Below are 72,089 nucleotides of genomic sequence, written 5' to 3'. Positions count from 1 at the left end.
ACGAGGACGCCAGCAACGGAGCAGGTAAGTATAAAACTTTTTATAACTTCTGTATGGCTCATAATTAATGCACAATGTACATTACAAAGTGCATTATTATGGCCATGCAGAAGTGTATAGACCCACTTGCTGCCTCGGGACATCTCCTTTAAGGGAACATTCACACTTTGCAGGTTTTGGTTCGGATCTGCACCAAAATCCGCAATTTATTTTGTGTTGCGGAATTTGGTGTAGATCAGCACCATTTGATTTTTGATGCGGATCCTCAGCAGATTTCACCCTCTCAATTGAAAGGTTGAATTCTGCTGTGGCTCTACACCAAAATCCATGTCAAAATTTGCACCATTGCACCAGATTTTGGTGTGGATTTTCCGCTGAGGAAAATCTGCATCAATTCTACTATGTGTGAATGTACCTTCACACAAAGTCTGAATGTACTTTCAGACAAGCGGCTTTTAACTCCATACTTGGTCTGTGTTTTGCACACTGTAATATGGAGCTAATGTAAATCTATATCTGTTCATGTGGCCATATTTTCCATGGCTATGTTAAAAAATGCAGCATCACACATTTTTTTCTGTTTTGCCTCTGTATTTGCATTTACTTTTTTTATTTTCTACTGGGAAAGTACAGTGATGAATATACTGATGACATATGGTGCATCGTCACTTGTAAGACGTCCTTATAACAGACATTTTACAATATGCTCATCTGAAGCAGGCCAAGCGCCAATTAATGTTATGAATCCCTTGTTTCTGTGCTAGCGTAATTAAAGGGGTTGTCCCGCGCCAAAACTTTTTTTTTTTTTATTCAATAGGCCCCCCGTTCGGCGCGAGACAAACCCAATGCATGTGTTAAAAAAAAAAAAATTTAGTACTTACCCGAATCCCCGCGCTGCGGCGACTTCTTCCTTACCTTACTAAGATGGCCGCCGGGATCTTCACCCACGATGCACTGCGGGTCTTCTCCCATGGTGCACCGTGGGCTCTGTGCGGTCCATTGCCGATTCCAGCCTCCTGATTGGCTGGAATCGGCACACGTGACGGGGCGGAGCTACGAGGACCAGCTCTCTGGCACGAGCGGCCCCATTCACCAGGGAGAAGACCGGACTGCGCAAGCGCGTCTAATCGGGCGATTAAACGCTGAAATTAGACGGCACCATGGAGACGAGGACGCTAGCAACGGAACAGGTAAGTGAATAACTTCTGTATGGCTCATATTTAATGCACGATGTACATTACAAAGTGCATTAATATGGCCATACAGTGGCCACCCCACTGTATAACCCCACTTGCTTTCGCGGGACAACCCCTTTAAGTGGCCAGTGAACATGAAGAAGATTGGCAAATAGGAAATATGGAACAATACCTCCACAGCACCACCTATTGGAAGGCAGCATTCTTGCAAGTCAATGTCAGACTCTTTAGACAAGCCTTGTAACAATGACTTGGAAATAAAAACCAAGCCAGAATACCATACACAGATAGCTGTTTCTGAGTTTTTGCCCCTTATCAGGGTGTAGTAGGTTTCTGACTTGTCTCCTCACACACCTTCTTGGTGCTCTCCTTAAGGAGAAAGGATACTCTTCCTGACGAAACTGGCAATAAACCGCATACGTAGCGTTTACATTTAAAGGGGTTTTCCAGGCAGCACCAGCTGTCACTAACACTACCAGCGCAGCTCCCCTGCAGTTAAGAGTGCCAACCACTACACACGGGCCGCCGCTGCTTCGAAAATCCCTTTAATGATCGTGCTGCCAAGAATAACTTTTTGTGGTGACAGGACTAGTAATGTGAATGTGTTCCATTAGTTATTGCTAGTGTTAAACCACTATGACATACTTCACCTGATGGGAAATGACCGTCAGATCTTCAGTAACAACTTTGTAAACCACTGATAGTTTGTTGGTGGTTTCAAAAGTCGTTCCTTGTAAAGGACCCTTTAAACTGAAGTTATCAGCAGAGGCACAATGATGCACTACAGCTCTGTACAACCTAGTGTGTTACAGCGCCCACACAAGTATCATTCAGTCATAGACTCCATGTACTTTTTATAGGAAATTACAGGCAAAGGCAGACAAGGAACCTTTTCATTTAACAACTTCGCTCATGATAAGAACAATAGTTTTATCACTTCTGGTTTTGTGGTTTCATGCTGGGCAACACTTGTTACAATAGGTTGACTGTGTACAAATTGTAACAATATAATTGATGCGTGTTTAGATGCTCCTTGAAAGATGAATACGTGGGAGGAACATCGATCATTGCTTCATTAAATCCATGTAATTGAGTTGATTTATTTATTTTAATCTTCAGATTGCGGGATACAGTTCAGCCTTTAACCATGATACAGAGCAGGAAATACAATTACTGTTCAGCAACAAAGACGCCTTTTGTTGAGAAGTGAATTGATCATGTTATATAACACCTCTGTATCTCCACTTCCTGTCTCACAATAACATTGTTTTCGGAGATAGATATACAGATCTGTGGGTTTCACTATTGCACAGAGCTCAGCTGCTTTGGAACATAATGATCTGATGTAAATGAACTAAAAAAGACTATTTTTAATAAGGGTAGCCCTATGAATTGGCACTGATGATCAGCTGGGGGTACAGCGTTAATGGCCCATCCGTGGGATATTATGTATGTATCCATCTCGTCAAACCTCTCTGAAGCAAATTTCTAACGATTACTTTACATTTTTCTGTAGATTAGTAAGGCCTTCTTTACACCTTTTTTTTCCATTTAGCATATACAGTATGTTGGGTGAAGCTTCCGACAGATGCCTGACTGTGGCGTCTGTCACCCGTAGGCTACTATGGCTTCCCTTTAGCGTATACCTCTTGAGCTTTTCATGACCTATACTGGATACTAAACACATGCCATAATAGCCTAAGGATGACAGATGCCACTTTATGGCATCCATTATCCGTAAGCTATTATAGCATTCATTAAACATATACATCATAAAAAGCCCATGATATATATATTCAACCGATGCCTATGACAGACGCCATACAGGAGCATCTGTCATCCATAAGCTTCCACAAAAAAAAAAAGTGGATGGATGGAACAGCATAGTCTACTATGCTATTCCATTTTATTACAGATTTTTTTTGCGTCATGCTGGTGTATACTGTTGACATCGGTTTAGCTAATGGATCTGTGTGAAACCGCACTTGATCAGCCAATGAGTGAGCAAACGCCCAATCTCATCTCTTATGCAGCCTAAAAAAAATAATTGCTAGCAACATATCTTCTCTTGAGAATGGGGATGTGCTACCGACTATGATCATACTGTAAGGGACGACTTTTACATGGGACGACTGTCGGGTGCTTAAGTGCCCAACAGCCATCCCAATGATTTCCTCATGGAATGGGGGTAGAGTAAGTCAGAGATCTCTTTCAGTCTGCTTCCTTCATTCCAAGTAAGTTGAGAATGGCTCTACCTTCATTCGGTGACCAATCCTTGAGATGGCTGTTGAGCACTTAAAAACCAGACAAGTAAAAGAACCCTTAGGTTAATTTCACACGGCTGAGCGCGATATCGGGCCATGAAACAACGCTCTTGCACGTGCCATGTCCCTGGGGCCGATAGTCACTTGCCTTTTAGGTGAGCTAAAAACTAGGCAACTTCAACAAGTGAATGATTCTCGCTCACTTCTCCTGTTGTGTCTCATGTTTATACAGAATTACAGTCGCCTATAATCGCTTTTTTGAGCGATCACTCGGCCGACTATCAGTCCAAGAAAAAATATCTGAGGGAGGACCACCAATCATATGTACAATCCTTTGATCCCCATGCCTTCTGAATTGGTCCATGTATAGGAAAGGTAGACAAGTGCCGATGTCACGAACCAGTACTCGTTATCCGGATATTATGCTAATGTGCATTTTTCACACTGATGTGAGGCTTTTTTATTTTAAAGCGCCTTGCATCACTTCTGTGAAATTGCGATTCTCGGCTACGTGTTTCACGCGTGTCAGAGGATTGCAAGACAAGTGTTTCCCATTGAAAATAATGTGAACTACCACATCGCACTCGCATGCACACCGCAATGTCTTTTAAGGTCCCACTGAAAACAATGGGTGATACCCAAAAATAGAACATGCTGCGGTCCTTTTTTTTCCCTCGCAGGATAACTGTGAGGGGAAATAAATCACTCATGTGAATAAGTCCACTCAAAAGAATGGAGTTCAGATTTGGGCGAGTTTTGTGCATCTCACAATGCACAAAACTCGCACAAGAACTGAGCGGGAGGCATGCATTTGTCACTTTGTGACTAGATGATGGCTCCATAGCTGCTAGTAAATGCCTATAGTAATATAGCTATAGCTTATCTACAAGAAGGAAGTGTTTGGCACATACCTAGCTCTAGCTGACATACAAGTAAAAATGCATTGCAAAGCAATCGAACAAAATTTCTCAGCCCAGCTGTTTTGATTTTTCGGGCAGAGATGTGCAACTCGTTAATGTCATATTATGTTATTATTGGCTTCGCTGTCTATTGGAAATACTCCAATAAAAACATGAACGGAAAAGGGGAATACAGAGCCTCGGTAATTGCCCTGGAGATGCGGCTGCGGACTATAACCTGTCGTCTGCCATTGGATTGCAGACTAGAGACTACAGTCCTAAAACATGAAAAAATGTAACAAACTAATGCAAAAAAACAAACACAATTTGTGAGAGTTCATACCTATGAAATAATGGTCACTGGGTTGGGAAGAAACTATCCTCTGTTTTATCAATACTGTCTGATTTTCAGTCAAAATGTAATTGACCTTATATCAGTAAGGCTACCTACTAGAGATGAGCGAGCATACTCGCTAAGGGCAATCACTCGAGCGAGCATTGCCCTTAGCGAGTACCTGCCCGCTCGGAAGAAAAGATTCGGGTGACGGCGGGGGGCGGGGAGCGGCGGGGGAGAGCGGGGAGGAACGGAGGGGAGATCTCTCTCTCCCTCTCTCCCCCCCCGCTCCCCCTTGCTCACTCCCGCAACTCACCCGCGCCGGCACCCGAATCTTTTCGTCTGAGCAGCCAGGTACTCGCTAAGGGCAATGCTCGCTCGAGTAATTGCCCTTAGCGAGTATGCTCGCTCATCTACACTACCTACACTTGGGCGAGCATGATATGGGCCTAGAAAATCGGCCCGATATTGTTCTTGGCAACATGCGTTGTGCCCGCAGATGTGAGGGGATTTTTTTTTTAGGCAAAAACTTCTCGCATCTGTGAAATTTTGATCCTCCTGTACAATAGAGGATCAGAAGAATTTCCTATTGATTTCAATGGGAAACCTTGAATCCACGGCATGTGAGAGCCATGCAGTGAATTAAAGGTCCCATTGAATGGGCGATGTGTTCCGAGGAACGTGAAAAGATAAGACGTGCATCGATTTGTTTGTTTTTTTGGAAAACATCGCTCATGTATATGACTCCATTCAAAAGAATGAGGTTTATATTCATGCGAGATTTGTGCATCTCTCGGCCGTGTGAAGGCTGAGCTCACATGAACATATCTCGTAGCATGTAGGCTGCAAGATATATGCGCGTGGCACGCAGCCAGTACATAATGACATTGCATACTCGTTGCGGACCGACTATTGCCATGTACTAGCTTGGCATGTGTGCACGCATAATACGCGCCAAGATAGAACAGGTTGCGAATTTTCTTGCGCGTGTAATTTATGCAATTTATGTGAGCGGCAACCTGGCCACCTATGGAATATTTGTACAGCATATTGCACACATAATACGCTATTACCATACGCTCCTGTGAGACCCTCTAAATAAGATGTTACAGCAGTTCTCACAATTTGGTAATTACGTCTTATTTTACTTACGTAGATATTGGCATTTATGCAAGAATTAGAAAAAGAAGTGCAGCCCTATTGCTTGAAGCTGAACTGCAATAACTGACATGGTTCATGGACCGGCATGGCACTGTTTCTGCAAAGTATAGACCCTTTTTCTAATCCTGGAGAAACCCCTTTAAGCCAAAGCCAGGAATAGATATGCAAACGAAGAGAAGTATATGGTCCCTTTTAACGGAATGACCTGTCAGGCGTAGATGCCCAACGGGTCATCTCAGAGACAATCGTTCCTGTGCTTTTTTACAGGAATGATCATGGTTAGTGAACGGAGGCGGTACAGGCCAGGGATCGCTCTCGCCCACTCGCCTCCGTTTACTATAAACACGGTCTGATCCGTCATTCAGTTTTATACATGCAGAAACTGAATGACTAGCCAGAAGCAAAGAAATTTGTTCAGGTGGGCCTGCATTTACACTAGACGATAATTGTTTAGATTCCCGCTGGATGCAAGTCTCTGAATGATATATCGGTCCCTGTAAACAGGCCCTTAGGGCTTATTCACTCGGGCGTGTATCGGACGGGTTTTCACACCCTGGCCAATATACTCTGCCCCTCTGATGCAGTGCTTTACAATGCATCCTGGGATGAGAACATCAGGGTACCTCTCCTCAGCTTCCATTCTTCACCACATGAGGGTTGCAGGCATAGGCGTAGCGTCAGGGGGTGCTGGGGTCGCCATGGCGACCCGGCCCCTGCGCTCAGGGGGCCCCGTGGCCGTCCTCCGCCATACCCACATGCACATTCAGTGCATATACCCGGCCCTTGAGCTGAGGGGGCCCGGGGGATCGGCGCTGTCGGCCGCATGATGGCTGAGGAGAGAGACGGGAGGCAGCGCCGCAGGTCGGCAAGAGCAGAGGGGAGGGCTGTTACACGTGGAGCCGGCAGCTAATTACAGGCTGCAGACTCCCACGGCGCGGCCCTCCAACTGATAGACTGCAGCTGTGAGTGGTCACAGCTGCAGTCTATCAGTCTCTGCCGGCCAGCGATTACCAGGGGGAGGGGCTACTGCGGCTCTACTCACCTCCGGAGCGCTGTATGCACAGGACCTGGGAGAGGACCTGTGGCTGCAGATCACATGACCAGCTGTATATATATAATTATATACAGGGAATACACAGGTTACACCAGCATGGGACATGCCACTATATACAGGGGGATACACATCCTGTATATAGTGATATGGACCATGCTGGTGTAACCTGTGTATCTACTGTATATAATTATATATGTGCAGCTGCTATAACATATACCTCTCCTGTATATATATATATGTATATATATATATATATATATATATATATATATATATATATATATATATATATATATATATATACAGGTGGTCCCCGACTTGCGAACAGGTTCCGTTCCGGGAGCCCGTTCGCAAGTCCGTTTTGTTCGCAAGTCGAACAAATGGTATGGAGCGGGTGGATCCCGCTCCATACAACGTCGGTTGCCGGCTGTTCTTACAGCGGGCACCCGGCGGCAGCAGTTCCGACGAGCCGCACCGCTTGTCAGAACTGTTAACACTTTAAATACCGCTCTGACAGCGGTATTTAGAGTGTTAACAGTTCCGCCGAGCGGCGCGGCTCGTCGGAACTGCTGCTGCCGGGTGCCCACTGCACCCGACGTTCAGGGGGCCCGTACAGTGTCCCACGATGAGATCGCGGGACGCTGTGCGGTTGCTAGGCAGCCGGGGACCTCCTGAAAGGCCCCAGGGCTGTCTATGCAGAGTGCCCATCAAGCGCACGGCTTGATAGGCGCTCTGCATAGACAGCCCTAGGGCCTTTCAGAAGGCCCCCGGCTGCCTAGCAACCGCGATCTGACCGGACAAGCTTCTATCAGGCTTGATAGTAGCCTGCCCGGTCCCTGCACAGCATGATGTAATGCCATAGCATTACATCATACTGTGCAGAAGAGATAGTTCGTATCTAGCGAAATTCGTAAGTCGAATGTTCGCAAGTCGGGGACTATCTGTATATATAATTATATACAGGAGATACACAGGTTACACCAGCATGGGACATACCACTATATACAGGGGGATACACAATCTGTATATAGCTATATGTACCATGCTGGTGTAACCTGTGTATCTCCTGTATATAATTATATATGTGCAGCTGGTATAGGTTATACCTCTCCTGTATATAATTATATATGTATAGCTGGTATAACCTGGGTATATACTGTATATAATTATATATGTACAGCTGGTATAGGTTATACCTTTCCTGTATATAATTATATATGTATAGCTGGTATAACCTGGGTATATACATGCATTAAAATACAGCACGCCATGCTTTTTCTTCCGTGAGTGGAAAACCGCAATTTCTTTCCGCTCGTGTACAGAAAAAAAGGCTTTTCCATAACATGCTATGGGCAGTACATGCTGCGGAATCCGTAGGCGGACGCCCGCTCCATATTCCGCAATGCAAATCCTGCCGTGTGCAGCCGGCCTTAGGCTAATTTCACACGAGTGAGTCTGATATCAGGCCGTGAAACTCTGCCCCCTATCACACTCACCTACGTGTGTCGTCCCCGTGGATGTGAGCGGTTGTTGTGTTAAATCCAGCTCGCATCACATCATCATATTCTTGTGCGATGCAGAGAAAAACAAAAAAAACATCGCTCCTGTGTATGATTGTATTCAAAACAATGGGGTTCATATTCATGTGCGATTTGTACATCTTGCAACGCACAAATCTCATGCAATTTGTGCGGCCGTGTGAAAGCGGCCTAAGACATTACCAACAGGTTTTTTGTAGTCAAGGAAAGGAGTCATAATGAGAAGGCTTACACCAAGGGGCTAGATCATGTTTGTAAATTAGCACGGTTTAGGTATAGGTACGCGTACAGATGGAGGGGGGCCCAGCTGAACTTTTGCACCCGGGCCCCTTAGGCTTTAGGTACGCCCCTGGTTGCAGGTACCCCCATGTGGCCAGCACTCTCCCTCTACACTCTACCGTTGAAGCAATGGAACTCCCTCTCTGACTTCTTGCAGACATATATATCATACAACATCACGTGACAAGACAGTTTGATACAATTTCCAGACATATCCCAGACATTCACAGACATTAACCTCTTACATGCTGCAACTGTCCAATACACATAACTAAAGACAAGACAATTTGCACAGTGCATCCACACTGAAGACATGACATGTATGACAGCTATGGAGGGGCCAGATATATAGACTTGGGGCCACTACACTTTTATTGACTTTTTCTTCTTCAACTGTACTTTCGCTATATCTACAGTACTTATATGAACCCTGGTCACCAACCAGCATAATCATTATAATACAGTTTCCACAAAGGTTGCCATCCAACAGAGTCCTCAACAGCAACCGTGGCTAGTTATGTGGTGATAGAGAAGTGGGGATCACTATAGCCCTCCAGAAATGTGGAAAACACTGCGCCATGTATCAGACAGATCATTAGTCAAAAACATTTCTGGGAGATTCCAAGAAGAAAAACGCATCTTAACCCTTTCCAATCCACTGTCTGACCTCTGAAGACATTATGATTTAAGGCTGTACAGCTCCGATGTTGGAAGACGTCCGTCGGGGTTCTCTTATTGTATATTGCCAGCCTCTCTGCTGTTGGAGCCTATCCAGAGTGTCACCTCATGCAGTACTGGCTTTAGCCAGCATATAGTGCCATTGTATAATGGCAGAAAAAGAGTAAGCCCCCTAGGAAAACCAGGATACAAATTGAATTGGAAAGGGTTAAAAGCTGACCTACTACATGCCTAAAGTAGTCATACAGGCAAAGGGTGGATATTTCAAAGAGTCCAAAATGTGAAGATTAAATCAGGTGAAAGATTGCACACGTACATCCAAAAGTATTTTTGACTGCTTCTTCCCAATTTTACATTTTTAAGGGAGTTTCCAAACTTCTGCAGGGTAGTATATGTCATCTGATTTACCATTCAAGAGTCTGGAAAAGATGGGTAGCACCCAGGAATCTGACTGTAGAGTTAAGAGCCATTCACACGGAGCGACGATCACTCAAAGATCGCTCAAACGACAGTTTGAATGACAGCTTTGAGCAATCATTTTGCAAAAACTATTAAGTAGCTACTCAGCTACTTAAAGGGGTTGTCCCTTTTTTTTCAATAGCCCCCCCGATCGGCGCGAGACAAACCCGATGCAGGGGTTAAAAAAAAAAACGGATAGTACTTACCCGAATCCCCGCGCTCCGGTGACTTCTTACTTACCTTGCAAAGATGGCCGCCGGGATCTTCACCCTCGGTGGACTGCAGGTCTTCTGTGCGGTCCATTGCCGATTCCAGCCTCCTGATTGGCTGGAATCGGCACACGTGACGGGGCGGAGCTACGAGGAGCAGCTCTCTGGCACGAGTGGCCCCATTCAGAAGGGAGAAGACCGGACTGCACAAGCGCGTCTAATCGGGCGATTAGACGCTGAAAATTAGACGGCACCATGGAGACGAGGACGCTAGCAACGGAACAGGTAAGTGAATAACTTCTGTATGGCTCATAATTAATGCACGATGTACATTACAAAGTGCATTAATATGGCCATACAGAAGTGTATACCCCAACTTTGTTTCGCGGGACAACCCCTTTAAGAGCAATTAAGTGTGCAACTGAAGCCTTAGCTAAAAGCAGTTAATAGCCCAGGACTCTTATCTGTGGTCAGATCCTTTGTTCTCCAGCGGGAAACAATGTTATCAGCACTCCCCATGGAGAACTGCTGATAAGGCTGAACAATGATTTTTAGGTTAGACTGAATAACGATCAGCTAGCAGTGCCCGATAAGCGCACAATGGCCGCGCGTTTGGATGCAACGATTATCGCTCAAATGATTGCTTTTTAGCAACTTTTGAGTGATCATCGCTCCGTGTAAATGGGCCTTTACAGATATTACAATCGCACCTAGGCCCTGGAACATGAGGGGCCCAAAAGTTCACTTGGACAGAATATTTCCACCAGAACACAGCGGAATTGGGCGTTGCGGAACTGTACATCAAAATCTGCAGGGCTAACTGTGGATTGTGATGCAGGATTGCCGGCTGAGTTAAGCCATTTTCATTCCACATCAAAATTTGTGTGCAGATTTTGGTGTGGAATGCAGAAAATGCCGCGATGTGAAAGGACCCTAATGGTACAGACTCGTGCAGCGGTTGCCGCATGGCAGGCTTGTGGCAATGATGCAGCCAACAACCCCACTAGTGATGCAGGTCTATGCAACTTACTAATGAACCACTGGCGTAACCATAGGGGATGCAGGGGATGCGGTTGCACCCGGGCCCAGGAGCGTTAGGGGGCCCATAAGGCCTTTCTTCTCCATATAGGGAGCCCAGTACTATAAATAAAGCATTATAGTTGCGGGCCCTGTTACAGGTTTTGCATTGGGGCCCAGAAGCTTCAAGTTACGCCTCTGACCAGAACATTTGTTTAAAATCCACCACCATAGTGTAATAGAGCATTACACGACAGGCCACACAGGCTATTGCACACAAAAAGCCATTTGGTGTTAACAGAAATAATTATTTTGTTGTTTATGTGCCTAGTCTGTAAATGTGCCACCTTGTATCAAACAGGCGGCGCCATCATGAGCACACTGTGCGACCATCCATCTGCATCTTCCAGTGATTGCACAGTGTGGTGATGAAGGCAAGGTGTGCACATTAGCGAGATTTCAGCCCTAGCAGCGCTGATGGCGATATACGTAGGGATGGCGAATGGGAGAAGAGGTCGGGTTTCCGAAGTGATGCGCTGACTCGGATGGATGATGGCGCCTCGTCTTTCACTGGAGGCGTTAATTTCGCCTGCTGGGCTACAAAATAAGAATTTCTGTTAATGCTTAAGACTTTGTATGTGCAGAACCATGTGTGGCCTGCTTGTATCACGCTCCATTACACTACCGTAGTGGATGTGAAATAGTTGTCTCGCGAAGATTCCTTTTAACAACTGTCAGCTAATTAATACTTAGGTCATTAGCAAGCGTCACGGACTTGCAACACCAGCGGGGTTGTTGGTCACAACCTAGTCGTGCAGCGACTGCTGCTTAGGAGCGGACCTTAAAACATTTTTTTTTACATTTCTTTTTTTTTTTAAATTTGTTAAATTTGGCCCCAAATATGTAATCCCAAAGATCCAAACACATCCTACAAGAGCCGGCATGTCTGGTAGTGATGTATACCGGCTCACCTCTTGCCGCCTTTCATTCTCATGATAGTTTTGCAATGTCCTTGCTCCATTTCCTGGCACAATGTTTTATCCGTATTGTTATGGTAATTGTAATTCACTTCTATTCTGAGACATAATATACCTGATGAATAAAGATATCTAACTACTCATCAGACATTCACCGGGGCCAGCGATAAGGACTATTGTCGCCTTTACAAAGCATGGGACATGGTCTTCTGAACTGAATATCTTACTATTCACCACCTCTGCAATGTGGGTTTATGAGGCCACTCTTCTTCTGGAGATGTACTTCAGAGCAGACTTGTACCTTTCACGGGGCTCTCTGTCTGGGATTGACAAGTGTCTGTGTGTGTGTAGAGCTTGTATGTATTTCTAGGAAACAATAGCTGTTTTCATCCAGCAGATTCTGTAATGCCGGCTGGTATGGCAATGTCTGCGACCTCTGCTTTATATCTACATGTCAACTCACTTGGAGCTAAAATGGAATCGGGGGAAAATAAACATGGTGTTCTACACAATCCTTCCCTGATAATAGTAATCATATATTTTTTTTTGATAGTGCTTAATAGCGTACTTATCATCAGGTGTCCCATTGATTTCCACTGTATAGAGTGCAGAATACCTTGTGTTGAGCACATCTATCATTCCCTGGTCAACAGACATTTCCAATACAGAGATGTTGCTGAGTAGGTGCTGAACCTAAAACAGCAGGTAATATGGCAGGCAAAGCCTATCACAGTAAGGCTGGGCTCAGACGGACGTAATTCGCTGTGTGCCGCCCATGGTAGACGTGCAATGAGTGCCGCCAATCACCAAGCACTATCTTGCCATGCAGGAGAGAGTAATATGCGCCAAGATAAAGTGTGCTGTGAGTTTTCTTGCAAGCTTTTATTTTTCACTCAATTCGTGTGAACAGCAACATATCTGCCTATGGAAGATTGGTACAGCGTATTCCATGTGGAATACACTATACCAACATGGTCATGTGAACCATCCAAGCAGCCACCTCCCTGCAGGTTTCGTCAGTGCAAGCTAACAGGAATATCCTCAACATATATTACTGTTGTATGAAAGTATAAGAATAGGAAGAGGATTTTGTAACAACGCAAGCTAGACACAAGACCGCAGAACTGGACTTCATTGTTTCCGTCTTTCCGGAAACTAGCAGTATCTCCCCGTGCTCAGATCTTACCCGCAGGACTAACAGTAGGGTTGAATTTTGGTGGAATGAGCAAATAATATGAAGTGTGTATCAAAATTAATAGGTAATAAAATGCAAGATGAAAAATAAACTTATAGATGACAGAAACAGAATGGTGATGGTAATGAGAAGATGATGGCACAAACGTTCAAAGGTGATGATAGATAATGGAGCAGATGGATGCTGGTAAATAGATGATAAGAAACTGATAATAACCAACCTTTAGGCCTCATGTCCGTGGGTACATTTGATTTGTGGAATCCGCATGGGCCACCTGTGTGGAAGATCCACAATTCAAAGTGCCCATAGTGAAGCATTGGCAACCGCAACTGAATTTAAGCAAGCGAATTTGATTTGCCGACCGCTTGGTGCGGAAAACAAATCGCAGCATGCTCCGTTACAGTGCAGATTCCGTGCGGACGGGCTCAATAGAAGTCAATGGGTGCGGATGATCCGCAGTGCAGTCGCGAATACCTTTGTGGATGCACTGCGGATTTGAAGGTTAAAATCAATTAGGAAGGTGGGGAAAAGGCTGGGAGGTCGGGTTGGAGATTTTTTTTCTCCGTGTGGATGATCTGCAGTGTATCCACGCAGAAAAACCATTACATCTGCGATCTCCCACAAATGGTTTCTGCAGGTCTCCCGCTGCGGAAATCTGCATGTGGAATTCGATCTGCCCATGGACATTAGGCCTAAGTATAGTTCTCCCTAAGTTGTCCCCTAATGTATCCCTGATGCTGACCCAAACACCAGACACCACTGTCCCCAAGTATCTTTAATAAATACGCCAGCCAATACATTGAGCCTGACAAACAATGAGAGGGCACCAGGACGCAGAGACAAGAAAACTAAACTGAGTATAGCTGAAATAAGAAGGATGTCAAAGATAGATACAAACAGGAAAAGAGCAGAACAACAAACACTAAGCTAAGAAGCAAAGTCTGAACTCGAAATAACCATAGGAACAGACGTACACTGAGTAGAACAAAGCTAGTCTAGGAACAAGACTGGAGAAGCACTCAAGGAATACTGGATTCAAAGGCCCACAGCTTACACCCTGCAGAAATCAGGAATATTTAAAGAAAGGCTAACCAATGAGCAACTTCTCCAAACAAGCCTGAGCTGCAGCAGTGTGGTCAGCTGACCCACTCTAATGGGTCAGCTGTGAGATAATTACATAGCTACTACCTCAGCTACAAACTATTAGATGAGAGACCACAAACCCGCAGGAGAATTCCTACTCACTGTAACAGATTTCTATATTATGGTGTTGCACACGGGAGTATTACAGCACCAGATAAGCTTATTACCTAGTTGTACCAAGCTAGTATTCATTATAGAAGGGATCCTTAACCCCAGTTGGTTTGACACTAGCTAAAATGAGGTGTGGAGTTGAAAGAATTTTTTTTCATTCTGTACCATAGAACCTCTTCGATTAGGTATCGTCTTTTCCGTTCAGTTTCCTAGGTCACAGCCCTCAGAGGAATTACCAATTTATAGCCTCAACAGTAATTAGGAGGCCATTTTCTTGGAAACAGGTTACAGTATATGCCTTGTGGGTATGTCAAACGTAGCAGCCATATCTAGGAAGTCAAGATATAATAAACCAGAGGAGACAAATACTAGATTGGAAGACAGTACTTTAAGGCCTTGTTGGCATGGTTATTTAACTGCTAGATCCACGTTGGAGTTCTCCAATGTACTTCTGAGAAGTTCAATCTATGGCAGAACTCCGAGCCTGAGCATTGGAGTTCTGCCGTAAAGTCGCAGATGAATTTAGTCCCCATCAATTGGGCAAGTCTGTGTGAAGTTGCCCGATGCGGTTCCTGCAAACTGCACCACGAATTGCCATGTTAATATTTTCTTCCATAATGCGGATTTCAAAGTCTGCGCCATATGAATCATGCCCACGGCCTTGTCGGACTCCGCCAGCAGAATATCACAGTGAAGTCCAACACGTTGCCCAACAAAAGACCCCATACTCACCTCTCTGGATGCACCACTAGAGTCCTGTCCGGTGAGCCAACGCAGTTGAGCGCATTACATGCCGTCAGTGACGCGTATTCTCGCTGATACTTCCACTGTGCTCACAGTGAAAGTATTGCACGACGGACGGCTTCCATTGACTACAATGGAAGCCAGCCTCGCATTTTTCTGCAGCAAATAGAACATTTTGAGAATTTCGCAGCGTGAACATTGCAAGGCAGAAAGCTATTAGGTTTAATAGAACCTAATAGCTGCGGAATAACGCCGCAGATTTCTGCAGCGTGAAATGCGGCGGAAATCCATACGTGGGCATTAGCCCTAAGCCCTTATGATCCGGATTTTCATAGCTTTCAATAAAATGCTAGATCCCGCGTCTGATTTTAGGGTGGAAGACGTGGCAGATCTGTTGTGCAGTTCCACTATGTGAAAAAGGCATAAGGATTAGAGATGAGCGAACGTACTCGTCCGAGCTTGATGCTCGGGCGAATATTAGGGTGTTCGGGATGCTCGTTACTCTTAACGAGCACCATGCGGTGTTCGGGTTACTTTCACTTTCATCTCTGAGACGTTAGCGCGCTTTTCTGGCCAATTGAAAGACAGGGAAGGCATTACAACTTCCCCCTGTGATGTTCAAGCCCTATACCACCCCCCTGCTGTGAGTGGCTGGCGAGATCAGATGTCACCCGAGTATAAAAATCGGCCCCTCCCGCGGCTTGCCTCAGATGCGTTGTGAGTTAGCTGAGGGAAAGTGCTGTTGTGTTGGAGCTGCTGTAGGGAGAGTGTTAGGAGTGAGTGTAGGCTTCAAGAACCCCAACGGTCCTTCTTAGGGCCACATCTATCCGTGTGCAGTAATGTGGAGGCTGCTGTTAGGAGTGTTGCACAATTTTATTTTTTTTTCAAAATCGGCTGTGCAGAGCATTGCGCCCTGCAGTAATACTACAGGGACAGAAGTGGTGGTTAGGCAGGGAGAGTGTTAGGAGTGAGTGTAGGCTTCAAGAACCCCAACGGTCCTTCTTAGGGCCACATTTAACCGTGTGCAGTACTGTGCAGGCTGCTGTTAGCAGTGTTGCATTTTTTTTTTTTCAAAATCGGCTGTGCAGAGCATTGCGCCCTGCAGTTATACTACAGGGACAGAATTGTGCAGGCAGGGCCAGAAGACATATATTATTGATTGAATATAGTCAGTGGGCCTTTTCTTTAAAAAAAAAGGGAAACATTCTATTTGGCCTGCCTCTGACAGTCCTCAGCGTTCTGGGTACGTGTGTGGTGGGTGGAGAACGTAAAGAAATCATACGCAGCCAGCTACGTTTAACAGCAGGCTTGCGCCAATTTATTTCCTGCCTGGGAAAAATCACCGCTCTGCTGCACTTCATATAACACTGCAGTTCTGTGGAACACATTTCTTATCTGATTGAATATAGTCAGTGGGCCTTCCCTTTAAAAAAAAAAAGGGAAACATTCTATTTGGCCTGCAGGCTTGCGCCAATTTATTTCCTGCCTGGGAAAAATCACCGCTCTGCTGCACTTCATATAACACTGCAGTTCTGTGGAACACATTTCTTATCTGATTGAATATAGTCAGTGGGCCTTCCCTTTAAAAAAAAAAGGGAAACATTCTATTTGGCCTGCCTCTGACAGTCCTCAGCGTTCTGGGTACGTGTGTGGTGGGTGGAGAACGTAAAGAAATCATACGCAGCCAGCTACGTTTAACAGCAGGCTTGCGCCAATTTATTTCCTGCCTGGGAAAAATCACCGCTCTGCTGCACTTCATATAACACTGCAGTTCTGTGGAACACATTTCTAATCTTATCTGATTGAATATAGTCAGTGGGCCTTCCCTTTAAAAAAAAAAAAAGGGAAACATTCTATTTGGCCTGCCTCTGACAGTCCTCAGCGTTCTGGGTACGTGTGTGGTGGGTGGAGAACGTAAAGAAATCATACGCAGCCAGCTAAGTTTAACAGCAGGCTTGCGCCAATTTATTTCCTGCCTGGGAAAAATCACCGCTCTGCTGCACTTCATATAACACTGCAGTTCTGTGGAACACATTTCTTATCTGATTGAATATAGTCAGTGGGCCTTCCCTTTAAAAAAAAAAGGGAAACATTCTATTTGGCCTGCAGGCTTGCGCCAATTTATTTCCTGGCTGGCAAATCACTGGTAATACAGCATGCTGAGGGGTAGGGGTAGGCCTAGAGGATGTGGACGTGGTCGAGGACGCGTAGGCCCAAGTGAGGGTGTGGGCACAGGCCGAGCTCCTGATCAAGGTGTATCGCAGCCGACTGCTGCGCGATTAGGAGAGAGGCACGTTTCTGGCGTCCCCACATTCATCGCCCAATTAATGGGTCCACGCGGGAGACCTTTATTAGAAAATGAGCAGTGTGAGCAGGTCCTGTCGTGGATGGCAGAAAGTGCTTCGAGCAAGCTATCATCCACCCACAGTTCTGCGCCGTCCAGTGCTGCAAATCCGAATCCTCTGGCTGCTGCTCCTCCTTCCTCCCAGCCTCCTCACTCCACTACAATGACACATGCTCAGGAGCGGGAAGACTCCCAGGAACTGTTCTCAGGCCCCTGCTCAGATTGGGCAGCAGTGGTTCCTCTCCCACCAGAGGAGTTTTTCGTCACTGATGCCCAACCATTGGAAAGTTCCCGGGGTCCGGGGGATGAGGCTGGGGACTTCCGGCAACTGTCTCAAGACCTTTCAGTGGGTGAGGAGGACGATGACGATGAGACACAGTTGTCTTGCAGTGAGGTAGCAGTAAGGGCAGTAGGTGCGAGGGAGGAGCGCACAGAGGATTCGGAGGAAGAGCAGCAGGACGATGAGGTGACTGACCCCCACCTGGTGTGCAACGCCTACTCAGGACAGGTCTTCAGAGGGGGAGGCAAGGGCAGCAGCAGGGCAGGTTGCAAGAGGCAGTGCGGTGTCCAGGGGTAGAGGCAGGGCCAGACCGAATAATCCACCAACTGTTTCCCAAAGCGCACCCTCGCGCCATGCCACCCTGCAGAGGCCGAGGTGCTCTAAGGTCTGGCAGTTTTTCACAGAGACGCCTGACGACCGACGAACAATGGTGTGCAACCTTTGTCGCGCCAAGATCAGCCGGGGAGCCACCACCAACAGCCTCACCACCACCAGCATGCGCAGACATATGATGGCCAAGCACCCCACAAGGTGGGACGAAGGCCGTTCACCGCCTCCGGTTTGCACCGCTGCCTCTCCCCCTGTGCCCCAACCTGCCACTGAGATCCAACCCCCTCTCAGGACACAGGCACTACCGTCTCCTGGCCTGCACCCACACCCTCACCTCCGCTGTCCTCGGCCCCATCCAGCAATGTCTCGCACCGCACCGTACCGTCCAGCCGTCGTTAGCGCAAGTGTTTGAGCGCAAGCGCAAGTACGCCGCCACGCACCCGCACGCTCAAGCGTTAACCGTCCACATAGCCAAATTTATCAGCCTGGAGATGCTGCCGTATAGGGTTGTGGAAACGGAGTCCTTCAAAAGTATGATGGCGGCGGCGGCCCCGCGCTACTCAGTTCCCAGTCGCCACTATTTTTCCCGATGTGCCGTCCCAGCCCTGCACGACCACGTCTCCCGCAACATTGTACGCGCCCTCACCAATGCGGTTAGTGCCAAGGTCCACTTAACAACGGACACGTGGACAAGCACAGGCGGGCAGGGCCACTATATCTCCCTGACGGCACATTGGGTGAATTTATTGGAGGCTGGGACAGAGTCAGAGCCTGGGACCGCTCACGTCCTACCCACCCCCCGAATTGCGGGCCCCAGCTCGATGGTGGAATGTTCGACGGTGTATGCTTCCTCCACTAAAGCACCCCCCTCCTCCTCCTCCTCAACCTCTGCCTCGCAATCTAGATGTGTCAGCAGCAGCAGGACGTCGCCAGCAGTCGGTGTCACGCGGCGTGGCAGCACAGCGGTGGGCAAGCGGCAGCAGGCCGTGCTGAAACTACTCAGCTTAGGAGATAAGAGGCACACGGCCCACGAACTGCTGCGGGGTCTAACAGAGCAAACCGACCGTTGGCTTGCGCCACTGAGCCTCCAACCGGGCATGGTCGTGTGTGACAACGGCCGTAACCTGGTGGCGGCTCTGCAGCTCGGCAGCCTCACGCACGTGCCATGCCTGGCCCACGTCTTTAATTTGGTGGTTCAGCGCTTTCTGAAAAGCTACCCACGCTTGTCAGACCTGCTCGTAAAGGTGCGCCGGCTCTGCGCACATTTTCGCAAGTCCCACACGGACGCTGCCACCCTGCGCACCCTGCAACATCGGTTTAATCTGCCAGTGCACCGACTGCTGTGCGACGTGCCCACACGGTGGAACTCTACGCTCCACATGTTGGCCAGGCTCTATGAGCAGCGTAGAGCTATAGTGGAATACCAACTCCAACATGGGCGGCGCAGTGGGAGTCAGCCTCCTCAATTATTTTCAGAAGAGTGGGCCTGGTTGGCAGACATCTGCCAGGTCCTTGGAAAGTTTGAGGAGTCTACCCAGGTGGTGAGCGGCGATGCTGCAATCATTAGCGTCACCATTCCTCTGCTATGCCTCTTGAGAAGTTCCTTGCAAAGCATAAAGGCAAATGCTTTGCGCTCGGAAACGGAGGTGGGGGAAGACAGTATGTCGCTGGATAGTCAGAGCACCCTCCTGTCTATATCTCAGCGCGTTGAGGAGGAGGAGGAGGAGCATGAGGAGGATGAGGAGGAGGGGGAAGAGACAGCTTGGCCCACTGCTGACGGTACCCATGCTGCTTGCCTGTCATCCTTTCAGCGTGTATGGCCTGAGGAGGAGAAGGCGGAGGAGGAGGAGGAGGAGGATCCTGAAAGTGATCTTCCTAGTGAAGACAGCCATGTGTTGCGTACAGGTACCCTGGCACACATGGCTGACTTCATGTTAGGATGCCTTTCTCGTGACCCTCGCGTTGCACGCATTCTGGCCACTACGGATTACTGGGTGTACACACTGCTCGACCCACGGTATAAGGAGAACCTTTCCACTCTCATTCCCGAAGAGGAAAGGGGTTCGAGAGTGTTGCTATACCACAGGACCCTGGCGGACAAGCTGATGGTCAAATTCCCATCCGACAGCGCTAGTGGCAGAAGGCGCAGTTCCGAGGGCCAGGTAGCAGGGGAGGTGCGGAGATCGAGCAGCATGTTCAGCACAGGCAGTGCAACACTCTTTAAGGCCCTGGACAGCTTTATGGCTCCCCACCAAGACTGTGTCACCGCTCCCCAGTCAAGGCTGAGTCGGCGGGAGCACTGTAAAAGGATGGTGAGGGAGTACGTAGCCGATCGCACGACCGTCCTCCGTGACGCCTCTGCCCCCTACAACTACTGGGTGTTGAAGCTGGACACGTGGCCTGAACTCGCGCTGTATGCCCTGGAGGTGCTTGCTTGTCCTGCGGCTAGCGTCTTGTCAGAGAGGGTGTTTAGTGCGGCTGGGGGAATCATCACAGATAAGCGTACACGCCTGTCAACCGACAGTGCCGACAGGCTTACACTCATCAAAATGAACAAAGCCTGGATTTCCCCACACTTCTCTTCTCCACCAGCGGACAGCAGCGATACTTAAGCAATACGTAGGCTGCACCCGCGGATGGAAGCATCGTTCTGTATCACCATCCAAAACGGTGACATTTCTGCTTCATCAATCTGTGTCTAATATTCCTCCTCCTCCTCCTGCTCCTCCTCCTGAAACCTCACGTAATCACGCCGAACGGGCAATTTTTCTTTGGGCCACAAGGCTCACTCATATAATTTTTCCAAACAATTTTTATACGTTTCAATGCTCTTACAAGCGATGAAACTTTAACTTGAACCAATTTTTCGTTAAACTGGGCTGCCTCCAGGCCTAGTTACCACTTAAGCCACATTAACCAAAGCGATTAATGGGTTTCACCTGCCATCTTGGTTGGGCATGGCCAATTTTTTCTGAGGTACATTAGTACTGTTGCTACACCAATTTTTTTGGGCCCTCACCTACAGTGTAATCATTGTAATTTCTATGTTCTTCGCCTGCACTCATGGTACAGAAAGGTGTGTGGGGTTGGCCTACACTTTTGCTACATAAATGTAACTGGGGCCTTGTCTATACTGCAGCTACTGAAATGTGAAAGAGACTGTTATCTCCCTAAACTGCTGCAATGGGAATTGTTACTGGGGCTTGTCTTGAGTGCTACTATTACTGAAATGGAACTAAGACTGCGCTCCTCCTATACTGCTGCTTCGGAATTGTTACTGGGGCCTGTCTTGAGTGCTACTATTACTGAAATGGAACGAAGACTGCGCTCCCCCTATACTGCTGCTAGTGATATGTTAGTGGGGCCTGTCCCTAATACTACTGCTGCAAAGGTTAATAATTCTGGGCTCTGCCTATACCGCAGCTAATGGTATGTCACTGGGGTGTGGAAACAGAGGCTTCACAAAGACATGATGGCGGTGAGGCCATTTCCCACCAACGCTGTTACTGTTAAGGTGCATATAACCACGGACACGTGGAGAGGACACATAGTGCCTCCAAAACATCCCCCTCCTCCTCCAACAATGAAAACATTCTTGGCAAATACCTTTGCATTGGTCCGTCTGGTGGCAGTCCAAGAATTTCACCTTTAACGACACAACAAGAGAGCACCACCACCATCCCCCCGCCACGGACCACTTAATCATGGCCACATTCCGAAAACCAACTACATAAAACCGCGCTACTAGGTCCGCAGTCACCACCACATTACCACCAACGAGGTTACTGTTAAAGTACATATTACCAGTATTGACTGGGGCATGCAGTGTGGGCCAAAGCCCACCTGTATTGTATCTGACGTTAGCTCTGCTGAGTAGGGCACTGCAATGGGATATATTTATGTACCGCCGGTGGCTTCCTGGCACCCACCCATGCTGTAGGTGCACACGGAGTTTAACCTACATCTGTCCACTTCTAAAGAACCCCAGTCTGACTGGGGCATGCAGTGTGGGTCGAAGCCCACCTGTATTGTATCTGACGTTAGCTCTGCTGAGTAGGGCACTGCAATGGGATTTATTTATGTACCGCCGGTGGCTTCCTGGCACCCACCCATGCTGTAGATGCACACGGAGTTTAACCTACATCTGTCCACTTCTAAAGAACCCCAGTCTGACTGGGGCATGCAGTGTGGGCCGAAGCCCACCTGTATTGTATCTGACGTTAGCTCTGCTGAGTAGGGCACTGCAATGGGATATATTTATGTACCGCCGGTGGGTTCCAGGGAGCCACCCATGCTGTAGGTGCACACGGAGTTTAACCTACATCTGTCCACTTGTAAAGAACCCCAGTCAGACTGGGGCATGCAGTGTGGGCCGAAGCCCACCTGCATTAAACACGACATTACTACCTCAGCTGTGTTGGGCAATGCAATGGGATATATTTATGTACCGCCGGTGGCTTCCTGGCACCCACCCATGCTGTAGGTGCACACGGAGTTTAACCTACATCTGTCCACTTCTAAAGAACCCCAGTCTGACTGGGGCATGCAGTGTGAGCCGAAGCCCACCTGCATTAAGCACGACATTACTACCTCAGCTGTGTTGGGCAATGCAATGGGATATATTTATGTACCGCCGGTGGCTTCCTGGCACCCACCCATGCTGTAAGTGCACACGGAGTGTAACCTACATCTGTCCACTTCTAAAGAACCCCAGTCTGACTGAGGCATGCAGTGTGGGCCGAAGCCCACCTGCATTAAGCACGACATTACTACCTCAGCTGTGATGGGCAATGCAATGGGATACATTTATGTACAGCGGGTGGATTCCAGGGAGCCACCCATGCTGTGGGTGCACACGGAATTCCCATTGCGGAGTTGTACCTGCCTGTGACTATTTATAAAAACCGCGGTCTGACTGGGGCGTGCAGACACCTTGACAGAATGAATAGTGTGTGGCACATAGGTTCCCCATTGCTATGCCCACGTCTGCAGCTCCAGATGGAGGTGGCACAGGATTGGATTTCTCATTGCTTCTGTACAGCATTGTGGGCTATCGCCCCGCCCCTTTTAAAGAGGGTCGCTGCCTAGCCGTGCCAACCCTCTGCAGTGTGTGCCTGCTTTTCCTGTGGCAGACGCACTTATAAATAGACATGAGGGTGGCGTGGCATGAGGGCAGCTGAAGGCTGGGCAGGGACAGTTTGGTGTGCGCTGTGGACACTGGGTCTTGGGGGGTGGGGGGGTGGGCAGCATGTAACCCAGGAGAAGTGGCAGCGGAGTGTCATGCAGGCAGTTATTGTGCTTTGTTGGAGGTAGTGTGGTGCTTAGCTAAGGTATGCCATGCTAATGAGGGCTTTTCAGAAGTAAAAGTTGTTGGGAGGGGGGGGGGCCCACTCTTGCCAGTATTGTGGCTTAATAGTGGGACCTGTGAACTTGAGATGCAGCCCAACATGTAGCCCCTCGCCTGCCCTATCCGTTGCTGTGTCGTTCCCATCACTTTCTTGAATTGCCCCGATTTTCACACATGAAAACCTTAGTGAGCATCGGCGAAATACAAAAATGCTCGGGTCGCCCATTGACTTCAATGGGGTTCGTTACTCGAAACGAACCCTCGAGCATCGCGATAAATTCGTCCCGAGTAACGAGCACCCGAGCATTTTGGTGCTCGCTCATCTCTAATAAGGATACCAGCTGAACACAAAGCAGCAGAACTTGACTTCACCTTTTAGTAATAAGCAAAATATCATAATATAGAATAGCATAACAGAATATGTTGATAAACGTGATACATTGTTGGGAAATCATATTAGTCTTTTTGTATCATTTTTGCATCATATCATAGCTTTTTAGTAGTTTCTGTCTTTATATTAGTTTAAAAATTGATCATTCGTGTACAACTGCATTGCCATATTGACTCCCAAAATTGACGACTGATTGGAGAGTGGAATAAGTCATGTTCTGTACAGAACTTCTCTGCAGGTCTCGAGTTAATTAATCAAATACATTCTGCTGCCCTTGTCCTACTGCTGTCGGCTTTTAATGAGAAAATGCTAAGAATTACCATTTGGAAATCTGGAAATAGAAAAGACCACATGCAGAACAGCAACCTGTGTCTTTTATGTAGCTATGACATTTAATGAGAATATATTGTGTGTATAAAAAAATGAAGCATTATACCTCCCAAGCCAGGGGCCAAAGATCTGACGAAATGGGATTCATAGAAGTTTTTGCTACTTTGCTTTACTGAGCATGAGGCTATGTACAATTGCAGTAAGTTGATTTAGGCTCTGAAGCTTGCAGTACTGTATGCTAAAATCCAACATTGCCTAATGCTCATTTTCCCAGATGTCTACCATAGAAGGATAGTTGGTTTGTCCCATTGTCTCAGAGTCAGCCGATTACTGCCGATACAGCGCCAGGCACTCTAGTGAACAGCCAATTTAGCTTTATCGAACTCGATGTTTCCCAACTCCAGTCCTCGAGGCACTCCCACAGGTCATGTTTTGAGGATATCTTATGGTAAGAACACCTGTGGAAATGTCTCAGGCACCGACAATAATTACACCTCCTGTGCTGGGAAACACTGATCTAACTAAATATTCCTTTGCAGGAGCTGCTATGAGAGTGATATAGTAGTATTGTATTATCGATATTAGAGATAGTCATGTAGATTTCCTGCACCACTTGTGATCATCTGTGTTTGACTTGAAGCAACCTTCCACTTTGTTGTAAATATATAGGATAGGCATCGCAAGTACCAATAAAATCTTTCGGCCTCATAGGTCTTCTTTTGGCAATGTAATAAATAATGGTTGCATCTTAGAACCAGCAGCACACGCTTTGCTGCACAATCTATCCAAAAATAATAGGTCAGCACGCAAAGCTTCCATAAAAAAACTTTTCTATATTTTATTCATTACAATTAAAAAGATGTTACAGTACAACAGAGATGAGTCTCCAATGTGCAGCAGGCAGGGGGAAGGAAGGCATACAACATATCAAGTTCATAGAATTAAATATATGCTCAAAAAGGGCATGAATTCAAAATTCTATATCAATAAACACTTAATCATATAAAATGACACATCAAGCATACAAAGCATTGAATCTATGCATATAAGCAGCAGTACATAATGTGTAAAGCCCACCTTACCACCTGCACCTCGACACGTGCTTCGCCCCAAGCTTCCTCAAGGTGTAACCCTTTATTTTTGGAGGGCTTCTTTTGGCCTGAAAAACGCCCTGCAAGGCCAAATCGTTGTCACTTAGAATTTCTATGATGAGATAAACACTAATGCGCACATTTATAAACATGTTTACTCCAGTTTCTGATGTAAAAAAGTCACAAATTTTTGCACAGATGGGTATTCATACAAATATTTATGACTTTTCTTCTTTCTGTGCCATCACCCACACTTTTTGAAAAATGGGTGGGGTTTTTGGGGAGGGGGCGTGGACATCCTGGATTGATACATTTATGTATAATTTACACCAGAAGCTGGCGTAAACTATACCAGACATTGTACATCAGGTTGGACCTGGTGTGCATTTTTGAGAAGGCGGATGGAGGTGGCGGGATGCACTTAATATATAAAGAGGCATCTGCTTATTCATATATTAAGCACACGGGGTGCCAAGGGAAATTGTACTAAGCCAGACATCAAAAATGCCGGGCTTAGTAAATTTCCCCCTAAGGGCTCCTGTCCACAGGCGAATTTTCACTCATTTCCCCGCAGCGATAATCCGGCCATAGGGAACGCAGTGAACGCTTTTGAAAGTGTCGCTATGGAAAGCGCCGTCTCCTGTCCAAGAAAGGGAGAATCATAGCGATTCTCCTCTCGTGGCCGGCAAATCGCAGCTAGTCAGATAGTATGTCAGATCGCGGAGAGTCGTCTGCTGGCTCCTGCTCCCTGGCGGCTGCTCCGCCGCGGTATTTCGCAATGCCCATGGACAGGCAGCCTTAGTTTTATTGAAAGCTCTGATGGCTCTGATTTTTTCTACCCATGTAATACATGGATGACTGACCAGCCGGAACTGGGTCCATATGGGCACAATTGGGCACAATTGGGCATGGGGTTATCTTCATGTGACAATCCCTTTAATGGACAATCGGACTGAAGACTGATCACAACTAAAAAATGCTGCTTTATTGAAATCCAGCCCTATGATTTCTTGTGTTGTTCTACAGTGGAGTAACGGGGACTCGTATTAAGTAAATCTCCAAAAACTGCAATTATAGCAAGCATGATGTTCAGGCAGATACTATTGATACACGAAGGTATCACTCCCTGTTCCCAAATAAATTCCCTCCTAAGCACACGACGTGGGGGAGAAAGCCGTAAACAGCTGTTTCTCATGAGGGATGCTGAGCAATCCACATACACAATGTGACATTTCACTGCAAGCTGGAGGTTCACAGCCCCAAGCTATTACCATAATGTTTTTGTAGATTTTTACTTTTCTTTATTGCTTTGAAATGAAAAAGCTTTAGACGTTTCAAGTGTTTTCTACAAAGAGGACCGAGAGATGCAGAAGCTAAATATGTGGGCTGTGATGAAAAGTTGTCACCATTTGGGATTTTGTTGCTCTACAGCTGTGTTATCTATTATAAAGCAACCGCCACTGCAGAATCTCTCTGAAGATCAGCGACATCGTCTGCACCCAGAACAATAGCTTGGATGTAAATGAAAAAATCTGCAGCAGAGAAGAAGGTTGTGAGACATTGTGCACTGATCCGTTGTCACCCTATAAGCCTTATGGGCTTATGTCAATGACATATTCAATATTTCACATCACCTGTTCTTGTGATGGCACGGCGGTGACAAACTAGGGCAGAAGTGGCAAAAACAGAAGCAATATGTGGGTTAAACAAGATACGTAAATCTTGCGTTAACATCACATGGCATAACCAATAATATTTGGGTATATAGCGTATGACATCTGGCAGCAGCAATTTTAAAAAAGAACATGTGACAGCATGAGGGCTCATTTAGACGACCGTATATCGGCTCGGTTTTCACGCTGAGCCGATATACAGTGTCCTTGTCTGCAGGAGGGGGAGGATGGAAGAGCTAGGAGCAGGAACTGAGCTAAGCGCAGGTACTTAGCTCCACCCCCGTCTCGCCCCCTCCTATTGCAAATAGTGGAGAGGGGTGGAGAGGGGGCGGGAGCTCAGTTCCTGCTCCTGGCTCTTCCATCGTCCTTCCAGCGTGAAAACCGAGCCGATATACGGTCGTCTGAAATAGCCCTCAAGGTGCAAAAAATTGCAAAACTTGGATTTATTCCTCCATCATCACCAGCAGCAACGTTTTGACCTGTGTCTGTCTTTGTCATGCATTGCATTTGCTTGACAAAGACCAACAGATCGCAACATTGCTGTTAGTGGTAGAGGAATAAATCCAACTTTTGCTATATTTTGCTGCCACGTGTTTTTGTTTTTTTTTATTTAGGATGTGTTCACACAACGCAGATTTGATGCAGATTTTGGAGCAGATCTGCAGCAGATTTCCCCCCTTCGATTTGAATTAAATGGGTTAGCGTAACACATGCAATTATCCAAGTGCTCACAGCACTGTCCTCTTCCTGTCTCTCCCCCCTGCCGGACTGCATCACATGCTGGGGCCAGGGCTTAGTACTACATGGTTAATGTAACTCCTATTGACATCCTGTGGATATGCCATGAAAGTCTCAAATGGGAATACCCCTTTAACTATCTACATGGCAATAATCTTGCCCTTTAATCACCCCAGTGTATTGGTAAGGAATGGACTTCCTATTTAGACATTAGGGCAGTGTCCTAGGGCTCATAGCCTGGAAGGGTTCACAGTGCTAATTATGAGATCATTATTGCTCAAAGTCTGGGTATGACTGCCACTTCCATGTTCCTTATGCTTCAGCCTAAAGGCCCATTTACACGGAGCGATGATCGTTCAAAACTCACTAAAAAGCGATCGTTTGAGCGATAATCGTTGCGTCTAAACGTGCAGCCATCGTGCACTTTTCATGCACTGCTAGCTGATCGTTAAATTCAGGCTAACCTAAAAATCGTCGTTCGGCATTATAAGTTCTCCACGGGTAGTGCTGATAGCTGAGTAGCTACTTAATAGTTTTTGCAAAATGATTGCTTAAAGCTGTCACCCAAACTGTCGTTTGAGCGATCTTTGAGCGATCATCGCTCCGTTTAAATGGGCCTTAACTCAGGTGTTATAAAAATGGTAAGGGGCCCAGATCTCTCAGCTTCCAAGAAATGAAAAATGGAAAGTACAAAAAGAATGTGGTAAGAACTACTCAAATAAGAGGATAAGGAAGTTTTCTCATTTTTTTCCTGCTGATAGGAGTGGTCACTGGTTGGCGTATGGGTATGTTCAAGACCCTCGGTAATGGCTTTATTTCAGGAGTGTAGCTAGACTGCTGGCTCCCAGTTGATTAAAGAACAAGCGGTTGCAGGGACGTCGCTCCATACTCTCTGAACTCAGTAATTCACGATAGACGCCAGCGGCTGTTAACTTTACTTGCAATGTTAAGAACTGAAGGTAGTCTGTTTCACCAAAAGCCTTTAGGACCGGTAGTACAGTGGCTCCTCCGAGGCTTTATACTGTCTTCCAGGCACTCACAGAATAAAGTTTGGCATGTATTTGTATCAAAGAGCTCCCAAAACCTCTCTCCATATGCAGGCACACCACTTAATAGTTTTCACATAGCAAGTGAAGATCAACAGCTCTTCTCTCAGGCTTCTACTCAATTTAACTGCATCACACTCCACCAGACGCCTCCCTGATCGTCATATCACCACTTCCTCATGTGACCTCCCATACCCAATCTGCTGCCTCTATCCAGGCACCCTTTTCTATTCTAGCCTGTTTAGTGAGCCGCTGTCTGTTACCACTTCCACGCCACTGGTCTGTATCCGTTGTACTATGCACTGCTGTACATAATCATCAATAACATAGGTAGAAAACAGAAAAATTGTTATAATCTGCAGCTGGGGCATGTATACTGCTCTGCTTAGTAGATGCCTGGCTCTCTTGTCTGCTTGCTCATTAACAATGGCTCTGGGGACTTGGCTGCACGCTTAAAGGGTCAGCGTGCACCTCACAAATCCCACCCCTGCCAATCATCTGCTATCCCTGGCTATGTCAGGCATCCTTGCCCTATGATGGGTATCTGGCTATTGTGGTCTTTTGGTACTGCTTAAGGTGCTACTTAGTTTGTCCTGATTCTCTGGTTCCTGACTTTAGCTATTCCTGACTATGCTCCCATCTCTGCTCCTGGCTCGTTGTACTGACTACACTCCTGTCTGCTACCTGTCCTGACCTGTGGCCTGCTATACCATGCTGAACCTGTCCGCCATGACCTGATCTCTGACTTGTTCCTTGTTCTAAAGTTCTGCTGCCTGCCTCGACTTGGATTGTCTGACTTCACTCTTGTTCACATCCTGAGGTATCCTGGAGACCACACAGCGAAGCCCACATCCCGTCTGGTGGAATTAAAGGGTGATGGTATAGCTTCTAGATTTGGCCAAACCAGTGTGTGGCACAGCGGGTCCACATCCATTAGTCGTGAGAAAAAGTATTAATGCAGCACAATGTTAGCCCCCTGTTATGTCAACCTGTTCCTTACTTTTGTGGTGAGAACGATCTTCATCTACACCAATGTGACTCACAATAAATAAATGTTGCATATATTACCCTGGCTTTAGTGCCAGTACTTTTTGTCCAGAGAACATTGAATAATGTCCGTTTCAGCCAACAGAAGATGATTTTATTCTCTTATTAAATGGGTTGTCCAGGATTGAAAAGCATAGCTGCTTTTTTTCCCCCAGGAACAGCGCCACCCCTGTACATGGGTTGTATCTGCTATTGCAACTTCAGTTCCATTGATTTAAATAGGGCAGAGCTGTAATACCACACACAAACTGTGGACAGGGGTGGTGCTGTATCTTGAAGAAAGCATCTATGTTTTTCTAATCCTTTAAGGGTTGTTAAAGGGGATAGATTCTCTTGTCTCATCCATCACCGAATGCACATGGACCTCTATGGAGTTATCACGTTTTTAGTGCAGCTGGGGGCTTCAAGATCAGTTAGCAACTAGGCACAGAAATGTAACATGGCTTCCAATAGAAAGCTACTACATGTCTATTGCTGTGATATTTGAGACTTATTTACTAAACCATATGGAGTGCATTTAAAACATGGGAAGCAGCCACTTTGTGGGTTGAACTAATATTCATGAGAATGTACAAAACTAATTTACTTTTGACATCCCTGACATAAGCTAAAATTAATATTTAATTGGAATTGCGGCATACTTGCACTGCCAAGGAGGCATGAGCCACAGTTCCTAGCTGGTAGACTTCATGGTCCTAGTTATTACATGTAGCTTCTACTACTCTGTATTCTGGAAGGATACATTTCGATACATTTAATCATGATTTCCCTTGGATGGACACGCTTCCACACCAAAATCCGCATGTAGACATGTGGGTTATTGGAACGGGATTCCGCAGCTGAAGAAGAAGCCGCGTCTTTCAATGCGTCTTGTGGAAATATTTCACTCGCCCAAAAGCACCCAAAACCTTTTTTGTTGAGGCGGACAGATTTCAGAACAGTCTAATGTTTTCATAATACCTCTCTATAAAAAAAATTACTGGAAATGTTTCACTAGTTGACATGAGCTATCCTCGTTTCTCCGATCCCAATGAAGTTGAATATCATTTTTCTGTATGTATGTTGAATGACTAATCTGCAGCTGAGATGTTAGATCACAGAAAAATGTGGACCTTGTGAGACGGCATAACACAGGTGTTTCCTGTCTGTCTGTTCTTCATTCATTCATAGCTGCAGACAAGATCTCTTAGGCGAAGCATCTTCGTCAGAGTTCTTGCGCTCCACCACAGCTTGGTGGTCCAGTTATACATATATGTGCAGTATACAGAATCTTACCACTGGCTCTGCAGCTTCGGGCTTGGTATTGCTAAGTTGACACCAAGGAATTGTGAAGGGTATTTAGTCTTTAGTGCTCCTTTTGGTGAGTCCTATATCTCTAATGCCTTAAGGCCCATTAAGATCCAACGATTCTCACTCAAAAATCGCTCAAAGCCGTCTTTTAAGCGAGAATCGTTGGATCTAACTGCACTGACATCGTGCAGTTTTAGGCAATGAATCGCTGATCGTTCTCTTTCAGCATGCTGAAAGAGAACAATCAGCCTTGTCAGGAGTTCACAGCCGGATACCACTGATATCCTTGAACACAGCTAGGGTATGAAGACAGCACTCCAGCTGTGTTCTTCATACTCAGCACGGAGCACACAGCTGTATAGTAGCTGAGCGCTCCGTGACCAGCCGGAGTATGAAGGACACAGCACTCCAGCTGTGTTCTGCATACCCTGCTCGAAGCGCTCAGCTGTATACCAGCTGAGCGCTCTGAGCGGAGAACAGCTGGATGCAGAAGACAAGCAGCCCCGCTTGTCTTCTGCATACCCTGCTTGGAGCGCTCAGCTGTATATCAGCTGAGCGCTCCGAGAAGAGAACAGCTAGATGCAGAAGACAAGCAGCCCCAATTGTCTTCTGCATACCCCGCTTGGAGCGCAAAGAGCGATTACCTTGCTAAATGCACGCAACAATTATCGCTGAAAAGTCGCTCAAAAGACATCTTTTGAGCGATAATCGTTGTGTCTAAACCAGGCATTAATTTGACTTTCCTTGGCTAACCCTTGTCGTTTGCTCAACTTTTGTTTGTTTATCTTGACTTCCCATTGCTATACCATTAAGTCCTCTTGCATTTTATACCTAGCAGTTTTGACATTGTCAGTTCATTGCTGATTTGACCTGCTCCATTATCTTTACCACCTGATAATTAAGTTCCATTGTTGTCTACTTGTAGCTGTTTTTTTCATGATGACCTGTCATGGTACTTTACACTCCTACCTAATATATTTGTTTCTGCTCTGCTTCAAGTTCTTTACTAAATCCTTAGCTATATGAGATACATATCCTGCCACATATAAGTTTGTTTAGAGCCCATAACCTGCAGGTCTCATGCCACAAAGTTCAGGTGCTCCCATGTATCCCTTTTTTCCCTCTATGAAATGCACAGTACACAGCTCCATGTTTGTTCTCTGTGTCACAGAAAGAATGTGGTTTTGATGTCTCCTGTGGTGGCCATACATGCACATTCAAATAGAGTAATGAGAATGAATACGTCAATGGGTTCTATTCTCTGCATTTGCGCGTGCAAATTTTGTGTGTGCAAATACGGTCGTCTGAAGCCACCCTCAGAGCAAGAATTTTATGCTCTCTCTCCCTGGTCCTTCCAACAGACACATGTCACTCACATACCTTACTGGAACAGTGAAGTGGTTAGTGGGCTCATGTATCTTGGCCAACATTCAACCAATGCCTTGCATTTATTATCTATCATTCACATGCAGTGTGGCATTAAGACTCCAGGGGGAGCCCAGGGTGGCAGTACCAATGTGGTTCACTGATGGAAATGCAGGGCAATCCGCCGAATTATCATGGCGTCATTAATAGGTTGCTGGTCTGCATGGTGAACTACATATATCAGAATGGTCTGGCACCCTGTATCCACTATGTGTGGGAGTGTACACCAAGCATCCACCCCCCTCATTATCAGGAGGCAGTGTGAGTGGCTGTCTCATCGGTGTCCTGCACAGGTGTTATTGGCTCCTCCATTTGGTAGTCAGCTACCTGCATGGTGAGAGGAGGATGCATCTATATGCACTGCTCAGTCAGTAAGTAACGGCCATTTTCTGTGATTGTTTTTAATTTTTTATTTCCCCTTCTGTGACACACATACCTTACTGCATGCAAAAACATGAGGGGTCACATTAAATATGTTTTTTTTTTTCAAGAAACAGAACATTTATATATAAAACTTGCATTAAGGTAGATGTCCAATAACAAAACAAGTTATTAAAAATAGGTCCAATGCTATTAAAATAAAAGCAGCCGTACTTATCTGTCATCAGCCCCACATTCCTTCCAGTCTTTCTTGTAGAACAGACACCATGTGACTACTGCAGCCTATCAGAAGCCGCAGCATCACCACCTGATCTTTTGGCATCAACGCACATATCCTGGGCACCAGGATGGTAGGCGTTTGGAACAGTGATGTTGCGGCTTCTGATTGACTGAAACAGTCAAGTGGTGTCCGTTTCACAACATACTGCCATTATTTGCTCAAATACCCTTGCCATACAGTACTTTCTCTGGATTAAGAAAGGTTTTTACTTGATGGGCATATATCTTGTTTAACCCAATTAACTGTATACTATTATATATGCAGTCATACATTGCCCAAATAAAAATACCATACTGTACCCAATTATTGCTGCCCTACAGTTCCTAATTAACAATCACATACAATAATCTAAGCCTCGTTGGCCATACAGCAGAAGAAACCATATCAGTATCCACATAATAGAAGCTACTTTGTTGATATTCGTATAATAGTGCTTGCAACAATGACAATAAAGTGTCCATCTCAGTGCTTACTCATTACCCTGTAATGGTGTCTGACATACTCAGGCTTTAAACAGAGCGGTCAGAACATCTAAACTCACCAGAGAGTTTCTGGCATTTAGCAGGTATAGCTGGTAATGCTCTCAGAGAGTCAACACATCTGCATGCAAGACGTCCTCATGGCCAAACAGCATAAGCTCCAACATTTAAGCGTTTCCTCTGGTCTTTTCACTATACACTGTTGGCTAAAATCAAAGGTGCTGCACTATATGAGTTCTGTGCTGCTGAACAAAATCAAAACTAAACCATTGAGATCAGCAGACTGACAGAATCAAGTTCTGAATCTTAATGGGGTTTCACGGGACTTTAAAAATTTTTTTTCTATTGAGGACATATTCTCAGAATAGTTAATCATTGAGGGTCCATTGCTTGGGATTCTTGGTGCCGCTGTCACTATGGAAAGCAATATGAGAATGCGCCTAGCCCATATAATTAATAATTCTGTATTTATTTATGTTTTCAGTGTGGAAAGTGCAGGAACAGATCACACTAAGCATAGCGCTGCAGCCAGGTTGGTATTACAGGAGAAGTTCTCATTGGGATCGTGCTGACCATAGCGCTGCAGCCAGGTTGGTATTACAGGAGAAATTGTCAATGGGATCGCACTGACCATAGCGCTGTAGCCCAGGTTCGTATTACAGTAGAAGCTCTCATTGGGATCGCGCTGACCATAGTGCAACAGCCCAGGTTGGCACTACAGGAGTAGCTCACATAGGGATTGCACTGACCATAGTGTAGCAGCCAAGGTTGGTATTACAGGAGCAGCTCCCATTGGGATCGCGCTGATCATAGTGCAACAGCCCAGGTTGGTATTACACTTGCAGCTCCCATTGGGATCACGCTGACCATAGCGCAGCAGCCCAGGTTGGTATTACAGGCACAGCTACCATTGGGATCACGCTGACCATAGCGCAGCAGCTCAGATTTGTATTTCAGGTGCAGCTCTTATTGGGATCCCGAGAATAGGCCATCAATAGTTTACAACAGGACAACCCCTTTAAGATTGTTGAATACTGCTGTTATTGCTAGCTTTGACCATGCCTATTAAATTTGATCTAGTGGCTCAGAGATATCTCCAGAAGATGTTTGTGTGATTACTCAATGTGATGGAGACGTATATCTCACGTGCTATACTCTATTGTTACCTTCTTCCAAAAGACAAAAACAGAGTGAATGACTTTTCCATTTCTACAGTGACAGGTAGCTTGCAATGAATTGCTGATTTCTTGGCTGACTATGAACTGGAAGCAATAAATATTGCCAGAGAAACTGAATATATTGATTCACTTCTTGCGTCAGGCTTGGTCTGTAGGGATGTTCCCTGCAAAACTGAATCCATAATAAATGGTGAATCACTCATTATATCTTTTTCTCTTCTACAGGTAGCATTGCAGTATTCCCCAAAGTGCAATAATCATCAGACTGTTGAGTTTCCATATAGTTAACCTCCTTCCATAGTTGGCTATAAAGAGAGAATATGACCAATAGGATTACTATTTATTAGGAGTGATAACGGGACTAGTTATAAGAACAAGGCAACGTTTTAAGCAAAACTGGAAATAAATATATTACTGAAATGATATGTGACCTGAAACTGGCCAAGAACAACTAGACCACTGTGACTTTGACTTTGGAATGATTGTTGGTGCCAGAACAAGAAGTTTCCAAAACAAAAATATCCAGTGAATGCCTTTTTTGTGGGTTAGAAAGGGAGGTCGGAGAAGAATGGTCAGATCAGACAAGGTCAAGGAGTTTAGAGAAGTCTGGTGCAAGCTGAAAGGGAGGTGACAGTAACTCAAATAGGCATATGATATAATGGTGGAATCCAAGAAGTATACATCAAACCAGTAGACAAAGACCACACTGTGTTTCATTCCTGTCAGCTAAAATCATGAAACTGAAACTACAAAAAGGCACAGGCTCACCAAAATTGCACAAATAAAAATTACAAAAGCATCACCTGGTATAATTAATTTTAATTTCCGCTGTGCCATGCTGTTGATAAGGTTAGAATTTGGTGTAAACTATACCTTACTTGTATGAGTGATTCAGGAGGGTGGTGATTAGAGATGAGCGAGCACCAAAATGCTCGGGTGCTCGTTACTCGGGACGAAATTTTCGCGATGCTCGAGGGTTCGTTTCGAGTAACGAACCCCATTGAAGTCAATGGGCGACCCGAGCATTTTTGTATATCGCCGATGCTCGCTAAGGTTTCCATTTGTGAAAATCTGGGCAATTCAAGAAAGTGATGGGAACGACACAGCAACGGATAGGGCAGGCGAGGGGCTACATGTTGGGCTGCATCTCAAGTTCCCAGGTCCCACTATTAAAGGGGTTGTCCCGCGGCAGCAAGTGGGTCTATACACTTCTGTATGGCCATATTAATGCACTTTGTAATGTACATTGTGCATTAATTATGAGCCATACAGAAGTTATAAAAAGTTTTTTACTTACCTGCTCCGTTGCTAGCATCCTCGTTCCCATGGAGCCGACTAATTTTCGCCCTCCGATGGCCAAATTAGCCGCGCTTGCGCAGTCCGGGTCTTCTGCTCTCTTCAATGGAGCCGCTCGTGCAGAATGCCGTCTCCGTGTAGCTCCGCCCCGTCACGTGCCGATTCCAGCCAATCAGGAGGCTGGAATCGGCAATGGACCGCACAGAAGAGCTGCGGTCCACGGAGGAAGAGGATCCCGGCGGCCATCTTCACCGGTAAGTATAGAAGTCACCGGAGCGAGGGGATTCAGGTAAGCGCTCCGGTAAGCTTTCTTTAGGTCCCTACATCGGGGTTGTCTTGCGCCGACCGGGGGGGGGGGTTGAAAAAAAAAAAAACAGTTTCGGCGCGGGACAACCCCTTTAAGCCACAATAGTGGCAAGAGTGCCCCCCCCCCTCCCAACAATTTTTACTTCTGAAAAGCCCTTATTAGCAATGCATACCTTAGCTAAGCACCACACTACCTCCAACAAAGCACAATCACTGCCTGCATGACGCTCCGCTGCCACTTCTCCTGGGTTACATGCTGCCCAACCCCCACCCCCCCGCACGACCCAGTGTCCACAGCACACACCAAAGTATCCCTGCGCAGCCTTCAGCTGCCCTCATGCCACACCACCCTTATGTCTATTTATAAGTGCGTCTGCCATGAGGAGGAACCGCAGGCACACACTGCAGAGGGTTGGCATGGCTAGGCAGCGACCCGCTTTAAAAGGGGCGGAGCAATAGCCCACAATGCTGTACAGAAGCAATGAGAAATATAATCCTGTGCCACCGCCATCAGGAGCTGCACACGTGGGCATGGCAATGGGGAACCTATGTGCCACACACTATTCATTCTGTCAAGGTGTCTGCATGCCCCAGTCAGACCGCGGTTTTTTATAAATAGTCACAGGGAGGTACAACTCTGCAATGGGAATTCCATGTGCACCCACAGCATGGGTGGCTCCCTGGAACCCACCGGCTGTACATAAATGTATCCCATTGCAGTGCCCTGGACAGCAGAGCTAACGTCAGATTAAATGCAGGTGGGCTTCGGCCCACACTGCATGCCCCAACCTGACCTGGGTTTTTAATTCATAGACACAGGCAGGTACAACTCCCTATTGTGAAGTCCCTGTGGACCCACAGCATGGGTGGCTCCCTGGAACCCACCGGCGGTACATAAATATATCCCATTGCAGTGCCCATCACAGCTGAGGTAATGTCATGTTTAATGCTGGTGGGCTTCGGCCCACACTGCATGCCCCAGTCAGACTGGGGTTCTTTAGAAGTGGACACATGCAGTTACAACTCCGTGTGGACCGACAGCATGGGTGGCTCCCTGGAACCCACCGACGGTACATAAATATATCCCATTGCAGTGCCTAGCACAGCTGAGGTAATGTCATGTTTAATACAGGTGGGCTTCGGCCCACACTGCATGCCCCAGTCAGACTGGGGTTCTTTAGAAGTGGACACATGCAGTTACAACTCCGTGTGGACTGACAGCATGGGTGGGTGCCAGGAAGCCACCGGCGGTACATAAATGTATCCCATTGCATTGCCATCACAGCTGAGGTAATGTCATGTTTAATACAGGTGGGCTTCGGCCCACACTGCATGCCCCAGTCAGACTGGGGTTCTTTAGAAGTGGACACATGCAGTTACAACTCCATGTGGACCGACAGCATGGGTGGCTCCCTGGAACTCACCGGCGGTACATAAATATATCCCATTGCAGTGCCCAGCACAGCTGATGTAACGTCAGCTTTAATGCAGGTGGGCAAAAAATTAATTGGATTACACTGTAGGCGAGGGCCCCAAAAAATTGGTGTACCAACAGTACTAATGTACATCAGAAAAATTGCCCATGCCCAACCAAGAGGGCAGGTGAAACCCATTAATCGCTTTGGTTAATGTGGCTTAATTTGTAAATAGGCCTGGAGGCAGCCCAGTTAAAATAAAAATTGGTTCAGGTGCAAGTTTCAACGCTTTAATGAGCATTGAAACGTATAAAAATTGTTTACAAAAATTATATGACTGAGCCTTGTGGGCCTAAGAAAAATTGCCCGTTCGGTGTGATTACGTCAGGTTTCAGGAAGAGGGGGATGAATATTATACACAGATTGATGAAGCTAAAAGGTCCACGTTTTTGATTGTGATAGAGAACAATGCTTCCATCCGCGGGTGCAGCCTACATATAGTTTAGGTATCACTGCTGTCCACTGGTGGAGAAGAGAAGTCTGGGGAAATCCAGGCTTTGTTCATCTTGATGAGTGTAAGCCTGTCGGCACTGTCGGTTGACAGGCGAGTACGCTTATCCGTGATGATTCCCCCAGCCGCACTAAACACCCTCTCTGACAAGACGCTAGCCACAGGACAAGCAAGCACCTCCAGGGCATACAGCGTGAGTTCAGGCCACGTGTCCAGCTTCGACACCCAGTAGTTGTAGGGGGCAGAGGCGTCACGGAGGACGGTCGTGCGATCGGCTACGTACTCCCTCACCATCCGTTTACAGTGCTCCCGCCGAATCAGCCTTGACTGGGGAGCGGTGAAACAGTCTTGCTGGGGAGCCAGAAAGCTGTCAAAGGCCTTAGAGAGTGTTCCCCTGCCTGTGCTGTACATGCTGCCTGATCTCCGCACCTCCCCTTCTACCTGGCCCTCGGAACTGCCCCTGGCCACTAGCGCTGTCGGATGGGAATTTTACCATCAGTTTGTCCGCCAGGGTCCTGTGGTATAGCATCACTCTCGAACCCCTTTCCTCTTCGGGTATGAGAGTGGAAAGGTTCTCCTTATACCGTGGGTCGAGCAGTGTGTACACCCAGTAATCCGTAGTGGCCAGAATGCGTGTAACGCGAGGGTCATGGGAAAGGCATCCTAACATGAAATCAGCCATGTGTGCCAGGGTACCTGTACGCAACACATGGCTGTCCTCACTAGGAAGATCACTTTCAAGATCCTCCTCCTCCTCCTCCGGCCATACACGCTGAAAGGATGACAGGCAAGCAGCATGGGTACCCTCAGCAGTGGGCCAAGCTGCCTCTTCCCCCTCCTCCTCATCCTCCTCCCCCTCCTCCTCCTCAACGCGCTGAGATATAGACAGGAGAGTGCTCTGACTATCCAGCGACATACTGTCTTCCCCCGCCTCTGTTTCCGAGCGCAAAGCGTCTGCCTTTATGCTTTGCAGGGAACTTCTCAAGAGGCATAGCAGAGGAATGGTGACGCTAATGATTGCAGCATTGCCGCTCACCATCTGGGTAGACTCCTCAAAGTTTCCAAGGACCTGGCAGATGTCTGCCAACCAGGCCCACTCTTCTGTAAAGAATTGAGGAGGCTGACTCCCACTGCGCCGCCCATGTTGGAGTTGGTATTCCACTATAGCTCTACGCTGCTCATAGAGCCTGGCCAACATGTGGAGCGTAGAGTTCCACCGTGTGGGCACGTCGCACAGCAGTCGGTGCACTGGCAGATGAAACCGATGTTGCAGGGTGCGCAGGGTGGCAGCGTCTGTGTGGGACTTGCGGAAATGTGCACAGAGGCGGCGCACCTTTCCGAGCATGTCTGACAAGCGTGGGTAGCTTTTCAGAAAGCGCTGAACCATCAAATTAAAGACGTGGGCCAGGCATGGCACGTGCGTGAGGCTGCCGAGCTGCAGAGCCGCCACCAGGTTGCGGCCGTTGTCACACACGACCATGCCCGGTTGGAGGCTCAGCGGCGCAAGCCAGCGGTCGGTCTGCTCTGTCAGACCCTGCAGCAGTTCGTGGGCCGTGTGCCTCTTCTCTCCTAAGCTGAGTAGTTTCAGCACAGCCTGCTGACGCTTGCTCACCGCTGTGCTGCCGTGCCGCGCGACACCGACTGCTGGCGACGTGCTGCTGCTGACACATCTTGATTGCGAGACAGAGGTTGCGTAGGAGGAGGAGGAGGAGGGTGGTTTAGTGGAGGAAGCATACACCGCCGCAGATACCACCACCGAGCTGGGGCCCGCAATTCTGGGGGTGGGTAGGACGTGAGCGGTCCCAGGCTCTGACTCTGTCCCAGCCTCCACTAAATTCACCCAATGTGTCGTCAGGGAGATATAGTGGCCCTGCCCGCCTGTGCTTGTCCACGTGTCCGTTGTTAAGTGGACCTTGGCAGTAACCGCGTTGGTGAGGGCGCGTACAATGTAGCGGGAGACGTGGTCATGCAGGGCTGGGACGGCACATCGGGAAAAGTAGTGGCGACTGGGAACTGAGTAGTGCGGGGCCGCCGCCGCCATCATACCTTTGAAAGCCTCCATTTCCACAACCCTATACAGCAGCATCTCCAGGCTGATAAATTTGGCTATGTGCACGTTTAAGGCTTGAGCGTGCGGGTGCGTGGCGGCGTACTTGCGCTTGCGCTCCAACACTTGCGCTAGCGACGGCTGGACGGTGCGCTGAGAGACATTGGTGGATGGGGCCGAGGTCAGCAGAGTTGAGGGTGTGGGTGCAGGCCGGGAGACGGTAGTGCCTGTGTCCTGAGAGGGGGGTTGGATCTCAGTGGCAGGTTGGGGCACAGGGGGAGAGGCAGCAGTGCAAACCGGAGGCGGTGAACGGTCTTCGTCCCACCTTGTGGGGTGCTTGGCCATCATATGTCTGCGCATGCTGCTGGTGGTGAGGCTGGTGGTGGTGGCTCCCCGGCTGATCTTGGCGCGACAAAGGTTGCACACCACTGTTCGTCGGTCGTCTGCACTCTCAGTGAAAAACTGCCAGACCTTTGAGCACCTCGGCCTCTGCAGGGTGGCATGGCGTGAGGAAGCGCTTTGGGAAACAGTTGGTGGATTATTCGGTCTGGCCCTGCCTCTACCCCTGGCCACCGCACTGCCTCTTCCAACCTGCCCTGCTGCTGCACTTGCCTCCCCCTCTGAAGACCTGTCCTCAGTAGGCGTAGCAAACCAGGTGGGGTCAGTCACCTCATCGTCCTGCTGCTCTTCCTCCGAATCCTCTGTGCGCTCCTCCCTCGGACTTACTCCAATTACTACTACCTGAGTGATAGACAACTGTGTCTCATCGTCATCGTCCTCCTCACCCATTGAAAGCTCTTGAGACAGTTGCCGGAAATCCCCAGCCTCATCCCCCAGACCCCGGGAACTTTCCAAAGGTTGGGCATCGGTCACGACAAACTCCTCCAGTGGGAGAGGATTCGGAACCATTGCTGCCCATTCTGGGCAGGGGCCCGAGAACAGTTCCTGGGAGTCTGCCTGCTCCTCAGAATGTGTCATTGTAATGGAGTGAGGAGGCTGGGAGGAAGGAGGAGCAGCAGCCAGAGGATTCAGAGTTGCAGCAGTGGACGGCGCAGAATTCTGGGTGGTCGATAGATTGCTGGATGCACTTTCTGCCATCCACGACAGGACCTGCTCACACTGCTCATTTTCTAATAAAGGTCTACCGCGTGGACCCATTAATTGTGAGATGAATGTGGGGACGCCAGAAACGTGCCTCTCTCCTAATCCCGCAGCAGTCGGCTGCGATACACCTGGATCAGGAGCTCGGCCTGTGCCCACACCCTGACTTGGGCCTCCGCGTCCTCACCCGCGTCCACGTCCTCTAGGCCTACCCCTACCCCTCAGCATGCTGTATTACCAGTAATGCAGAAACAGAACGCTGTAATTAAATGTGCCGCTTATTGGCCTGTGGTTGGAGGCTGACTTCGCTTACGGAACGCACAGCAGAGGCAGGAAAGAATTTTGCGCAAGCCTGCTGTAACACTTGGAAAAGCCCACTGCGTATATAGACTGGATTTGTCTTTCACTGTCCCTGCCTCACCACCACTACTGGCCGTGGACTATGTAAAATTACTGCAGACTGTTTCACTCTGGACAGGATGACAGCGGTGATGTAAGAGGCAACGCAGAGGCAGGAAAGAATTTTGCACAAGCCTGCTGTAACACTTAGCTGGCTGCGTATGAATTAGGACAACTACCCCCAGCAGAGACGCAGTACAGTCAGCGCGGTCACAGGCAGCCCAAATAGATTTTTTTTCCCAAATTTTTTTGGAAAAGCCCACTGCGTATATAGACTGGATATGTCTTTCACTGTCCCTGCCTCACCACCACTACTAGCCGTTGACTATGTAAAATTACTGCAGACTGTTTCACTCTGGACAGGATGACAGCGGTGATGTAAGAGGCAACGCAGAGTCAGGAAAGAATTTTGCGCAAGCCTGCTGTAACACTTAGCTGGCTGCGTATGAATTAGGACAACTACCCCCAGCAGAGACGCAGTACAGTCAGGACGGTCACAGGCAGCCCAAATAGATTTTTTTTCCCAAATTTTTTTGCAAAAGCCCACTGCGTATATAGACTGGATATGTCTTTCACTGTCCCTGCCTCACCACCACTACTGGCCGTGGACTATGTAAAATTACTGCAGGACGCAATGCTCTGGATGCAATGCTCTGCACGGCCGATATACAAAAAAAAAAAAACACTGCAAAAAGCAGCCTCAACAGTACTGCACACGGTCAGATGTGGCCTTAAGAAGCAGCGTTGGGGTTCTTCAAGCCTAAAATCACTCCTAACGCTCTCCCTATAGCAGCTCCGGCATCAGCAGCACTTTCCCTGATCTCTGTCAGAATGCATCTGTGGCGAGCCGCGGGAGGGGCCGATTTATATACTCGGGTGACACCTGATCTCGCCAGCCACTCACTGCAGGGGGGTGGTATAGGGCTTGAACGTCGCAGGGGGAAGTTGTAATGCCTTCCCTGTCTTTCTATTGGCCAGAAAAGCGCGCTAACGTCTCAGAGATGAAAGTGAAAGTAACTCGAACATCGCGTGGTGCTCGCCTCTAGTAACGAGCATCTCAAACACGCTAATACTCGAACGAGTATCAAGCTCGGACGAGTACGTTCACTCATCTCTAGTGGTGATACAATAGTGTATGGAATGTTTTCTTGGCATACATTAGGCACCCTAGTAATTAACATGTTTGCTTAAAGAAGCACACGCTGGTCATTGTGTGCATGGCTTAATAAATCCTAACATTAGCAACAATTAGAGCTGTTGACTGAGGGTGGTTTTCCGCTTTCGCTCATAGAGGTGTGTTCCAGTTGCAGGTGCCACTCAATGATGCACTAACGGGCATATGGTAAAGTGTGGTCTTCGTGACACAACCTTAAAACCCCTTAAGGACCAGGCTATTTTGTACCTTCCGAACCAGATGCATTTTAGGGATTTTACCGATGTGGTGGTTGTCCTGCCCTATTTTTTTTCCTTCAGCTAGCAAAATTCTTTTTGCTGCAGTTTTTTTCCCATGACTTGTAGGGCTAGTTTTTTAATATCTTTTTCACTGTCTTTTGTTTTCCAATTTTTTTGTTTTATTGGAGGTAAAAAGCTAAAAAAAAGATCTTTTTTTAAACATTTATAGTTGTTGTTTTTTTAAATTAGTATATTTATGTTAAAATAAAGTATGATAATGGGTTCCTTATTTTGTTTCGGATGTTTTGATATATGATATGTATGGTTTCAGATTACAGGGTACATGCAACAACGGTTTTGGTTGGCATCTTTTTTATGTATGTTTTATTTTATTCTGTAATTTTTCTTCAGAGCTGATAAGGGTCTACTAGAACCCTGCAGATCTGCTGTGCCAGGGGATCCTGGCAGTAACGTGACTGCCAGCTTGCATAGTGGAAGAAAGACTTCCACTTTCACTTCTTAGTACATAGCGCTCATTGAGCACCATGTACTAGGGAAAGGAGAAGGCAGAAGTGGTTAAAAATCACTTCTTCCTTCTCCTCCGGATTCGCAGCTGTGACTACCAGCTGAGACTTCGACCTGCTTCTGCTTGATTGTAGGAGCAGAGGCTTTAATCCTATGCTGTATTTCTGTGATCAGACAGGATTAAGGCCCAAGACCGAGTGCTGTAAATTTACAGCACTTGGTCCTTAAGGGGATAAATGGTCATGAACTAATTTAACAGTGATAGCCAATAACTAGCAAAAGTGAAAATCACTTTATTTACCTAAAATGATGCTTTTTGCGCTGAAAAATCTATGTAAAGTGCTAGTCACCAGAACTCTAACTTCCAAGTTTGTGCACTCTGCCTACTGTCATGTGAAGTCAGTCCCTAGTAACACAGATAACAAGATGGAAAACAGGAAGTAGAGGTGGATGTTGTCTTAACCTCTTGGTGACGGCCCCATTGTCTTTTTACGTTTTTGCTTAGTGGGCTTTAATCCTCAGGAACGTAAAAACATGCTTTCCCTGAGGATTAAAGCCACGTGGGCTGAGGACATGACAGCTCCATGCTGACAGCTCCCGGAGGTAGCCGACAACCTGTAGCTGTCATGGAGGGCTGTGGGAAGCTCCTCCCCCCGTCATGCAATCAGCGCTATCCAATGGATAGCCCCCATCACATTAAAGTAAATAACAAGTGAAAAAGGGGCACTGAAACTACTCACTACTGTCTTCCGCGATGATCTGGGACCTTCAGCCATCCTCTGTGCATGCACACCAAAGGAAAAATAGCGATGCATGCGCAGAAGACTGCATCGTCGCGGAACATTTGAAATCTCCTGGTTCCCGGCTACTAAAGGTAGAAGATGTCACTGGGGACTGTAATAACTGGTCCCCGGGCCCGTGAAGGCCATTATGGATTGGATACCAGCAATCACAGGAAAGTTCAAAAAACTAAAATAAACTTAAAATTTCACCTGGATCAGATCCATGAGGAGAGGTGAAAATACTCACCCTTGTCCTCCGCAATGTCCCGCAGCGATCTGGTCCTTCCAGGACCTTACGTCGTCTTCTGCACATGTGTGGCCGACAAAAACGTTGGGCGCGTGTACAGAAAGGCTCGCACCCCAGGAGATTTAAGGTACATATTTGGCTTCTTTTTCTGTGAGTTATGTCTTTGTACATTTTTTCTCTAACCTTCTTCAGCCAATAGAAGAAGTACGGCCTGGGATTAAAGCTTCTGCTCCTGCAGTCAAGCAGAAGCAGGTTGGGTCCTTAGCTATCAGGCACAGCCAAGGACCTGAAGGAGAAGGAAGAAGTGGGTTTAAACTGCTTCTGCCTCCTCCTTTATAAGCTACATAGGCTCAATGAGTACTATGTACTAAAAAGGGAAAGTGGAAGTATTACTTCCACTATGCAGAAATTTTATACAAGGAATAAATTGCACCACACACTTATTTTACATGGCCTTAAAAACAGGTTCCTTATTTCAAATAAATAGTTCATTTATGGAGTGCAATTCAATAATAGTCCAGAGCAGACGATGATTTTTTCATTATAGCAATGTTTCGCACTCATATGTCCTTTTTAAAGCTAGTCAAGTCAATATGCTCATAAATTTCTCATTCGGAAAGAAGGTGGGAACCAACAAGCAACCACTTTACTCAGTTTAAGTAAGCTGTAGTGTGCTTCCAGAAACTATGTGACCCGGCGATCACATTGAACACTAGGTGCCCTCTGTCACAGAAGAACTGCAGGGATGTAGCAGACCCTGATCAGCTCTGTTAGCAACTATTTTCACTACAAGGAGATGTTTTTCCTGTAACCTGAGCTCCTATGGAAGCCCCACCTACAATAGAAATGTATGGAAATGAAAACAAAAACAATGTGAATATCCCCCAGAGGTTTTATGATGTCATGGGGAACATAGACATAGATGGTAATTTTATTTTTTTTTTACAAAAATGAGTAAAAAGAGTTTATATACATTAAAAAGAAAATGACCCACTGCTGATGCCAACCACTATATGGGCCCTGTATTTCAAAACCATACAAATTATATATCAAAACATCGAAAACAAAATGAGGAGCCCATTCCCATACTTTATTTTAACTTAAATATAATAATTTTTTTAAAAACTACATGTTAAAAATTTCTTTTTAGCTTTTTACCCCCAATAAAACTAAAAAATGGAAATAAAAGGCAGTGAAAAAATATATTTTAAAAAAAGCTCTACGTGTCATGGAAAAGAAAATGCAGCAAAAATAATTTTGGTAGCTGAAGAAAAAATAAAATAGTGTAGTAAAACCACCACATGGGGAAAAACTCTTAACAAAAAGTGTCTGCTCCGAAAAAACACCCTGGTCCTTAGGGGGTTAATTCAGGTGCACAGTATGTTGTGGCCTCATGGACCACATACCCTTTGTGCCCCTCCCAGCTCAATAGCTGCCATCCCTTTACTGAATGGAAGAACGTTTAGTTGTGGTCATTCGAATCAAGGTAACCCCATCCGGCTTGTAAAGTATAAGGTAGATCTTGCAGCAGGCGGTGGCGTTATATTGCTTAGGATATGCTGCTAGCTCTCAATGTACAACAAAGCAGAGTTTCTTCCATCCAAAAATTCCCTCAGCTACTGATGAAATTGTTTACTTTCAGCCCAACGCTTTAGAGTGAACGTCAAAATCACTTTCTACATATTTAACAAGTCTTTTTCTCCTTTCTGATGTCTGTTCTCCCACACAATACTGGCAATGACGCAGCAACACAAGGTTTCAAAGCAGATTTTCTCACTATGGCAACAACAAAACAATGTTTTGTAGCTGATATACGTAGAGCAGAATCGTTCGCTACATTCCGGCCAAACCTGATGGCAACACACAAGTCTTTTCAGGACTTACCAGGAACCCTGATAGTAACAAGGCCACTGACTCACGGCAGTTGTACTCAACAAAATCGAAAAACAAAAATTGTCGTCTCCTGCTGTGCAGTAAGTCTAAAAATCTTACATAAGTAGCGTACCAGAGAATGGAAAATACCAGTGTATTGTGTGTGTATGCCAACCACCTTGTGTAGACATCCCCAAGCACCATCATATACATTTTTCCACTTTTGTTATACATGATGGGGATACCCTATACAACAGCAACTAAACTGGTTTCTGTATGCTATATATGGAAACTGTCAGCTGGGTGTCGTTGTGAAAGTATATAAGTACATCAAGCCCTCCGATGGTCATTCATATTTTATAGGATATCATCTATATAGTTTTCGTATCATGTCCTCTTTGCTTCCTGAAATGAATAACTCTTCAGCCTCCTAATAACTTGGCAACAGTTCTTTACTTTCCACCTACATTTCAGCAGTTCCATTTATTATGTCTATTGCTGCTGCGCTAGACATATTATGGTTCATTTGAGCATTCAGTGTTAGAGGTCATCTTGAAAAAAAAAAACATTTTCCCAGAAAAACACTCTGAAGATTGCTACTACATTAGCTTAAATCGATGCTGTCTGCTGGGTCTATTTTACGTCTATTAATTTTTCACGGACTATAATCCCTCTTTACGTATTTGTGTTTTTATAATGATATCCGGACGGAGACAAAGATGACATTACTCTTCTCAATGAAGCTACATCTTTTCTTCCACCAGTGATTATTTTTGCATACGCTTACATAACCATATACATGCTGAATGACAGACAGTGCTCGTCGGGCAATTGTTCTAGCACTCTACAATGGATCAATGTATTTACAAGTCACTGGTCAGACCACACATGGAATATTGTGGACAGTTTTGGGCACCGGTACTTAAGAAGGACATATCAGAGGTTGAGTGGGTACAAAGGCGGGCAATAAGCAAAATGGGTGGACTACAATACCCGGTTTTCAAAACTGGGATTATTTAGTTTAGAAAATAAATGGCTGAGAGGCGACCTGATAACTATGTATAAATATATCAGGGACAATACAGAGATCTCTTCCATGATCTGTTTATACCCAGGACTGTGACTGTAATAAGGGGGCACCCTCCACATCTAGAGGAAAGAAGGTTTCTATACTGACATAGAAGGGGGTTCTTTACTGTAACAGCAGTGAGACTGTGGAACTCTCTGCCTGAGGGCGTGGTCATGACAAATTCGATAAAAGAGTCTAAGAGGGGCCTGGATGCCTTTTTTGGGTGATACAATATTATATGTTATAATCACTGATTACTTCAGAAGAGTCGGTGATCTAAGAATTATTCTGATTGACAGATTGGAATCAGGAAGGAACTTTTTTTCCTTAAATGGGGAAAATCAGCTTCTACCTTATTGGGGTTTTTTTTTTGCCTTACATACTATGTAGCTATTTTTTCCCATTAAAGACAATTATAATCTATCAACAGGATAGGTGATAAATGTCTGATGACCTCCGCAGTATGCATGCAAGACCATTCACTTCTAAAGGACAGTGCTCAGCTGTCTTCTTCTGTTCCATAGAAGTGAATGCAGCAGTGGTTGTGCATGCACCCTGCTGGTCGATTCACATGGGCATTTGGGGTGCGCCACTCTTGTGATCACCTGTGGTCCCAGTATTCAAACATCCAGCGATCAGACATTTATTATATACCTGCAGATAGATGATAAACATCTTTAGTGGGAAAACCCCTTCAATATGTTATATAGATATAAGTTTTCTGATCATAAACATGTATTTGCTGCTGTAAATGTAATATGGTGAGGGAAAACTTGTGCATAGATACTCCATCCTGCTGTTTTCAGCAGCAGTCACATGATGACATCAATGCCTATAGTTTATTGGTAGTCCGTGGTAAAATCCACCTAAATATGCCCATAGTGGTCAGCATAACATGGTATTATGCAACTGGGAGCTCAACACATCCTCTTCATTGAGTGTCCTGCTTCTTGTCTTCTACACATCTGACAAGAACATCATGGGTGTGTAGACAAAAAAATTTGGTATGCCTATATGGGAATGACAATCCCTTTAATCTGAGAGATGTCACAGAGAACAGCTGATTGTTGTGGGTCAGCTTCCTCAGACTCCCAGCAAACAGCTGATTTTGCCATAGGATAACAGTCGGCTGCTCATTTGTTTTTTCTTCTTCTAGTGGCCTAGTACTATTCTCATGTACAATAGGACTTTACACCAAACCCCTTATCCTTTCCGAGTCGACAGCCCAGCTGAAATATTTATTTGACATAAGCAACATAGAAACTGAGAGGCACAACGTCAAGCCAAAAACTTTCAAAAACTTTTCAGGTAGTAAAATGTGGGATTGATATGACCCTTTTGGTATACACAATAGTACGATACAGAGCATCTACAAGGAGGGTAAGTTTGTACTGTTGTTCTGCTGCTGCTTTATTGTTGGGAATGTGTCTACAAGTAATCAAGTAATGCTAACTGTGTTCTTTAAGAGGGGTAGGGCCTGAGGCATGGTCGACTCAGACAGGAAATCATGAACTGGAAGGTAGGCAAAGAACGTGAAGACTCCTGTGATGACTGAGCTTGTGTTTTTAAGAAGCTTCTGAGAAGAAAATGCTCAGAGATATTGTGCCCCTATGGGCAGGAATTTGGAACCTTCGAACCATCTCTGCACTGTTGCCTGGCTGCTTCCTTGCTGCCTCATGCCTTACCTTTGTTATTGCTGGAGTGGACCATAATAAACCTGGTAAGTACAAAATGACTATTAAGGATGATATTCAAAGGCCCAGCACCTGGGCAAGAGACTACCTGAGTGGCATCCGGACTTTGCTACCCATTACACAGGAAGTAACTGTAGGATGGTACCCGGAAAACAGGAAAAGACTGCATGGTTTAACCGGGTTCATTTATAGGCAACTGTCACTGTGTTGTTTTATTAATTAAACATTCCTTAACATCTTAATGCAGTTTGAGAGTTTCCAAAGTTTTTCCGATGTCTACAAGCTTCTGGAACTCCCCAGGCCGACTTTAAAACAAGTCCATCTATTGAACCAGTGTAATAGGAGCTTGGCCACGAGGCCCTACTGACAACAGCTCCCACCTATGTGGATACAAAGACTATGGTGTTAGGTCTCATTCAATCAGACATATCTCCCCGAGGGTAAGGGTAAGCCTTAGCCTGAACCAAGTGACCATTCACACAAGAATTTCCGGGTATCCTCAAGCTGTCAGGGCTATTGGGCCCTGCCTGATTGTAATATACCCTGAGCTACCAGATTTATTAAAGGCTTTATGCCAGTTGTATGGTTTAAAAAGTCACAAAATACAATATACTTCACATCTGAACAATACGTTTTTACTTTTTGCCATTTCTGCTTCTCTCCCTACTTTTGAAAAGTGGCAAGAAAAAGTAGGTGGGGTTTAATGGGAGAGAGTAGAGCCTCCTACATATCAACAGATTTACTATAATTTATGCCAAGGACTGATGTAAATTATAGCACAGAACTACACACTCAGTTGAAGATTCTGGCACATGGATAGCCGAAAATGCCCCAAAACGCATTTTGGTCTCAGACTGGCCATGAAATGCCAGTCTAAATAAGTCTCCCTCTATGCCTGTATATATAATGATAATAGATTGCTCATTCCCCTCCCTAAACTCTCCCCCCAATCTATCCTGAATATGGAAGCCAAGTTCTGCATTGAGCATTTGGTAATTCGTCAGCCGATTGTTGGCACACTTATACAGACAGCTTGATGATTCGGCAAACCAAACATTCATGCCCAATTATCGGGCTGTGTTTAAAACAGGTAATAGCACAACAGAAAATACCACTGCAACTTCAGACAGAGAGGATAAAATAGAATATTTCCTGGAACAGACTCTCAGACTTTAAAGAAAGGATGTATTACTAGGATACTACAAATGAGAAATCACAGGATGCATCAGCTCTATTACAGTCAGGTCATTAAAACTGAGCCAGCGATGAGTGGGCTGATAAGAGCAGGGTAAATAATTGTAATTTTATTTCTAAAGATGCTATTTTGAGACTAGGGCTTTTCTTTGATCAAGCAAAATACTTAACATTCAGAGCTATCCTTCCACACTTATGTAGCAGTCTTTCATTTCTTTGTCCTTGCAATAAACACTTACAAAACTAACAATGGTATACGTTAAATTAAAGATTCCATTTTCAACACAATTTTCATTCTGTGAGCCACATAAATATTAGTAGAAGTGATGATGCTTTGCCTAACAGTCCTTCAAAAAGAATATTAATTCTAAAACCGGGCTCTCCAAACCGTATGCTCACTGCTTACTGCCCGCATATTAGCAACATCCCATAGACTTTAATTATGCCACAAGCCACGCAAAATACACACACAAAAAAACGTGGCATGTTCTATATTGGTGCGTATTACGTTCACATACTCACCAAGTTAGTGTATCGGGATTGGTGGCACGCAGCAAGTAGACATGTCATTATGTATATGCTGCATACTCGCATGCGAGAGATAAACGTGCAGCCCGCAGGCAAACACAGCCTTGTGAGCCTGGCTTTAGAAATGCAAAAATGAATATATTAAATAGGTGCTCCAATTTAAGTAAATAAAGGTTCTTATTTCTATGATGATAGTTTTTACAGTTTTCCAATACGCTTTGTATACTAAAGGGTTATTATACCCATCACATTCGGCCAGGGTCGGTAAAAGTTACAGAAACAGCCAAGTGGGCTGTCTTACATAGAAGTGAAAAGGAGTTACTGAAACCGTGTAGCACAGCTCGCTACACTGTTTCCATAACTTTGGAGCCCTGGAAATTGTGTAGCTCACGTTTTTTGCAATTCTCATTCACTTAATGAAAGTTATGGAAATGGCGTAGTAAAGCCTGCTTAGCTGTTTCTGTAACTTTTTCATGCTTCCAAAACCATGTTTTTCCCTCTGCATCATGCCTTTTTGTTCTCAGGACAGATCCTCAGTAGATGATCGATGGCAGCCTGTGCTGCTGTCTCTATGGAAAGCACAGGAAGATGGTCCTTCAATGGCAGCTGTGCCTGCAATACCAACTAGGGTAGCTGCGATATGGTCGGCTTGATCCCAATTGGAACGGCAGCTGCAATACCAACCTGGACAGCTGTGCTATGGTCGGCTCGATCCCAATGGGAGCTGCAACTGCAATACTAACCTGGGCTGTTGCGTTATGGTCAGCGTGATCCCAATGGGAGCTGCGCCTGTAATACCAAACTTGGCTACTGTGCTATGGCACTGCACTTGTCCACTGAGCTGATTTTTGTAGGAAGCAGACAACTCCGTTCCTACTGCACTGGCCAGGCTTGGTATTACAGGCATTAAAGTCAATGGTAACTTGTCCTGCAACACCAAGCCTGGTCACTGCAATGAGAATGGAGCTATCTGCTGCCTGCAGAAATCAGCTCAGTTCATGAGCACAGAGACCTAGTTACAGCTGATCAGTGGGGGTCCCTCACTTCAATAGTTTACAACTGCACAACCCCTTTAAAGGAGACATCCCTTGAGCATCACCTCTGTCCACATGACTTATAAGGGACTATAGGCATCACAAAGCAGAGTCCCACGGTTTGGGATACCCTCTATGAAACAGAACAGTAAGCTGCTTACAAAGAATAGTTCTCGTTGATGTAACCCACACCATTACACAACCCCCATTGTGAACAACCTACAGAATTAAGGTCTGATGCTCACAGAAGTACCAACCAAAAAGAAGAGCAACGGTGACTGTTTCATGGTAGAGTATTTTCCCCTTTACAGTATGGACCACAGCTATACTTATATCTGTGCTCCTAAATGCATGAACCCTTCTCTCTGTTGATTCATACTGTATTAATGTTCTTGGTTATAAAAACGACACACCATACGGAGAAAAGCTTTCACCATGAAATTTCTATTAAATAACCTCTGCCTGCTTTCTTAAGTAAGCAAGATAATAATCTGGAGAAATATATGGTTTGTACAATTCCAGTCTGAAACAAAAGAACAGCCTTACGTAATGGAACATATTTTTTTTCTTCAGTTGGGCTGCATTTTCCCAGTAAAGTACATACAAAGCCAAAGGAAATAGCCTACACTTTTTTTTTTACAAGCCGGGCTAAGAAATTTCACATGGGAGAATTCCGGGCTGATGTTCAAAGTTGAGCGATGGAAATTTTTAGAAGAAATTCATATTTAACTATCGCCTCTTGCTTATAGTTATGCATAACTTGTACCATTTGCTTTCATCTCTACTAATTCGCAGAGATGTATCATAACAGAAGGGAGCAGCAGGCAGAAGTGCATGGTAAAAGAATGAAGAATGAAAAGAGAACAAATACTGTAGGTCAACTTAGGGGAAGAGTGACAGAGACCTAGAGAGCTGCTAGCATGGCAGAGATTTAAAGGGGTTGTCCCGCGCCGAAACGGGTTTTTTTTTTTTCAATAGCCCCCCCCCGTTCGGCGCGAGACAAACCCGATGCAGGGGTTTAAAAAAAAAAAACGGATAGTACTTACCCGAATCCCTGCGCTCCGGTGACTTCTTACTTACCTTGCGAAGATGGCCGCCGGGATCTTCACCCTCGGTGGACCGCAGGTCTTCTGTGCGGTCCATTGCCGATTCCAGCCTCCTGATTGGCTGGAATCGGCACACGTGACGGGGCGGAGCTACGAGGAGCAGCTCTCTGGCACGAGCGGCCCCATTCAGAAGGGAGAAGATCGGACTGCGCAAGCGCGTCTAATCGGGCGATTAGACACTGAAAATTAGACGGCACCATGGAGACGAGGACGCCAGCAACGCAACAGGTAAGTGAATAACTTCTGTATGGCTCATAATTAATGCACAATGTACATTACAAAGTGCATTAATATGGCCATACAGAAGTGTATACCCCAACTTTGTTTCGCGGGACAACCCCTTTAAGATCACACAATATGCAATGCAACTTCTATCTTGGAAGTGGTTTGGACTCAAGTGGTATAGTAATCTACAATAAATCAGAAGTCAGTAATTTTCAATGAATGGTTCAGTTGATTACCACAATATATATTAGGCTGGGAGGATGGTGGCAGAGTATGTGTAAGGGTGCCAGTGAGGAATCAACAGATATAGGAGATGGACTGTATTAGAAGTCAAAATTGAATATTTCTTAGTCTAGTTCTATAATAGGGTCCCTCTCACGATTTAGCCTACAAACTAGTCTTGAGGATTGGGAAGGAGCATCAACTTTGTAGAGTTGTACAAATGATGTTACATACATGTACCAGGTTGGACTTACAGCAACTTGGAGATATATATACTTACACATTAAAGGGGTATTCTGGGACTTTGACTTTTTCCATTGATCACCAACAGGACATCAGTAGATGATCAATGGGGACCCGGCACTCGGCTGTTCATTGATCTGCTGATTGCCGGTTACACTATCATTATGGTCAATAGAGTAAACAGAAAGTGCTGACTATAACTCAGTTGTCTGGGCTGATAATGCAGGCACCATTTCGATGGAATTCAATGGGAGCTGCACTGCTATACTAAACTGGCTCGCTGCGCTATGATCAATACTTTCTTCTTCCTCCACTGACCATAGCGACAGTGGCACTAAAAATCGGCTGATTGGTGGGTTTTGGAGCAGCGGGACCCAGTCAAATATCTATTGATGGACTGTTGGTAATCAATAGAAAAAGTTAACAAAGTCCCGAATACCCCTTTAAGGCTGATTTCATAATAAGTTTTTTTTAACTTATAATAGTTTGTGTTAGTAAGAGGGAGTGTCTAGGGGAACCCATAAGAATGTAATTGAAATGGCATGAATGATATTGCCCTGTTGAAACCCATGGTCCTTTTTATAGCTGCTGGTAAAACCTGTAGTCCTGGTGAGCTACTGAACTATTAAACTTATTATGTCATAATTTGATCAAAGAAGAGTGAAGTTGTGTACACACGGTGTGGTTTTCTGAAATCGAGTCAAAAGGTTTCAGAAAACTGCATCATAAACCTCACCAAGGCTGGAACACGTGAACCTAGTCTAAAAACCCAGTCAGCTGGTGACTAAAGGCCCATTTACACTGGACGATTATCGGTAAAACTTCGCTCATCGGCGATTGCTTTAGCGATAATCGGTGCATGTAAATGGGCGTGGGGCACCTGCATTTCGCGCTTTTTTCGCTGATCATTAAAATCAAGTGAGCTTGATTTTAGCAATCAGTTTTATCAGTCGTTCTCCACGGGGGTGGGGAGGGGGGAGTGCTGATAGCATTGTTTCCCCTGTGGAGAACAAAGGATCTGAGCACAGCTAATAGCCTCAGGCTATTAGCCTGAGCTCAGTGAAGGCTTCATTAACATACATAATTGGCATTTAAGTGGCTGAGAAGCTACTTGAATACCAATTATTTTTTAAGCAAAATTGAGTGATCTTTAAGCGATTATCTGCTCATGTAAATGGGCCTTAACACATTGGTATGGCATTCTTAGCCGAATAAAAATATATATTTTTTAAGCTCTAGCACTTCGGTATACCAGTATATCAGACATGTGGAGCTATTCGCCATAATGTCTTAGGTCATATATTGTTATTGCTTTGATAGAAATCACTTTAGGAAGTCATGGCATCCCAAAGAAAGTTCAGCCCTCCAAGGATATCTTGGATGTGGATAAAAAACTGATGACGCGTGTGCCTGCGACTTTTCCGCAATGTCAGGGCAGCGGGTCGCACGGCTTACATTGAGTTCAACGGAGGCTGTCCATGCAGAATCTGCACCTAAATAGAGCATGCCGTGATTTTTCCTCCGTGAGCGGAAAACTGCAATTGCTTTCCGCTCGTGTAGAGGAAAAAACGCTTTTCCATAGCATGTTATGGGCGGTACATGCTACGGAATCCGTAGGCGAATACCCGCTCCATATTCCGCAATGCAAATCCAGCCGTGTGCAGCCGGTCTTAGGCTAATTTCACACGAGTAAGTCTGATATTGGGCCATGAAACTATGCCCCATATCACACTCGCCAACATGTGCTGTGCACATGGATGTGAGGGTTTGTTGTGTTAAAACCAGCTCGCATCACATCATCATATTCACGTGCGATGCAGAGAAAAAACAAACCAAAAAAAAAAAATCGCTCCTGTGTATGATCGTCTTCAAAAGAATGGGGTCATTTTCATGTGCGATTTGTACGTCTTGCAACACACAAATCTCGCGTAATTTTTGCGGCCGTGGGTAAGCAGCCCAAGACATTACCAACAGGTTTTTACGTAGTCAAGGAAAGGAGTCATAATGAGAAGGCTTACGCCAAGGGGCTAGATCATGTTTGTAAATTAGCACGGTTTAGGTATAGGTATGGGTACAAAAGGAGGGGGGGGGCCCAGTTGAACTTTTGCACCCGGGCCCCTTAGCCTTTAGGTACGCCCCTGCCATGAACCCAAATAAAACAGAGCAAAAGTAAAAAAAAAAAAAAAATGACTTATTGATAGAGATGAGCGAGCATACTCGCTAAGATTAATTCCTCGATCAAGCATTGTCCTTAGCGAGTATCTCCCCGCCCGGAAGAAAAGGTTCTGCTGCTGCTGCAGGTGACAGGTGAGTTGTGGCAGTCAGCAGGGGGGAGCGAGGGGGAGAGAGGGAGAGAGAGATCTCCCCTCCGTTGCTCCCCGCTCTCCCCCGCCGCTCCCCACCCGCCGCCGGCAGCCGAATCTTTGCTCCCGAGCGGGCAGGTACTCGCTAAGGGCAATGCTCGATCAAGCAATTGCCCTTAGCGAGTATGCTCGCACATCTCTACTTATTGACCTACGGCAAACATATAGACGCAATGTTTTCTTTTTTTTGCCTAAAAAAATGCCAGTGCGGCAAAATGCAAAAAAAGAAGCATTAAAAAAGAAAAAAGAATTCTGTGGAACCCGTCTAAATCAGTATTACTGTATATTGTATCCTTTTTTTATTACTCTTCCTAGCTTTGAGGACCTGGGTAAATGATGCTTCTCCTTTTGTAAACAATGTTTATTTCTGCATATATATTTCATGAGTTTTCTTTTGTAGCCTTTTTTTTACACTCCAAAGCACGCTTCGGTTAAGCTCCCTATAGGTATTGGCTCCTACGTGGATTATGCAGTTTTTTTCCTCAAAGCCAAAAGTTGATCCAAAAGGACAGAAAACTATAAGGCTGGCTTCACACGGGTGATAAAATCTCACACAAATATGAACCCTATTCTTTTGAATGGGATCATACACATGAGCAATGTTTTCCCGCATTCGATGCTATGCAGGAAACAAATTGCGGCATGTTCTATCTAGTGCGTGCTCTCTCAGCTCCCATTGTTTTCAATGGGCCGGGTGGAAGCATCGCACCACGTGCAAGGTGCATGCGATGCGATGTCTCCAGTTGAAAACAATGGGAAAAACTAGGCTATCCTCCGCTACGGCAGAGGATCACTGCATCCCCAAAGTGCTGTGAAGCTGTTTCGACATGAAAACACCTAGCATCCTTGGGGAATTCACATGGTGGGGAGCAGGGGTGTAACTATAGAGGATGCAGGGGATGCGGTTGCACCCGGGCCCAGGAGCTTTAGGAGGCCTATAAGGCCTTAGTTCTCCATATAGGGAGCCCAGTACTATGAATAAAGCATTATAGTTTGGGGCCCTATTACAGGTTTTGCATTCGGGCCCAGAAGCTTCAAGTTACGCCTCTGGTGGGGAGCGCGATACAGGGGCAGGATTCATGACCCCATATCATGCTCACCAATGTGAAGTTAGCCTAAGGCTGGATTGAAATGCTCACAGTTTTTTAAACAGTTTTCTTATAGGCTGAAGTCACACCTACAGCTTCTGGTGCTGGTTTTCTTTTTAGCGTAGCACAGGAGTTATGAATACATAAAAAAGTGTAGCTATATGTCTTTAGTTTATTTTTTTACCCTTAAGGTCCACCCCTAGCTTTGGTTTAAAAAGACTGCATTGAAAATGCATGTGTAAATCAAGTCTTATACCTTTCTTTTGTATTTACAGTGCTTCCCTGAAAATAAGCCCTACACTGGTTTTTGTGGTTTGTTGCGCGGGGGAGAGTGGGGGGGGCACTTGAAATGTCAGCCTTCCACTGAAAATAAGCCCTAGCTAAACTACATGAAAAAAAACAAAAACAATACATACCAGGCAGTGTCTGAGTCCCTTGCGCTGGTCTCCGGCACTGCGGCAGGCTTCCGTGTCCTCAGTGTTGACTCAGCACTCAGTTTCTGGTGACAGGGCTTTGTATATCCCGCCTCCTGCAAGTGAGTGCTGTGATTGGATCACGAGCGCCGTGGCTCAGCCAATCAGAGCCGGTGCTCAATCATTTACAGCCATTTAGTGAATAACATCACTGAATGGCTGTGATAGGTTCATCGAGCGCAGGCTCTGATTGGCTAAGCAATGGCGCCTGTGATCCGATCACAGCACTCACTTGCTGGAGGTGGGGTATTCAAAGCCCCGTCACCAGAAAGAGAGTGCTGTGTCAACGCTGAGGACACGGAAGCCTGCGATAGCACGAGGGACCCAGATGCCGCTGGACAGGTGAATATAAGACACCCCTAAAAATAAGACACTGTGCCTCTTTTGGGGCAAAAATTAATGTAAGACAGGGTCTTATTTTTGGGGAAACACAGTATTTTGGATTTTTCTTTAAAAAAAAACAGAAACTCCATCAAATACTACATGTGTGACTCAAACCTAAGGGTAGTTTTACAAGGGCAGATAGACACCCAAATAAACTGAGAGAGAAATTGTTAAATAGCCGCTTGTCAGCTAGTCAACGACTAGTGAGAGACTTCTTGCCTACTATAAACAGGCAGTTGTTTATCTATAAACGGCTGCCTGTTTGCGGTATATACACACAATGATTATTGCTCAAGATTCGCTCAAAAGCAATCTTTTGAGTAATCATCGTTGTTTGCATTTACATGGCAAGATGATTGTTCAAAATTCGCTCAAATAGCAGTTTGAGTTTCACTTTGCATAAGCGCTAAAGTGGCTAATTATCTACTTAAGAGCTTATGAGTGTGTGAATGAAGGCTCCTGCTGTATACAGAAGACAGCGGGAGTGCTGTCTTCTGTATACAGATGCTGTGTTCTTAGAGTGCTCAGCTGGTATACAGCTGAGCGCTCCGAGTAGGGTATTGGGAAGACAGCTGGAGCGCTGTCTTCTGTATAAAGCTTGTTTCTTCTCTGCGCTTTCAGCTGGTGTCCCACTGAGAACTGCCAGCGGGTTACCAGCTAAGAGAATCTTATCAGCGCTACCAGCTGAGATATCAGCCTGCGCTGCTGATAAGAATCATTGCTCATTTCTAGAAAACTAAAAGTCAGCGATGAACGAGCAGTGCATGAAAAGTGCACGATGGGCAGGCGTTTAGACGCAACAGTTATGGCTTTTGAGCGAACTTTGAGCAATAATCGTTGTGTCTTAATGGGCCTTAAGAGAAGAAGAACCAGTGTGAGTGCCTTCTCAATAACTTGTCTGTGTTTTCTAAATACATGGCAAGAAATACATTTTGATTTATCTGCATAGCAAGAATGTACAGAACATGTTGGTTGTTTTTAAAAACCTGGTGCTTAAAACAGGATAGCAACTCCAAGGAGTAATCAACCAGCCACATGAAGACAAAAAAGGAATAGAAAAAAAATAGATACTAGGAAAGACAAGACATATTAAAAATAACATGTTCTATATCAGAGAATGACTTTCATCTCGTCTGGATACACTGCTCGTCTGAAATGACTCCAAGACCTCCTTGTGAAAGATGTATTTAACAAAGAATAGTATCTCTAGGGATGGACCTAGTAGGACATTTCTTAACCCAGCTTGTTCTGTCTTTTTCCATGTTTGGGCTGAGGATGGAGAAATCTTATTTTGCAGCCTTCATACTTTAGAAAAAAAGAAAAAGAAATAACGAATTCATAAAAGCATAAAACTTTTCCCTCCTGGTTTTAAATAAGAACATATGTCTCCCGCTTCTCTCAGTGCAGAAATCCTGAAACTCCTGGCATATTAACTTTGCTATTTTTACCCACCCCGAACTTTCCTGTTGCTATGGAGATTCATCATAACATTGGATCGCTGTCTGCGCTGACATAACTGTTCCTTCCTCTGCTCCAGTCTGCTGTTCACATTTTTTTTATATTACATCTGCTTAACCCCTGTAGAGGTCTTAAAAATGCTCTGATTGCGTAGAAGAACTAAATTGTGCACATTAAACATAAGCACAGAGAAGGAGAAATATATGTCATGTTGTAGTTATTGGCACGATAGACTGCAGCTGCCAAATCCAGGCAAGTTCTCAAGACCTGGGCTCAACACAGATGAGCTAAGTGTTTTGACTGAAGGATCCACCAATAAAGCTGCAAAGTCGAGTACACAGACCTATACATCTTAGGATGTTCTAAAGCTCTTTTGATCTTCTATCGGGACACATGTTCTTTATAGGCCAGCTTATAAAGGCAACCCCTGTCTGTAAGTTCTGTTAGGATATATGATCATGTTGGGGGGTTACTGATGGATTTACGTCATTTATGTATCACAGGGGGAAGCTGTTCATTACATAAACAGCCATTCAAATGAATGGTTGCCAGATAATACCTGCAACAGTCGCTGGCCATGGCTGTCCTCGGCAAAACCAGCTTTTTTTTTTTTTTTTTACAGAGAACTGGACTTGTGATGAGTTGATTCTATTTGATGATATAAGCCCTTTAAGGCCTTGTTCATTGTTATTTCCACTGTAGAACTGCCAGGTTAATGACATGCATGATGGACATTAATGGTAATGATGATGATAATAATCACCTTCATTTATATAGCATATACATATTATGCAGCACATAGAATGGTAGAGTTGGAAGGGACCTCCAGAGTCATAGGGTCCAACATCCTGCTCAATGCAGGATCACTAAATAATCCCAGACAGATATTTGTCCAGCCTTTGTTTGAAGACTTCCATTGAAGGAGAACTCACCACCTCCTATGGTAACCTCTTCCACTCATTGATCACCCCCACTGTCAGAAAGTTTTTTCTAATATCTAATCTGTCTCCTCCCTTTCAGTTTCATCCATTGCTTCTAGTCTTTCCTTGATAATGGGTTCTGCCTCCAATCGGGATCACAATTTTTAAACTCGCCTATTAGCATATAGAGGAAACTGGAATACCTGGAAAAAACCAACACAGACACGGGGAGAAGATACAAACTCCATGCAGATATTGTGCTTAGTCAACGCTGCAAGGCAACAGTGCGAGCCACCTGATGGACCCCATTGACTAGAATGGGGTTCATTAGGTTTTTGCCATGGTGTCCAGCAGTTTAGCAGATAAAATACTTCAGTGAACATTTTTAATAATAGGAAAGGACAGGGTTGAGGAAATCAAATGCTATATAGCGCTCTCTTTTGGCCTGAATCGAGTGAATGAGGATCTATGGATATGTTTTACATATCTATCAGGAGCTTTCCCTTGTATTTGGAAAGGGACGCTACGAACACAGTGTGAATTTAGCCTTTGGCAATGCTGGCTGCCATAGCGAGGAAACTACCACCAATGATCATTCTGATGGAAAATGTCCATGATTGGTGCAAACAAGTCTTAAAGGCCCTGTTTCTGGATAACAGCCCCCGTTCATGTCTTACTAGTGTATATGGAAGTCATAGGGAGGTTTTAATTTTAAAAAGTTGCGCTATGCAGTTTTCCCATGCTTTACATAATCTAGGATATTCTATAGTGCAAACATTCACACAAGGCAAATAGATCCAGTCTATCAGCTGTAGAAGAAACGTTTGATTCATAAAGTTATTTGTTGACAAAAGAGCAAAGGTCTCATCACGCTTCATTTAAATTTGAGGTCATGATGGGAGTTTTCAGGAAGTTTATCCCTATGCAATTGCAGAACACTTAAATTTGGCTCCTGCTTCCCGTGCATGTGTGTATATAAAGAGAAATAAACATTTGCATTTGTCTGAGATCAAAAAATATGAGGGATAAACAGCAAGTTGAGGATCACTGCTGGAAATCCTTTGTACTTGATGTGGTTTTCTTTATTGTCTTACTTATCACTACCAAAAATTTGTGTTAAAATTTCCTTGATGTATGTCACGCAGTTTACATAAATGCAAGTATCACACACTCCAGCACCATTTTGTTTTCAGATTTTTTTTTCAATGTAAAAAAAGTCCAAAATTCGGTGTTTTCATATGGCGATTGAAACTTACTTTTTTTCATGCAAATTCCATTGACGTAGAGGTAAAGATAAAATTGTGACATATTGTAGCCGTCACTATGGGGAGCTTAGAAGCTTACTCCATACATAAACAATTTTTTGCCTTAGGCCTCCTTCACATGGCTGTAGACGTTTTTACGTGCGCCTGCCAGCGCCTTAAAAGTGCTTTAACAGGCATACGAACCCAACATTTATGCACCCGTTCAGATGGCCCAGGCCCAGCGCATATACGCCGATGCTGCAACGCTGTTGGGTACGGAGAGACAGCTTAGCTCTGCTAAGCTGTCTCCCTTTTCCCTCCTCCTTGCTGGCTCACCTCCTGTCTCCTCCCTTCTGGCTGATTACAATGGAAGGGGCGGGGTAGGGGTGGACCTAAGCTCCCTCCCCTTGTCCACAGCCAGCAATGAGAGAGGGTGGAACTTAGCTCTGCCTCCGTCCTCATTGCAAACAGTCGGAGGGGAGGAGAGAGGAGGAGAGAAGGGGGAGGGAGTTTAGCAGTCACGCTACTAAACTTCCTCCCTTCTCCAGCAGCTGTCATTGGCTCCCATAGGAGTCTATGGAGCGGCCAATGTATTCCGGGCAACAAGATAGTTCCAGGACTATTTTTCCTGCCCGGTGTAAAAGCGCCCAGCACTATATTGGCCGGTCGGGTGTTTTTACGCCGCGGGAATACGTCTGTGTGGTCTGATCTATTGGAACCTAATGCTTTAGATCGTAGCGTCTATCGGCCGGCCGTGAAAACGATGGCTGATATACGCTTGTGTGAATAAGCCCTTATACATTTATACAGTATATAGAACACAACAATAAAAAAGTATACAGTAACCTCCCTGTAATGGTAGCTGTAAGGGAACTTTTACACAGGACAGAATATGATGCACTGCAAAATGCGGTAAAATTCGCATCAATATCCGTATGCTACCTTGTGGGTTTTGATGCAGAATTAAAAATAGCTAAAAACCTGCTTGAAATTCCAGAAAAATCAATGAAAACAGCCATATACTTACAAATGTATTAATACATGATAAAAGGAAGGTAAAAACTACACTTCCCTCAACATGCAGACAGCCAAAATGCGAAATGGTAAGTATATGGCAGTTTTCTGTCAATTCTACAGGTCTAACTAAGGGATTTTGGTGTGGAATTCCACAGCTGCGGATTTGGCTGCGTCCTGCGGCGTAATTCCATTCTGTCCCATGGAACAGAATTAGTCTCTGAAGACATGTTTGCGATACAATTTCTAACATACAGGAGATGTAATTCTACAATTAAAATCTGCAGAAAAAATGCAAGGAATTCCACAAGACGTTCCGCAGCACGCGTTTTGCAGTAAAAAATGCAACAAAATATGCACTAATTGACAAAATTTGCATCTGTGCTGCATTCTGCGGACAATTCTATCAGGTCTGACAAGTCCCTAAGGCAGACAGTATTGTATCCTTATTAAGCCGACGTCAATGCCGTGGATCTTGGGCTAAGTATCCAGAAGCAGAGCTTCAACTATTATATACATATACAGTACCCTCCAGACATTTAGAAACACCCATTCAAAAGGTGAAATTAGGAAAAAATTGTCAAAACTCGCAATGCTTTTAGAGGGTATGAACTTAAAAAAAATCAAAAAGCGCTCAATCTTCTGACTAACTCTTGGGATATGGAAATAACTTGCGGACTACTCGAATGGTCCACCCTTTGCCTGTATAACAGCCTTGCATACTATTGGCATGCGTTGGATCAACTTTTAAGTTTCTCGGTTGGAATAAGTTTCCATTCTTGGTGGAGAACCTCCCAGAGATGTTTCTGAGTAGTGAATTGTGGTTTGAAACATGGGGAGTTTCCAAACTTCTGGAAGGTTCTGTATTTAGAAATTTAACCAATGTTTCCCAAACTCCAGTCCTCAAAATCCCCCAATAGCTCATGATTTCAGGATATCCTATAGAGAGAACACCTGTGGCAGTGTCTGAGGCACTGACCATAATTGAATCACCATGGAAATCCTGATAACCTGACCTGTTGGGGTGGGGGATCATGAGAACTGGAGTTGGGGAAAACCTGAATAAAACAGTAAGGTCGCTTTCACACGGCTGAGAAAATTGCATGAGATTTCTGTGTTGCGAGATGCCCAAATCCCGCAAGAATATGAACTCCAGTTTTTTGAATGTGGTCATATACATGAGTGATTCTTTTTTTCCCCCTTGGAACGCCTTGCCTATTCTTTGCAATGGGGCTGGATAACACATCGCATGGGGTGCGAGGTGCACGAGAATGTAATGCAAGGTTTTCCATTAAAAATAATGGAAAGCACTTGCCGATCCCGGGCACGGCTTTCAGCAATTGTACTTAAGTGATGGTAGGTGTCTTTGACACAAAAACACCTTACATCTGTGGGGACATCGCATGAGAGTGATATTGGGCCAAGTTTCATGGCCGAATATCGTGCTTGCCCATGTGAAATTAGCCTAAAAATGAATTCTGTGATCAATTGCACTATTCTTTCTGCGTCTTTTTTTTATATACATGCACTTTGCACAAGCATTGAGGGCATGTGCATATGGCAGAATCAAATATGGAAACCACATCAGAACTCCGCAGCTAAACCACATATTTCAAACCAACCAGAGTGTCAAGAGTAAATGGTTAAATACTCTGCAAATTCGGCCTCAGCTGCTGTGTAAAGGTGCATTTACACACACAGATGATCGCTCAAAATTTGTTAGAAACTGACAGTTCTGAGCGATCATTTTGCATAGGTACTAATGGGCTAAATTAGCCTTTTAGTACTTATTGCATGTATTTAGAGAGCAGTGGGTGATCTGTTCTCTTAATACATCACTATTGTTCTCCAGCTGGACAGCAGCTGTTATCAGCTGTTAAAGAATGCTATCAGCTGTTATCAGTGCTGCCTGCGGAGAACTCAGCCTGCGGTCCATCTTATCTTATTGTCCTGAGGGATGAGAATTTCATGCGGACCTGAAGTCAGTGATAGATGAAAAGTGCACGGTAAGTGCAGAGTGGGCGCACATTTACACACAATGATTATCTCTCAAAAAATGGCTTTTGAGCGAATTTTGAGCAATAATCGTTGTGTGTAAAAGGGAAAAGTCCTGCAGATGAGAGTCAGAGCATGTAGCAAAGGAAGACGAGTCAGGTATTATTGTATCTTGACGCCACCGGAAGCTAGGGGTTTAACAGGACGAACGCCCCTCTCATACCCCTAGCTCCCGATTGGCTCAAGAAGCAAAGGTCCTGGACGAAAGTAAACTGCATGGAGAAGCTCCATAGTAAGTCGTGAGATGGACTTGGTGTCTGTTACCCGCCACTCAGCTTCAGCGCTGTTACAGCAGCTAAGTGGCTGTCTCCCAGGCTCCCAGCTGTCCTCCTCCTTCTACTGTCTGTGGGCCAGTGGCTATTACGGTGACTCTCCCCCCAATGTTGGCTGCCTGCTCTCCTAATGCAGTGTGTGGGGAGTACATGTCACAAAGTCTTGGCCTCCGGTGCTGCCTCCCTGCTGTACTGTTGCTGTGGCTGGACGGGCCGGCAGTGTGTCCTCACTGATGCCGACCGGAGGAAAGGGAGGGGGAAGGAAAAGCAGGGGGAGCGCCTTCAGTGGCGTCGGCGGCAAAAACGGTTCACGGGTCTGTGGGCTCCCTCATGCCCACCCCGCTCTGCACTGTAATGCAGATCGGGGTTCATTATTCTGGGCGCCCGGCGGAGAGAGGGGTTTTACCTGCGGCAATGTCGCCTCAAGCGGGGGTCGGGAAGGACCGGAGGTGCAGCTCTCCGTGGATTGCAGCGGGGTGCCTTCTTCTGGCCGGCTGGTAGGGAGAGGGTTTCACCCGGGCCAATGAGCGCCTCTGCAAGGAATGGAGGTGAATGCCTCCCTGGATTGCAGGTGCAGCTTACTGGGCTGCCAGGACCTGCAGCCCATCCACCTCTGCAGCCAGTCAGGTACAGGGGGTGTCACACCCCTGTCAATCTTGACTCCACCAGTTCTTCCTGGTGGCATCAAGATACAATAATACCGATGAGTCATAGGTCACTGGCTAAAAGAATGGAAACCTGATAAACAGATCGTAACACCACTGTGAAGAAGGCCTGAACCTGACAAGAGCAAAATCTGCTTTTTATATATATTTACCTTTCTATATTTACCTTTAGGGTACATACAAATGGACGTGTTTTCCGTCTGATTGTCGAACCAAAAATCAGTCTGAAAATTATATTGAAAAAGCATGCATTCATTTGAATGGGTGTATGCATACAGGTTTTTTTTTACTTTGACAACTAGTTCAAAAAAGAAAAAAATACAATACTGCAAGTCCTTTTCCTGTCCTATTTTTGCACAAGAATAGCACGCCAATGAGCGACTATTAGCGCTTCGAACAGCACACGGACAGGATGTCCAAGTACCTCCTAATGCGAGTGTTTTGCAAGTTTTAAACCGCTCGTGTGAATGTATCCTTAGGGGACATGAACCTGCGATGCTATGATCATTTTGATAATATATTGCAGTACCACGTTTCCTATCGATCACAGGCCATGGCAGACCCTGATGCCATTGTCTGACATCCATGGCAACACATCAGCCCTCCACGATTACATGACGAAGAGCTGATGATGTCAGAAGGAGCACCCTCCCTATACAAACAGTTTACATTCTACGCTCAACATTAATTGTGGCATGCAAAGGTTTAACAGCAGGGATCAGTATTCTCACCAATCCCTACTGTTGCAATGGGAGGCTGGTTGTTAGTCACTGCGAGTTCCTGCGGTAAATAGCGCCGGCTCAGCTTCTCAGCCCGTTTACGTTCATTCACGGGAACCCCTTCCCAGCGAGGACGTAGAGTTACGTCGTGGGGTGGTAAGGAGTTAAAGGGATTCTGTCATCATGTTTATGCTGCCCAAACCACAAGTACCATGAACACGGAACAAACATGTCTATTTCCCTGTCGGTATTTTACTCTGAAATGGTGTGACATTTCAGACTAAATACACTTTGAAGTTTGACTCGGAGCTGAGCCGCACCAGCCTCTCCCGATCCACTGCATGCAAAGTGACAGCTATGTCCTTATACACAAGCAGGCAAAGAGAGCTGCCAGTTGTCATGCAGTGAGCGGGAAGAGGCTGGCATGGCCCGCCCCTGTCATTCGAAGATCAGCTCCAAGTAAAACTTCAAGATTTATTTATTATGAAATGCTGCAGCGTCTCCACATAAAATACCCACAGGGGCAACAGGCATCCATATCCTTGGTTCGCCTCGAATCCATGGGGAATTCACATGTTGGAGAGCGCAAAATTCACTGCCTGATATTGTGCACGTGCTGTCACCTAGACCTAGGAGGTGTTAAGCAGCGAGGGAAAATGAGATGATAGTCACGGTGGCTCTGCTGCTCCTCCTAGCAGAGTGGAAAACAATTCCGGTGTTAAGGTCTAACTACACAGTGGTAAAAATATAGGCAGATATTAACGCCTGCTGCTTGCGGGGTCAAGCAGGGTAAGATGGTGATATCTCAGTGGGGCGCTAGCTGTGAAGTCTGGTGGGGGAAGGTGTTGGTTTGTCGTGACGCTATGGGTAGGGACCTCTTCTGAACAAAGAATAAAAAAATATAAAAAGTGGAGAACTAAACAATAATGTGGTAGTAGTCCTTACTCTCCTGTAGTGCCATGTAGTACCTCAGTACAGATGTTGTGGTTGGTGGGAAGAAATCCAGGAAACAGACTTGGATGGTGAAAACAATTTAACTCTTTATTAAAAGGGAGAGAGGGAATGGTTGAATTTGCAGCAGTAAAACAATTTACATTACAATCACTTGACATAGATAATGAATTAAACTTCCAGATATTGATTCCTTTGAATTACACTTTCAGACCTTGATTATTTCCGAACCTTTCTCAGGGGACTGATATTAACTTCTCTCTTTGCTCCATGGCTTTGATTATTACATTAATTTAATTATGACTTAATTTCCTTTTTTTTCTTTCCTGTTCTTTCTCTTTCTCTCTTTCTGCTAAACATTTCTTGTAGTTTGAGTACTCACACTTAGATGTTCTAGCTTCCCACTGCACTGGCCATCGTGGATGTTCTCCTTGTTCCTTCCCAGTCTCTATCTCAGGTTCCCCTCTACTAAACTCTCTCCAGGCCTGGACTAGACTGACTAAACCCACCCACTCTCTACCTTTTATACTTTCATATTCAACCAATCCTAGGCTAGGGGAAAGCTAACTATCCAATTCCTGAGCTAGCTAGGGGTGATGGGCAGGTGTGAGATCAGGTTAGGGTGAATTCTGCCAATTCATGTGGGTTCGCTTGTATAGGCACATCTAATTAACACATTTAAAGGTACATATACACATTTAACCTATTTAAAGATATATACACACAATTTCAGAAAGTGGCTGTAGCAGTGCTGTGGGACCCCACTGTGGGGTACTACACTAGCCCATGTGAAGTTAGCAGAAACATTTACTATCAAAGTGACTGGGATTAAAGCAATCCCGCTCAGATCTAGAGGTAACAAACACTGCAGGTATTCTATGGGTACTAACCTGTGGATCTGCTGCGGAAATTCCAGAACAAATCTGCAGCATGTGAATGCACCCTGTAGGGATTTTAGAAAAACATGTCTGCTTTCTTCCAAATAGGAAGATGGAACAATACCTCTGCAGCACCACCTATTGCAAGGCAACATTCCTGCAAGTCAATGTTAGACTTTTTAGACAGGCCTTATAACAATGACCAGGAGTTGTAAGCCAAACCCAGAATAACCATGCACAGACAGCTGTTTCTGGAGTGTTGCCCCTTAATAGTGTGCAGTAGGTTTCTGGCTTGACTAGTAAGAGGCCTATAGATGTGGGTCAGGATAGGTATTGTTTCTCATTCAGGAGAGCACCAGGAAGGTGTGTGAGGAGACTTATAACACCATCCATGCTCTTGGTTTTTGACCCATCGATGTGCTGAAACGGCTGTATGTGTATGGTTATTCTGGCTTTGGCTACAATTCCTGGTCCTTGCTATAAGGCTTATCTAAAAAGTCCAACATTGACTTTAAGGAATGCTGCCTTCCAATAGGTGGCACTGCAGAGGCATTCTTCCATCTTCCCATTTACATATTTCGCAGAGGAGCATGGATGGCCTTATAAGTCTTTTCAAACACCTTCTACGTGCTCTCCTTAAGGAGGAACGATACCCTTCCTGACCCTGCTTTCTCCTAGAAATGGCATCATTCGTTTCTTTGGATTCTACTGCATTTCACACTCATTCTTTAGAATGGGGCTGAGCTACTGTACAAGTCAAAGTCCATGAACAGTAGTGACAATGTTCTTGGAAGAAAGCAGCCATGTTTTTCTAATCTGATACCACACCATTAAATTGTACATAATCCTACAGTAGGAAGTAATGTGAGTATATTTTCTGAGGACTGATGGAGGTTATAACAGTGCTATATAAAAACCAGATAACAGTTTGTTAACTATCTTTTGAACACGTGAAGACCAAATAAAAAATATCAAATGTGACGTTTAAGTATAAAATTTAGTCTGCCTTTATAATAACTTTTCTCCTCTATATACTTTCTCAATAAGACTTAACTCTTGGATATACAAACAAGGCATTGATTCTTCCTTTTTTTTTCTAAGAGGAGACCAATAAAGAAGTCACCAAGTTACTAAAATAACATGATGACATCTAAGCAAAGTAAAGGTATGGAAGATGGTAAAAAAAAGTACAAATCACAGCTCATAAAATAGTCTAATAAAACAAACAAATAAATAACAGTGGACACCATCGAGGCTGAAAGTAAACATTTCCTCAAGGAGGGACTTTCTCGTAACCTGTTCTGTGATGGAACCTATCATCTCCTCACTTGCATAGTTTACCTCCATCTAGTGCCAAATCATGTTGTAATTTCCAAGTGTAATTATTTAACTTGGAAAGAACAACTGTGAAGTGCATGTTAGCAACGAGCTATCTGTGCACAAAATACGAATAAAACCGTCTTGGTAAACGAGGTGCTGATGCAAGACGACCTGGTGAGAGCAGGGGTAATAAAGCTTAGACACAGACAACATGTGAAGAGAGAACTTGTACGAGGTGGACTTAAACAAAAACATCTGCTCCATCAGTGTGTCTTCCAGGTATCATAATTTCACATTCACTGTCTCGGGCGATAAACGGACACATCTGTGCTGTTCTGAGACTGCGGTTATAGGTTATGAGTGTTCATTCTTTGGAGTTAGATAATGATGTGTCTATGCAGATATTATGTCTGGGTCTGCAATTTGTGCATGACCGAACGCTTTTTGTTTTTTTTTAAAGGCAAATCTCAAAGGAACCATTGCTCGTTTACATGAAATGTTAATTTGTATCCTTCAAAAGACTTGTTAATTAAAACAGTGTAACGTGTGATAAAGGGGTCAACATGTAGCAAAGCAAAAGCGTTCCTAAAAACTAGATAGCCTTGAATGACTTTGTAGATCTAATTAGAGAAAAATGTCACAAGGAGGCTTTACCATTTTAGGTCTTATAGGAGGCCCTGATAGTTTGTAGCAATGGATGCAGCATATACAGTATATATATATATATATATATTCTTGTTGTTATTAAAGGAGTTGTCACACGAAAAGAAGTTATCCACTATGTGCAGAAAAGGGGAAAACTATGCAACTGTTGGGGATCCTACTGCTGGGACCCCCACGATCACAAGAAAGGGGATGAGCTGAGTGTCCCCGAATGAGTGGCGTTGTGGGTATTATTGTATCTTGACACTACCAGGAATTCCTGGTGGAGCCAAGATTGACAGGTGGGTGACGCCCGCTGTACCTGATTGGCTGCACAGCTTGTTCGGCTGCAGGTCCTGGAAGTGCACAAAAGATTTATAGAAAAGCAATACAGCGGGCGCCGCCGCTGCAGCCACGCACCCCAGCAGCAAGTGGCTTCCCCAACGAAGGGCCAGAACCCCCCTCACTATACAAGTGCAGCGTGCGGTCGGCAGCAGGGAGACCCAAGCAAAGTTACTCTGCTTTCCCGGGAGCGGCCGTCAGGGACCAGTGATGCGGCCGGCGGAACGGAGCTGATAGCCGGCGCCCAGGATGGAGGCAGGAGGCGGCGGATGGGATGGAGGGGTGAGCCGGCAGTCGCCTAGGATACATGGCTGGAATGGCAGGCCTGGGACATAGCACACATGCTGCAGCATCTGCATTGATTTATGGCAGCGCTGCAGGTTTAGGTTGAGGGTTACTATTCTTCTTAGCCTTGCTCCTAGGACCTTCATGCTTTGACCCTATCAGAAGCTGGGGGTGGGACAGGGGCGTTCCTCCTGTCAAACCCCTAGCTTCCAGTGGCGTCAAGATACAATAAAACCAGCGTTGTGATCATGCATGAGCACTGCTCCTCCATTCTTTTCAGTGGGACTGCCAGAGATAGCTGAGCGCTTGCACTTGGTTACCTCCTACAAGCTAATTAAAATGAATGGAGCAGTAGTGCGCATGCATTGCAACTACTTCATTCTGGAACCTTCAGAATAGGCATTCTCATGATTGGTAGCCCCCACCAATTAGAAGGCTATCCGCTATTCTGTGGATAGTGAATTTCACATTGATTGCCTATTGTTAGGATAATATATGTACTCCAGGGTATAATCTGTGATGATCAAACCCCTGGAATCCCCCATAATTTTTTGATGATCAAGTGAACAGGACTGAGCTACAGTACCCAACAGAGGCACACTCAAGCTCTTTAAAAAAACCTATTAACAATCTATATATGTACTTTAATGGTGACTGACTATAAGTAGTTGTTAAAATGCATCTGTCCATGGAGAGGAATGGAGCTTATAAAGTAGCATGCAGGGGCTTATAATTCCAGGAGATTTTTTTTTAGTATTTTAAGGAAAACACTCTTAAAAGTGTATCTTCACAATTTGGTTAACTTATTCTTGTAGATTAGATTTTTGCATCTGCAGAAATTTCCAGAACTGTTAGTATTACTCCAGAATTATTTATTGGAGGCTTTCCATAGAAGTGCAA

Source organism: Eleutherodactylus coqui, chromosome 6 (assembly GCF_035609145.1).
Source record: "Eleutherodactylus coqui strain aEleCoq1 chromosome 6, aEleCoq1.hap1, whole genome shotgun sequence".
Classification (NCBI taxonomy): domain Eukaryota; kingdom Metazoa; phylum Chordata; class Amphibia; order Anura; family Eleutherodactylidae; genus Eleutherodactylus; species Eleutherodactylus coqui.
The sequence above is the reverse complement of the archived record's forward strand: the minus strand, read 5'-3'. Positions refer to the sequence as shown.